This window comes from Bemisia tabaci, chromosome 1 (assembly GCF_918797505.1).
Source record: "Bemisia tabaci chromosome 1, PGI_BMITA_v3".
Lineage (NCBI taxonomy): Eukaryota > Metazoa > Arthropoda > Insecta > Hemiptera > Aleyrodidae > Bemisia > Bemisia tabaci.
The window spans coordinates 69414024-69485198 of NC_092793.1; the positions used below are offsets into that span (position 1 = coordinate 69414024).

The window sequence follows — 71175 nt, forward strand, 5'->3', positions numbered from 1 at the left end:
TTGAGTGTGTGAAGCGAAAATGAACCATGCATGAGTATGGACTTTTTCAATACGTGTAGGTCCTTTTTGGGTCAGTTGCGCTGGACACAGAATCGTGTTTTGATGCTTGATTCTTGTAGATTAGCTAAGGATAATGAGACCTGTCCAATCGCAACTTTCTACGTTCTAAGATCACGAAGATATCGCCCTTTGAAAAGTTGGGTTTTTGACGTCATCCACCGCGGATTTAGAAAGGCCCTCCGCCTGGAATTTCGAGTGTCATGGGGTCCGTAAATTTTAAGATTTGGGGTTCCTAATGGCCAGCATCCCAATCGCATGGTCTCTCCAACCTTGGTGTCATAATGTTTTACATCGAGCATTCAGTACCACAAGTGCATAGAGAAAAAAAAGGAGGTGTTTGCATCTTGAGGATTTGTACCCACCTACGTCATCAATGTAAACAAGACGCTCGTTGAGGGTAATGTTGACGCTGTAAAAACGGACCATAATGTCCGATTTTTTTACTTAAATCAACTCTTTATTTAATTTCAAGCACTTTTTATAGAATGACTTTTTCCCTTAAATTACACCATTTCCAAGAAAATCGACAGGATAAAAACGTCGCTGTACCCAATGACGTCATCAAAGCTATAGATACTCTATGAAAAATTCCAAGATGCCCGAAATGCAAACACCTCCTTTTTTTTCTCTATGCCACAAGTGTCCATCACTGATTGTTGCATCCAAGATGGAAGAAACTATGGCTTTTATGCACTCCCGTAGCGAATTATGTCGAAGCCTTGTTTTTCGAGATGCGCGATATCTCTGTAAATATCCGACGTAGAAATTTGGCGTTTCAAAGATTTCATTACTTTTTGCTGATCGACAAATTAATTCCATCGTAATAAGATTCTGTGACTAGCGCGTTACTGACCCACAGTATAATATTCTAACCGTTGGGGAAGAATCAAAAGCCACATTCGTGGTGGGACAAATTCAGGACAATGGACGAAAAAGAGGGCGTGAAGCGTCCATTCATTTACCGCTACAACGCTTTCTGCCGTTTCATAAGCGGGGACTACAAGAGTCAAGGGGTCGTGGATCGTCTCGGCTACTGGGCAGTGTTGACACTCCTAAAAATCAGCACGGGGTTCATCATGGTGATGATCGCTCTGGCCGGGGTCCGGAGCATCTCGGATTTTTGCGACGTGAGCATCAACCTGGTGAGCTTCCTCACCATCGAAGTCTACGCTCTGCTCTTCGTTCTGCGTGGCGAAGCCTTCAACGCGATCGTGAGCAAGCTGGCATCCCTATGGCTGGAGGCGATACAAAACGTCCGGACCCTGAGAGAACAGAGCCGGGTCGAAAAGTGCGTCTGGAGCATTCGCATCATCGTCCCGCTCCTCAATAGCGGAGCCTTTGCCATCTTCATCGGCTACGCCACGGCGCCCATCGTTCTCTTCTTCACCTCCACGAGCAAGAACAGACGCATGGGACTCCCTTTCAAAATGGCCAAGTTCCTCGAGCACACGGATCACTCGACGGTGATCTGCATCTACGTCATCGCCGTCGCCTGTTTGAGCTACTCTTGCTTCATCATCATCAATCTCAATGCCCTGTACTTGTCCATGCTTTGTACTTTGGATGCGGGACTTCACTTGACCAGTCTTTTCATGTGCAGAGCCTATGAAAATCGGTGGGTTTATGCGAACAGGAAGACTGCTGATAAATACTCTGTCACCATGACCGATTTTCAGCTCGGCCTTGATTTGAAAAGATCCTTCGTTCGACATCAACAATGGCTCAGGTGTGTGTTTGAGATACCACAAATAAGTATGTAAATCGACGATGATACTCCCAAACCACGTATCCCGTTTGCGACGTCTTAAAATTCTCGGTTCCATTGTATTTTATGCTTCCTTTGGGAGAACAAAGCGACAAAATTACTCAAGTTTTTACAGAATTTTCTTCGTTCGGAGAGGAAAAATTATGGAAGTTTTGAAGGGAGGCGTTGAGTAGTTTTCCGTTTTAAAAAAGGAAGCATAACAGGGAGTTGAAAACCGAGATGCGCGGTTTCAGAGTTTTACTGTCGAAATATCCACTCCATGACGAGGGTTGGATGTATTTTCCGGTGGCTGAAGTCGAAAAGAGTGTACATTCGCTTAAATTTTTGCAAATTTTCACGCATGAATTCCTTCGTTTCCTGAAATAGAGAATTAATCCACAATAATTTTTGAAATTCTCTATGAATTCCTCTCCTTCAATCAAAAATATCTACAAAAGCTTTCAGCAAAATCTATTGGTTAGCTTCCTGGTAAAAAGTAAACCGTAATCCGAGATTTTATAAACGTTCCCTGTTAAAAATTAGCAGTAGAATCTGTGTTCCAAAATACCATAGACCTACGGCCGGCTGTAAGGTTTCCAATAGCTTCTATAGCCGGCTACACAATTTCTTATAGCCTTTTATAGCCGATGGCGATTAAGCAACTCACAGCCCGGCGATGAAGTGTATGCTAAATGTCACTAATTACAGATGCTAAGACTTAGTGAGTTTTTGGACTACTGCTCTCGTTTTGGGCCGTAGTATCTTGATTTATTTTGCGAGGAAAGCTCCGTACTTTTGATGGATGCCTGCCAATCCTAATATATTAGAGCGCCTTCAGTTTCGTATGATACTGTGCAATACCTCTGGTGTGAAATAGTTGCTTCAAGCGCCGTGGCACGCTGCGGTGCGGCAGGCGGGCGCCTACAAACCTAACGGGGATACTTCACGCGTTGCGCCATGCGTGAAGTATCCCTGTTAGGTTTGTAGGCGCCAGTGCGTCGCCGCTCCGCTTTGTGTAAGGCTCTAATATTTAATCTGGCGGAGTCAGCGTTATTCAACTCATGATTTTGAAATGTTTGCACATCCTGTATGGATTATTCTCGTTTTAATTGATGAAAAAAAATATGTATTAAAGAAAAATATAACGTGTGTTTTGTAAATATTAAGGTGGTTCCGTATCAAACTTAATGATTTCCAAAGCACACGAATTTCTACACAACTTTTTATAGCCTTTTTTATAATAGATGACAAAAAAGCAACAGCCAGGCGATAAAGTGCAAAGCCCGGCGATGGGAACTATAGCCCGGCTGCATAATTCTTTATCGCTTCGTATAGCCCGGGTGTATGATTTTCTCCGCATTCTACAGCCAGATATATGATTTTCTGTAGTCTTCTTTAGCCGGCTATAAGAATTCCTATGGTATTTTGAAACGCAGCTCTTATCGCCAATTTTTAATAGGGTTCCGATGAAGATACGACGCATATTTCAACTTTAGCCAATAATATACGTGTAATTAAGTGTGTCATTAAAGCCCTCTTTTTCAAAAAGGAAATTTAGAAAATTGAGTTTAGTTATGCCCATTCAACCGTAAAAAGAAGTGGCAAGTGCAAACATTTTGGCCTTTTGACCAAAAAAATGGGAATTTGACCTCAGTTTGATGTTTTTAAGCTGCATGACAAGCTGTAAGATCTGCCTCTTACATTTTAGAATAGGTATCGGAAATTACAAGTGGCATTAATTATCATGCTCCAGAAAAAAAAACTATTGATCATTTCCACTAGTGAATAAATAGAAAAAATATAAATTTGAGAAATAAAGAAACAACATTGAAGTGGGAATTATTTTGCTTTTAATGTGAATGAACGCTTTTTCCTCTGTAAAAATGTGGTAGTAAATAGAGACACTTAAGAGTTAGGAGAGCGGGTTGTGAAATCCATGATCTAAGATCGGGATTAGATCGGACAGGCAACTAAACTAACTCCACCGCAAAGCGTAAAGTATCACACATAATGAAGGCGCTTCAAACGATCATGCTTTTAAAATTCATCACCGTCAAACTTCATGCTGATCCGCACTATTGCGATTTATCGAAAAACAAGCAAACGCCTTGCAAATTGCCGGCAATTGGTGATTGCCTACGATTTACGTCCATAATGTTTTTTATTTTTTTTAAAATTATTTTTCATTAATTTGCATTTTGTCGCTTTTTCTAATCAAGTCGCTTAATTAAGAGAGGACGCAAAAGTTTCATTTCTATTTCTTTGGATTTATAATTATTCAGTAGACTACTAATGTTCCCGATCGATGATCAATGTGATCCTTGTTTCAGAGCTGCCATGGAATTGAAACATGTGATGAATGAACGATTTCTTGTTTTGCACATGGGAACCATAACTGTAACCACACTCGCTTCGTTCTTAACTGCAAATGTAAGTGGAAATATTCATCGGTTTCAGGAATGAAGAAACAACTTAATCAGCCAAAACCAGTGATAGAATAACAAACACAATTTGAGAAAAGGCTGCAAAAGAGGTGCAAATAAAAAAAAACCCCAGACCGTTTCGAAATAGGTACAATTCCATTATCAACCGGAGACAAAAAAATAAATATAAAAATGAGTCTTCGATTCGCTATTACTGCGAGACTGCGCCCGCGCTGTTGTTGCTGTTGTTTTTTCATTTGTTTCCCTCGAAATATAATTAAATCAACAGGACAAGGTGTACCAACTCTCTGCAAAAACGAAAATTTGTACATTCGTATGTCACTGAGTTCGTGGAAAGCGCAAAAATATTCTGGCGAACCTTTCAAAGACAAAGTGATTGTATTTATTCTGTTGAGGAGTCAGTGTTCGGGTTCAGAATTCATTGTGTTCATTACGTTTTTTTGAAACTCTAACATGATCGTGAGAGGCCATATTAATTACATTTCTCGGGCTCTTCCATAAAAACACATGTCTGCATATGGAAACCAATGGCACATATGTTGTTTCTAAAATTAGCTAGAAATAGTGGCTCCTTATTGCAAAATGTAATTCATATAAGGATGGAATTTTATACTTCCAGGATCCAGCACATCATTACTATCAGATAGCGATGGCATTCATACCTCTTGGTATATACTTTCTCTTCTTCTTCAAGGCTACGAGTATATCAGCAACCGCCGTAAGTGTAACACCACTGTGAATAAGGGTACATGTTTAAGAAAAACCATCCAAGCCGAACTTATTTGGCCTGCGACGGTTGAGTGGTTTATACAATCCAACGTTATCGGATCGCCGTGAGCTTCCTAAAAGCAACGTGAAAAGCGTGAGTACAGGAGTAACGTCTGATGGTGTTATTAGTGCTATTAAACTTTAAACGGGCGCCATTAGACAACAAAGAGAAACAAAAAATATACTAACTTTTCCTTTCTAGCAGTAACTGCTCCTGGTGCAAAACCCTTTTCCTGGCTAAAGATTTTGTCACTTGTCTTCAAATTTCTGCCAAAAATGAATTCGGGTATCTCAGAAGTTTGGTAGTATCAAAGGCGGATCAAGCAATTTGGCAACACCGGATTTCCTCCATTTAAACCTATGCTAAATAATCGATTCTTGTTGGAGCATCTGGCCCCTTCATAGATACATTTCCGATACATTTCCATAAGTTTGAATGGAGAAAAGACAATGTTGCCAATTTTCTGGATCCGCCAATGAGTGGTATTTATCGTACTTTTACATATTGTCTACGGTAATAAGAATAATAACGGATGCACTGAACAAGGCCCGGATTTTGAAGGTCAGAAGGTTTGAAGGTTTTTGTCAATGCCAGTTTAGCCGAAAATTTAGTTTTTAGCTTAACACTAAATTCAATGGTTTAACATAATACATGTCATCTAATAACTAAATGTATATCCAAATTACAGGGTCAATTTACAGCAGACCGCCTATACTTTTGTCACATGCGAATGCCTGCGCTGATGAAAATAGATTCAAAGACGTTTTTATTCATCATGAGGAGATTACAAAGACCGGTTTTCTTCGAAATTGGGAAAATTTGGCATCTCTCACTCATGAGATTTGTCTCGGTAATTTACTTTCAATGCTAAAGTTTGATAAAATGTATCTCAATTTGAGGGATAAAAGAAGATTGCATTTTAGAGAGTCGAAATCGCTCATGAATATGAAAGGGCTCGGAGTAAAAGTAGGGTCCTTACAATGTTTTGTAAGAAAAATTTCTAGGGCAGCTCAGGGAGGTATTAAATTCTCTTTCCAGTGTCGTAGTCAGACATTTTTCACGGGGAGGCGAGTCTCAGGTCAAAAGTGTCTCATGGGAGGTTCAAAGATAGAAAATTCCAGAAATTGATCGAAAATAACGATTTTGAGGGAAATATTACAGTCATGTCAGGAAGGGTTAAGACCCCCTAAACTCGCTGAAGTACCTTTGAAATTTAGAGCAAAAATACTCAAATATTCTATAAATTCTGATTCGCAAAAATTATGGTAAAATGCGATAGCTATGACGTCAAGACTGCCAGATACAAGAACTGAATCTCGATAGGATTTTTACCCTTTTTGGGGGGATTTTTGGTGAGTGCACTTAGTGCACAAACTAGCACTAATATCCTCAAGGGAATGGTACATAAAAGCATTGAAGATCTTGTAGAAGAGGGTCTAAGAATGGAAATGGTGAGGGTGCGGTTGCGTGCAATAATTCTAAAAATAAGTCGTCTTTGCAGTTACGCATATTGATCCTCTAAATGGTTTGTTTTCAATTTGTTCCAGATACTACAGCACATATTCTCAGTTATAATGTTGCTGAGGTCCATAAATAATCGGACGATGTCTCCCTCCGTGAATGGCGAAATTGAAGTAACTTAACATAGCGTAGCGTAACATGACTTAGTAAGAGATATGTGTTCAGATACTTACGATTTTTATGTTTACATATAAAGTTGCAGCTGAATGGCACACATTGTCAGCAAAACATTCCATGTTATGCTTCAAGAAAACTGAGCCAATGTGTCAAATTATCTGTTTTATTTTTGTAGTTTATTGGCATATATTAAAGACTGGATTATATTATCATATTTCGAGCTGCATTATTTTGTTGTAAAACCTATGCAATAATGACAGATTTTCACATGTTAAATTGCATTTTCAACTTAATGGAGGACACCAAGAAGGCCGAAGCGCAAAGAAAAACATTTTTGAAGGTTTCGGTTGCTATATTAAAAATTTCATTTTCATTAAAAGTAAGATTGTAGCTTTCATAAAAAAAATCAAATATTATATGGGATTGGAGTATAATTAATGGCAATTTTGGCAAAGCCAATTAAGAGAAATTTATCCCCATACCTAGGCCACATAGTTGCGTGACTCTCCCGAAAGTGTGAAACTAACCCACGCAACCTCTACTATAAATGTGTTACAATTAAATATCCTTATTTCGCACCCCAGACATGAATAAACACTCATTTGTGGCTGACTCTGTGTCATCACCCTTCAACCCAAGGTGAATTTGACAGGAGTTGGTATTAGTTATTACGACTGTATTTCATCAGCATGGACGGAAATATCCCCGTGTACTTTTATGTGGGTGAGTATAATTCAGCGGGTTAAGGCCACACTCTAATTCTTATTTACACATTGACTGCAAAGGAGAAAGGAGAAGATATTTCCAAAGTTGTGGCAGTAAAGTTATTTCGGTGGTTTCGTTCGGTTCATGAAACTTCTTATTTTTAAAAAGAGAGGTCTTCAACATATTTTGTTCTCACGTGTGTGGATATTTTGCAATGTCCCTGCGTAAAAACGGATCTTTCTCTCGAAGGATTCTAAAAAAAACATATTTTAAAAAATAATCTCATTGAAGAGGAAGGTCTGTTTGAGGGCCGCGTTGTCCATCAAGGTTCAGCCTTTGTTAGGATGTAAAATAGACACGTGTTTTAGGACTTATGGACATATTTATACCTATGACAGGATAAAATCAGGAGTTATGATTAATTGAGGTACTAAATTACGAGAGAGACCGAATTTAGAGACTATGGAGGCCACAAAATGGAGGGAAAAATTGTATTTACAACAATTTTTAAGGTCTTCGTTATTCAATAACTTCTTCTAATCCCCTTATCTCCTCTAAATTTTTCTATTTATCGTTCGAAAATGGTAATTTTATCCAGCATGTCAAAAATCAAAATTAATGTGAATATAAGCGTGTATCTGGTTTATATATTCGATGACGTAGTGTGTCAGAGATTATTGCGAGGCGCTTCCCGATGTTTTCTTTCTTTTAACTTAAGAAAGTCGTTTCACAGGTAAGATGTTGAACAACACAGATTTTTACTTTTTGGGAATTTATGACCTTAAAGTCTTATTGTGCACAGGCCCATCTCATCACCGGGTTCCAACAATTCTTTTCATTGTAAAACTTCTATAATACAGAGGGCGCATCCTACCTGTTCTCGGTTATGAGAGAAAAGGATTAATAGGAGGAGCGTTGAGAGTATATTATTTGGCCGTAGGCAAAATACAAAAATGCAATAAAGTGTCAAAGATTAAACTTGGTTGAAAACCTTACAATACACTGGTGTTACTTTAAAAGTTTTAATTTCCGACCCCTTAAGTACCTTGTTATTTTTAACCCTTTATGGTATCCTACGATTCATGAATTCTTCGCCCTCTACTTGTTTTATCTCAGTACTTATTTGTTTCTCACTTTCATCATTCACTTATATTTCTGAAAGAGGGGAACAGGTGTGCTGAATGTGCTCGATCGTACTCGCTCTATGGAAGTACGGCTCCTAACACTGTGTACCCTGCAGGCATAGTATAGGCAATTTGCACATCGGAATGTATGTGTGTGACGGTGTAGCGTTTGAAGTATTTCCACGATGTTGAAGGCGCTTCGTCGAGTGCACGGAATGATGCGAATTCGTGGCTTCAGCGAATTAAAATTATTAAAAGTGCGTTATTTTTGCTAAAACGCTGGATCCGCTTTCATTTTAACAAAAATGTCTTAGTTACCTACTGCTCGCAAACCGATATTTTGTTTAGAAAACTAAAACTGCGGTCATTGTATTATTGATATTACCTAGACTGCGTACATTTTTTTGCCAAAATTTCCTCGACCGTGGAATTTTTCCTGCCGAAATGTATCCCACCACGCTGTATAATGGTGCGTAGGGTTATAGTTATGGTCTGCTGGTGAAACCTTGCACCGAAGAACTTCCTGCAGCCCTGAAAGGGAGAGGGACTTGAACAAAAGAAGAGAATGTTTGTGAGGTAGGGAAAATAGGACCGGCATTCTTGAGTTTTCCTCCAGTTCGATATGAATGTGCAATTTGAGACATAAGATCATTGAAATGATTGTATCTGTGTTCATTGCTTGAAGTGCACGAGAGTAATAGAAAAAATTTACATTAAAGCACCCAAAATAAACGATTGAGCCAAACACTATAATATCGAATAAAAATCGATCGGTTGGATCTTTCGGCCGGAAATGGAAATCCGAAAATTAGAAATAATTAATGTAGGTTGTGATTTTATTTTGTGTTTTGAGTACTTTCAAATTCTTGTTTTTCCGATTATCATTACTTATCAACGGAAAAATGTACCATTTTTCTCTTTTACAAGCAATAATCTTTTGGATCTCCGCCTCTCTAAAAAATGATCGAACTAAAATTATTTTTCCTGGCCGATTTTTTCACGTTCTGTATAGTGGATGAATAGCGTGTTTATTAAATGGTATCATTATAAATTGAAATGCTGATAAAAAAATCGAAACATTTTGTCAAAAGTTTTCAGGAACCTATTACTGAAAATTTTAACGGACAATTTCCTAAAACGGTATAGACTATTTTTCATTTAACAAGCCCACGAATATTTTTTTCTGCCAAAATTGGTTCCGCCCTCAAAGGGTTAAATTTGGCTGAAAACGGAATTGGAGGGCACAATATTTATTAACATCTGTAATTAGCGAGCACTTTGACTCAGAGCAAAACATATTCTGATTTATTGCAGGTCCCCAAGGATGAAAGAAATGTTACAAATTAAAACTTGAAAAGGAGCTTCCTGACTCATTCAAATATTCTAAGTCATTATTGATAAAAGCCTCACTCGCGAAGAATGAGCATGAAAAAAGGATTTCTCGGGCGCAAAGCAGCAGGCGTGGAAAATACATTTTTGGTGAGAGTAAACAAGATATTTCATGACTTAGCGGCTGGCTATTCCCGAGACAGGAGCCGGACGAAGCGCTGGGCCAGTGCTCTCCTTTGCGTGTTTTTACAGTTTTGCTCAGCTTTGCTCACAATCGGTATGATAGTAGGCGCCAACTCACTTTATGATTTTTTCCAGCGTTTGGGTAGTTTCGCCTGTTTCCTCACCGTTCAAGGCATGTGCCTTTTCTACGTTCTGCGAGGGAGGAAGCTCACAGCCATGTGCTACAAGATGGGTGAGAAGTGGATGCATTACCAAAGGAATGTCCGATCCCCCGCAGGTATCGAGGTTCTGACCCATTGCGAGAAAAAAATGCACCTCATTTTCTATTCTCTATCGATTAGTTCATTTTTTTGTTTCATTTCCTACGCACTCTATCCGATTTTTCGATATCACTTCTTGAATGGAAGAAAAGGTCAGATCGGTTACCCGATGAAAGTAACAGTTCCTTTCGAGTCTTCTACCAATGCTGGGTTCTGTGTGTACGTGATAATGTGCGCCTGTATTGCGTACTATTGCATTCTCCTGTCAACTTTTTCGACTATATTCCTGGGTATGTTCTGCACGTTGGAGGCAGCCTTCAAACTAAATGGCATATTCTACGCGCGATTTGATTTCAATAGGCCAAGGCGCGCAGGTCAACGTAAAACTAAAGTCAACTCAGAGCACTTGGAAGACATCAATCGACGATGGAATGTGGCAAGATTGGTTCTGAACATCAACGAACATCAAAAACTTTACAGGTAATACCGAAATTGACACCCACACCTTAATTATTTTGTAAAAACATGATCGCAGGGGGATGGGAGAGCGCATATCGACGGTGAAACTACCAAACCACGTATCTCGGTTTGCGACGTCGCAGACTTCCTGTCATACTTTATTTTTTAAATGAAAAACTACTTAACATCCAGTCTTGAAAATTTCTGTGATTTTTCCTCTTTGTGCGGAGAAAATTCCGTGAAAATTTCAAGGAATGATATTGATTTGGTCGACTTCAAAAAAATAAAATGCGAGCGTAGATTTTTAAAGACCGCAAACGAGATACGTGGTTTGGTAGTTTCACCGTCGATATGCCTCCCCCGTTTACAGGAAAAAAGGGGGAAGGAAAAGGGAAGAAAGTAGTAGTAGTAAGGAGGAAGGAAGGAACGGACGAAAGAAGGAGGAAGGACGCCCAGATTTAGTAATTTATTCGTAACAAATTGGCTCTAACTGCAGTTAAGCAGAATCTATAAAATTTCGAAAATTTTCTGAAAGGAGCCCAACGGACCCCCTGCCGCCCCTCCCTTTCGAAGTGTCTGGATTCGCCTATGAAACATGGTCATACTGCCGTCTTCAGCAAAAACGCCGTAGCTCCGTTCTAGATTTGTTCAGCTTTTTTTTTTTGACAAATGTTTCATTACCGCATTTACGACCATTTGGACGTAGTTCTACCAAAGAGACCTATGTGGAAGTGAGAAATATGGGGTGTGCTCGTTAGTTCTCTTGCGTAAGAGTAGATGAGAATAATAAAGCGCCAGTGACGTCAGCGGCAATGAAGGAGACCTCGCTCCGCCGGGAGATCGTCGTGCGACTCATCTAACTCATGAGCCCTGTCCACAAGGCTCTCTTGCCCTGCCCGCGGCTCATGACTCCCGCATTCAGTTGGCACATAGGTCTGTTTGATAGAATGCAATATCCCGCTTTTCCAATTCTTCAAAAGGAACCACGCCCACTTTTACATTGCTTCTTATGCAGCTTCCAAGAGCACACCCCATATTTCTCACCTCCACATAGGTCTGTTTGGTAGAAATACGTCCATTTATCCTTTTTCATTCTAAAATAATTGTGTCGTGCCAGTGAAAATTCGAATTTACAAAACGAAGTTTCTTAGTGATCAGGTTTTCTCGTAATAGAACAGTATGTGTGGAAGCAAAATGCAAAGTCTTGATTGGACTAATGGCGTTTTTCCTGAGGCCGGCAGCATAGCGTTCATTCTTTCATTCTCAAGAAGAATATTAGAAGGCTGACGAAGTTAAACTAACGTCCCTGGTACCGCAACTTTGGATCAGGAAGCCCCTGGTAAAAATTGGCAGTAGAATGTGTGCTCCAAAATACTATAGACCTAAAGCCGGCTGTAAGATTTCCAATAGCTTCTGTAGCCGGCTGTACAATTTCTTATAGCCTTTTATAGCCGATGGCAATTAAACAACAACCAGACGATAAAGTTTATGCTAAACGTTATGAAATACGGATACTAGGACTTAGTTAGTTTTTGGACTACCGCTCTCTTTTTGTGCCGTAGTATCTCGATTTAATTTGCGAGGAAAGCTCCGTACTTTTGAAGATGCATTCATAATATGTTGGAGCGCCTTCAATTTCTTATGATACTGTGCAATACCTCTGGTGTGAAATAGTTGCTTCAGACGCCGTGGCACGCTGCGGCGCGGCGGGCGGGCAGAGAGCGCGGAACGCGCATTGGCGCCTACAAACCTAACAGGGATACTTCACGCATTGCGCAATACGTGAAGTATCCCTGTTAGGTTTGTAGGCGCCAGTGCGTCGCCGCTCCGCTTTGTGTTAGGCTCTAATATTTAATCTCTTGGAGTCAGCGTTTTTCAACTCATGATTTTGAAATGTTTTCACACTCTGTATGGACTATTCTCATTTTAATTGATGAAAAAAAAAATATGTTTTAAAGGAAAATATAATGTGTGTTTTGTAAATATTAAGGTAGTTCCGTATCAAACTTAAGTACCTAATGATTTCCAAAGCTCACGAATTTCTACACAATTTCTTCTAGCCTTTTATAGCCAATGGCGATAAAGTGTAAAGCCCGGCGATAGGAACTATAGCCCGACTGTACACTTTTTTATAGCTTCGTATAGCTCGGCTATATGATTTGCTCCGCTTTCTACAGTCAGTTATGATTTTCAATAGCCTTCTTTAGTCGGCTATAGGAACTCCTATGGTATTTTGAAACGCAGCTCCTATCGCAAATTTTTACCAAGGGCAGCCTGGCCATGACTGAGAAAGGAATACATTGATTCGAGAAGTTCTCTTTCCATACATAAAAACGCAAGTTGTGAATGTTATGAAATAACTATACTATTAATCAAACATCATTTTATTACATATTGAACCACTGAAGTTTTATAATGAAAATAACTCAATAAAAATGCAGGGCATGAAAAAAGCAGCAATCGCGACTTCATAACGTCGTTTTTGTGCCGAAAAGCTCATTCAAATCTCGCTCGACCGAAAAGGTCTGAGATATTGATCTTGAATTAATACCCACATTCAGGAACATCTTTTCGCAAGCATTTTATTGATATGGATACCTCAGTCTTTGGACATAAAGTGTGAGTGAAAATAAATTCACTACCCTCAAGGAGTTCAATACTTGCCACTAAAACAAAGACGTTTCATAAACCATCTTTAATAAGGCGCTTATGACACCAAAAGCATTACACATATGTAGGAAGACAAAAATGCGATGTAAAAAAAGTATGCAGCTGTAAAATATAATATGTGTGTGCGATACTTGTTACTTGTTTATGCTATTTGTGGCGGTTATACGTTTACGGCCAATGACATGGTGCAAAGCTATTTCTCATAACAGTTCCACGCTCGCTGATCTATGAACAGTGAATCCTGTTCTGCAGTATGAAAAAAGGGCCAAAAGAACTACATATAATTTGAACAGAGCGATGTATACCTAATCAATGGTGAGCAATTTAAAACTGATGCTCGTACAAATTTCAGGGTGGCAGATGGTTTGAAATCATTAACAAGAGAAACGCTTTTAATAATGTACACTGGAGCTATAGTGGCAGTCGCTTTCAGTTCGTTTGTATTCGTCGTGGTGCGTAAACAGTTTTAATTATTTGTTTCGCTACAAGCCATCATCCTATTTACAAGTGTAGATAACTAAAATACACAAATCATACTCTATTATACAAAATCTTGAGAGCAGCGAATCATGTTAATCATATCACCACGCGGGTCGATTATTGAATCGTTATCGAGTCAGCTCGATCGATAAATCCATATCTTGGCAATGCTTTTTATCGATCAAGGTCATTCAATATCGATAAATCCCTATCTTGGCAATGCTTTTTATCGATCAAGGTCATTCGATATATATTCAACAATCGACCCGCTGGTTTTGCATCCCTCCCTCCCCCCCCCCCCCCCCCCCGGTGACTGCTTTCCCTCAATATTACTGAAATAGATGTAAAAGTATGTACCAGTTTACCATTTTTACTCAATCGAATCCAGTTGCCCCTTTTTCTTGCGTTGTTATTAATGAATCCCAGAATCCCAGAATCCCAAGAGTATTTCCTGAAAATTCTTGGCAAATATTTAAGGTATAGATAATATTCTTTAGATAAAATGTATAATAAAATGCAAGAGTTTTGAAATTCTATGAATGAGAGGGGGTTTCTTTTCTTTCATCATCAACGTGATGAACGGTTTTTCGAATTTCGTCGTATGATGTCCGAGAAATATGTATCCGAATTGCGCTGATTGAAAAAACGACGAGATCTATTTCACGGAAAAAATAAAATTGCTGATTTAAAAATTTTGTAGTACTTTGAAAGAAGTGTGCGACATGTTTCAATAAAGGTTTTACATTAAAGAAAATGCTAATTCAACCAGACCTTGGAACAAGGTGGAGAAATGGAGCTGGGTCCACACCATCTATCCACCTTGTTACATACAGTTCGGGCCACTTCTTTGGTTTTTTTTTCTCATTTGTTACTAATATATTAACTTAATTACATAATACTTGATTGAATGCTTCAGGCGCCCGACCGTCATGCCCAGACGACAACAGTTATCGTCATTCCTTCGCTCCACATATTCCTTTTTTACTACATGTCTTCAAGAGTTACTTTGGCTGTAAGTATAAAAGCAATAAAAGCAACATAATTCAGTAAAAATGAAGGATTAAATGCTTGAAAATTCCATGCAAAATTCCAAACAAATTGAGTTCGATAAGCTCAATAGCTCAAGCTCGAGCTCAGTCCGCGAACCGACCGATGTTTTTGCCCAGTCCGTAAATTGGGCAGCCACCTCGCGGTCCAACCGGTCTAAAGTCTTGATTGTGCGCCAGTCAGCCGATAGTTAAGCTTTGCTGCAATCCGTACGCTGACCAAATAATGTAACCGAAGAATGGAAAAATTATTTTATCGGGGAAAACGAGGCAACGCTGGAATGCTCTTGAAGTGTCGAAACCCAACATGGGCCTTTAAGGTCCCATTATTCGATGCCGCGATTATTTTAACGCGAGTTCGAATAATCGCACCACACACGGTGCACCCGGCGTCGGACGCATATTGGCGCCTGCAAGACTGCATGAATACTTCGCGCATCGCGCCAAATGCAGTGCAGTCGGTCAGTTGGCCCGACGCGCGTATTAGCGCCTACACGACTGTAGAAATACTTCATGCATTGCGCGCACTGCACGGTGCGCGCTTTATCGTTGTAATTTCTCCGTATCAGACCCACCACCCGCGGTGCAGTGGACACAATATCCGACCCGTGCACATACGACGGGAGTCTGCAATCCTCGAGGGATCGTGGGAATTTTCCTGCGTTCTGTAAACTGTTCCGTCATTAAGTACACCTCGTCGCACCTCATCTACTGGTCCTTCAGACGAATCAATCATCAAAATTTGCCAGTTTTGAAGAGTGGGGGACATTGATCGATTTCTGACGAACATTTCTCGAGATTTTTAACGGGATTTAAAACTATCAAAATGAAAACCAAAACAAATTAGCGCATGGATTGCATTTAAAATTAACGGCCCGTCGGCGTAATTTTTAGAGAACTTTACTCTTTATTGTGTGTGCAATTTTTTACATGTCCTCTAGTAAAAATTTACTCAGGTTCGATAATAGCTTTGAGAATTCAACTTTTGAAGTGTAGAACGGGTCTAAAGGCATCTATTTTCGTTGTCCAGTTATAGCGCTACATTATTATGTACAAAAAATTGCCTAGTAAATAAAAATATTAAAAAAAAATCAAACTTTTGAGTCAGTCCGTGGACTGGCTGGCCAGTTCACGATATGGACAAAATCGTTATCCAGCGCCCGGACTGGGTATACCGGTGGTAACTTGTGGACTGATTGTTGAAATTGATAGACAAAGCTTTAGACAAAGAGGACATACCTAGTTAGTATGGAGCGATCTTTTTGGTTAATTTGCGTGCGGTTCTTATAGACTAAGGGGGTAAATGATGGTCTGACTATAGGGTCTCTAGTGGGTTGCCGATAGTCAGTTCATTACCTATAACTCCTTTGTCCATTGCAACCGGCCGCTTCCACCAATAGCTTCCTACATATCCTTTTTGTCTTCTTTGTCTATAGCTATGTCTATCAATTTCAACAATAGCCCGCTGTCTTCAAAAAAGTTGCACAGTCTCCGGACTGGGTAGTTTCCCCAATGGGGTGTAACACAAACATACAGACGTGCTGTAGTTATAACATATTATGTAATTGTTTACGAAGAAAAAAAAAGTCATATTTATCAGACCCTGAGACTATCGAAAGTGAATAAGACTCTCCATTTTGTTTCTTACAGTGTGAATCAACTGCAGACATTCTTTATTCTGAGCACATGAAACTTGTTAGAAATGGGTCCGGTGTCGATTCGAAGGTGTTCATGTTCATTTTGATGCGATCTCAAAAGCCGGTGATTTTCGAAGCGGGGCGAATCCGTAAACTGACTCTGGAAAATTATGTTTCGGTAAATTTAATATTGGTTTATTTCAGAGTATTTCACCTATCGAAACACGATTGAATCCATGCTTTAATTAATACGTACAATACCGTCGTTTAAGAGGTTCGACCAATTTTGATTGATATTACAAATTTTGAAAGGAACACTGAGGAAGGTACATTATTTCCTCTCAAAAATACTCTCCTCATGCTCCACTTGTATGCTTTGGGATTTACATAAACTTTCAAAGAAAAATGATTGTGTGCGCAAACTTCTGCCTATAAAATGTTGATTTTTTTCGTAGGAAATTAGGAATTACTATCGTTTTTTTCCTTTTTAAAAAATGTCTCGTTTATTTTTGTTTCCAGTATCTTCAGAACGTATATTCTTTTATGACGCTGCTTTATTCGGTAAACCAAAAATCTTAATAATACTGCGTGAATGCATCGATCTATAGAAGAAATGGATTCCACGTGCAAAGCAAAGAATCCATCTATTTAAAGAAGGTGTTGAACTATTGTGTGATTTCCTGTTAGAAGATCCAGAACACTAAGATTAAATTAAGACTCCAAAATTTCAAACCTTTGGTATCTTTTAAAAGAAAGGGATTCTACTTGTGGAATCTCTCCGGAGGCTTTCCAGAAACATGAGATGCGAGGATTCCCTCTCGGTTAAGAAGTAAAAGCACGTATTTTTACCAGTGATAATGAAAAAATTACTTTTTAAGTGTGAAGGTGCGTCAATGACTCAACCAAAGATTGTGATACGCGTACGTCCGAAAGGAATTGTTGATCCTTCGGGGTATACTCTTTTCTCGCCAAATATATACACAAGTGTGTCGATCTCAATAAGTACAATTTTTACTATACAATAAATTTGAATTAAGATTATTATAAAATCAATATTTGTATTGAGAGAATAAAAAAATCAATAAATTCAATCGTATAAATTAACTCAAACCCGTACATGTTCGAAACATCAGAGCAAATCAGGAGAGAAGTAGGGATATTTGTTCTGAATTACACTGAAATATTGAAACATTTTGATGTATCAGGAAACCCAAAAGCATTGATAAAGTAAACGTTGCATTGTTTCATCTGTTATAAAAAAAGACAACATCTCCTTTATGAATCGATCATGGTCGTGCTGTATTCGAAAGAAAGTGTGTTGATAATCATAGGTGGGAGTATTCTTGATGTGTTGAACGCACGAGCTAATTGCAGTCTGCTACATTAGTTTTCCAAGGAAATGACCGTTTAATTGCCCGTATTTTGACTATTCGATAAACAAAAGGAAGAATACAGAACTCTGATAAGATCGATGCTATATCCTATTCCGATCTAGATTCCTATCCTCCATTTCAACAGGGCTCTAATTTTATTAGGGAGATTGCTTTCTTTGCTCTCTCTTCCATTCAGAATGGAGGTTTTTATATTGTGGATTTATCTAATTACGTATGCATAGTCTCTTTGATTTCAGTGGCCATGTTCCCTGCAGATGGAAAAATCTGCGAGAAGCGTGCGTGGATTTCGTTTTGTATAATTGGAGCATAAAGGGTCAAATTAAAGGGCACGGCACTTGAAACGGAAGTAATTGTATTTTCCTTGCTTTTTCGTTTTTCACAGATTACGCACTTTATCGTCATGATAAGTCTCCTGCATTCGCTTCGTGAAGTATACTAGGGTATAGTTTTGCGCTCAGTCAAAAAGTTTTCCTGGCGATCAGTCGATGCAACCGGAAATGTTGAATATTTCCGGTCACGGAAAAAATTAAATTGCTGATTTAACGATTCAATTGCTAAAAAAGTCACTGCAATATTTCAACGTAGATTTCACACAAAAAATGCTACTTTAACCACTCTTGTAAGCTAATTTAATCACGGAGGCCGTTTAGTAGCATTTTTTTGTTGTAAAATCTACATTGAAACATTGCAGCCACTTTTTTTTAGCAATTGAATTGTTAAATCAGCAAATAAATTATTTTCGTGTACTTTTTAAAAACAACGGTTCTTCGATCGGATTTTATTCGATTGGAAAATTTTTTTGCCTCATTTTAGGCTGAGACTTCTCTTCGAAATTTTTGCAACCTCCAGAACCTGCTGCGGCAGATCGCCCTAGCTCCGCTCATCCGACAGCGAGTTTTGAGATCCGGAAGAAAAGTTTCAGTTAATCAGTAAAAATGTGTCCATTTTGAAGTGGGGCATTAAATGACAGCAACCTCTCAGACTGTTGACGAAAAGGGTTTACTGCTTGCGGGTCGCACGACTAGACTTTACAGATGCATCCTCATCTTAACCATGCATTTAATCGTCTTAAGTTTCTTGAATGAGAAAGCAAAATTTGTGATGAATATATCTGCATCTCATAACAAAGGTTTTTAGGGAAGAGTATTTTTATAGAGCCAAACAGGAGAGGCTAAAATAAGTTGGAAGCCTTTTGAACAAGTTTTCCAAATCTAAATACGATGATTAAGTGTTCAACATTACAGTATGATATAGTAAAATATGCGTATCTTTACCTCGAGTTTCTGAAAAAAATTCTAGCTGTCTCTTGTCACCATAAATGTTCCGGAGAGACTAAAAATCGATAACCTCAATGGTATTTCACCACTGGTATTATAAATGGACGTATTTCTGTCAAACGGAACTAAACGCCAATTTGAGTTCCTTTTGAGGAATTTAGACTGCCGGATAGCGCGTTCTGTCTAACGGAACTAAGCGCCATGGAAAAGCATTGCTAGCATAGGACGGAATGAGCCCGACGCCCGGTTGCGCCGCCAATCCAAGCCCCCCTCTATCTTCCTAACCCCGTGGCGCTTAGTTCCGTTTGACAGAAATACGTCCAAATGAAATAACATCACTATGGGATAACATCCTCGAGGCACATAAAGAATTTTCCGCGAAAGCTGAATTGATGTTTGGTGTACAAAATTTCGCAAAATGAATTATTTCCATAAAAAGTATCCTCTGGCAATCTTCAGAATTATGCTTATGAGTACACCCATAAATTTTGTAAGTGCTTTGCAATCCCCAACCTTGACCGAGTGACGTAGGCACCGGGTGTAAAGAAAGAGAGTCGGCAACTTACTTATCAACAGTGAAACTTCCAAACCACATACCTCGGTTTGCGACGTTGCAGACTTCCATGTCATTATTTATTTTTCATTTGCAGAACTAAAGTTCTCCACAGATATAGTATTCTTAAAAACTTCCGTGGATTTCCTTCCTTGCATGTGCGAAGCAAATTTTGAATAAACTCAAAGGAATCATGCCGCTTTTTTCTTCTTTGAAAAATTAAAATAGTGTAGAATTTTTTTAAGCACCGTAAATGAGATGCGTGGTCTGTACGTTTCACAGTCGTTGTACACGAAGAAAAAAAAGCCATAGATATTCGAAAGTTACCACGATAGTAATATTGTGCGGGATTCCGCGGTTGTAGAAGCGTGGATTTTGGTAAGATATTGATGAGATTAATATAGCATATAACTAACCATGCTCATATTAGTTTTTTGTGCCCAAAGTATCATTACGGTGAACACGATAACATCACCGTTTTCATCATTACGATAATCAAAATCCACGGTTCGTACGTCCAGTCGTAACACCCCCCCCCCCCCCCTTCGTGAAATGCTTTCGATGAGGGGCGGGGCCCCTCTAATGAATTTACTTGGTTGATTACTGTTCCTTTTTCCGTAGTTTTTAGTATGCCAGCGTTTAGAAACATATATTGGGGGCGAGGACCCATGGGTTGGACCCATTGGTATGGAGCGGCTATCTAAGATCGTAACTTTTCAGGGAGGGCCACTAGCTTTTGCAAAGGGGAACTAACAGCTCTTGTCGGGACGCCCTTAGTTACGCCCATGGGGGTGGGGCTTTACAGTTTTTAATTTTTCTACAATATAAAGTGATCATTGGTTGATTCAATGTTTCAATTGTTAATTAAAGTGTATGCACCTAACGGGCACACATTTTCGCACCAACCTTCTACAGCCTTCTCTAGCTTTTTTGCTGCGAAATGCATGCAACTTCCTTTCCTCTTAAAGGAACTATATCTATATCTGCATTGATAAGGAAGCATCATTCAAAAACTCGGCTTCTTATGCTTATTACATCAAATTCAGACTATGGAAAAGGTAAGCTGTCGCATGATCATACTATACATGCAGTTCTAGGCTGCAGTGCAGTTTGCGCAAAGAATGTGGAGTTCGTGATCTAGAACTGAAACGTCGCCAATTGAAAAAGTTTTACAAGTACGCCTCTCTGTGCAAATACACTCCGTCATTTTGCAAATAAGTGACGACGTTCTTGTCATGAATGCAACCTCAAGGAAAATACAAGGTGAAGGCGTTTTTTGCAAGGCTAGAGGTCACTGTCAACGGGCAACATTTCCTCATAGTTGCCCACATGTCACTACGTCCTGATATTCCCTATATTCCAGTCAAGGCAAGGAGGCATCATCTCCACGATTCAAAGTGCTCTACAGGTAAAAAATATAGTTTTGTTGGATCTGGGAAAATTTAAGTCCGATCTGGTGAGTACCAGTATTGCATGTAGAACTTGATCTTTCAATAGGTTATGCTGTCTCTGTCTCCAAAAATCACAAAATCACAAATCAGACTTATTGCAAACCTGAATGTGAAGGTAAAAGAACTATCTATAGTGGCACACGCCCCAGGAACTTTGACCTCTGAAGAGTCGTACTTGTTCGATTTTAATGAAATTGATATAGAATTGAAACTAAGAGTGAGCCTGTTCTTCAGATATACCTAAAATAGAAGTTTGATTATCGTTTGATCGATAGTAATGAGGAATGATGACATGGCATTAGGTATGCGATAATAGGAATTTTATGAAAATTCCCAAAGACCATACTTCATTGCCCTTCTCCTTTCTGTAGAAGATATTGTGGAAGCTCAATTACACTAAAAATAAGCTCCTTTTGAATATCAAGAAGACGTTGAATTAAGCACGGCTTTGAAGATACAGTTTACTTGATTCAAAAGAGGCCGGATTGAATCAACTGCCAGTGACGCTTTAAGTTGTTTCTATCCGATACCTTCTTAAACGAATTAAATCGTCTCATTGTAGCCGTGTTTCATGAAACGACGTCTACTTGATCCGAAGAAAACTTTTTCGGTGTACAGCTTCGAGGATATCTATTTTTAAAATTTCAAACATGCGAGGGAAATTCACATCATTAAATTTTTTTCCAGTTTTTAGAATCTATTAATTTGCACTTTTTGAAGACAAGATGTATCACAATCGAGAGGTTCTATTTTCCAGGTAGAGGAAAGCTACCCGCTTGGTGAATCACGAGACAATGCTAGGGAGCCTCCCTGTCAGAAGAAAGGATGTTGAGAATACATTTCTGATCAAACGATGTAGACAGTTCCGAGTTCTCACCGGAGTTTTTAGAGACGTGAAACGACCTATCCTTCGCAGACTTGGTATAGCCGTTTGTGTTTTCTTCCACACGAATGCCGCTCTCCTCCTGATGGCAATGATCGTGGGTACCAGCTCCCTCACGGACTTCTTTTCGCGCATAGGGAACATCGCCAGTTTTATTACCGTCATGACCATCACCTTTTTCTACACTCGTCGCGAAGAGAGAATAACGCTCGTGTGTCACGAAATGGCAGAGCAGTGGCTCAAGTATAAGAAAAAAGTCCGGTATCCAAGCGGAATCAAAACTATCAAAATGTGCGAGAGGATGATGAAATTCATGTTCTGGGTCTTGGTAATTGGTTCATTCAGCGTCTTCAACTTCTACACGACGTATCCAATCATCGTCTACTATTTTTTCCCCCTCAAAAGTCAAAAATACATTGCTTTTCCACTAAGAATTTATTTTCCTTTTGAGTCAGCTCCGTACCTTCGAGCATATGTTTACTTTATAATGTGCGCTTGCATAGGGTACTACTGTATATTGTTAGCAATTATATCGAGCATGTACCTTTGCCTATTTTGCAAATTGGAGGCTTCATTTATATTGAACGGTGCATTTTATGAGCGGTTTCGCGCACAGGAGTTGAATCCGCGACCGGGAGGAAATGTTGTCCGCAAAGACGAAATCATTCGAAAATGGAATGTAGCGCGCATTGTACTTAGCATCAGTGAACATCAATCATTGTACAGGTACTTAGCATATAAAAAATTGTTTTATGTGAATTGCATGTGCAGCAGAGCAGCAGCAGCTATTGGACGTATTTCTATCAAACGGAACTATGTTCATTGTAACGTGAGCCCTGTAATGCATATATTCTTATGGGCCTCAGGGCCCATGCTTTAATGCACATAGTTCCGTTTGATAGAAATACGTCCTATTAATGCTCGAGCATTTAACATGAAATATTCGGAGCTCAAAAACATGGGCTCAGCTATGAATTTTTTTGAAGAGGGAATTTTATTGAGTTTGGAGCACAGAGGAGAGGAGGAGCACCTTGTGTGGGAAAATCTATAGGCACACGAGGGCATCTCACCTGAGGAAGTGAAAGCAGCCCTCCCAGAAAAACATTGAGAAGCGAAACGTCTCAGGAGCAATTGGACGTATTTCTATCAAACGGAATTATGTGCATTAAGGCATGAGCCCTGAGACCCATAAGGATACATGCATACCGAGGCTCACGTCATGATGCACATAGCTCCGTTTGACAGAGATGCGTCCAATGACGAACTATTCTTACGAAAAAAAAATATAATTATTACGAGAAATAATTTTTAAAGCTGATAGAAATGGTGCTGTGCAAATATTTCGCAACATCAAATACTTTTTTGAAGGTGGGCCAAGTTTTTTAAAAGTTTAAAGAGGAGCGGCAGCTAGGGTAATAAAAAACCCACGATTTTCGAATTTTGCTATACAGTTAGCAGGAGAAGGAGGAATACTTGAACCGTAAAGTAAACGTTTTAAATCACATTTTGATAAGTAATAAGATAATATAACAAAGAAGTCATGATAAATTAAATAGTCTCAAGTTCGAAAAATTCCTGAAAATGTCTCTTGGCAGAAAATTGAAACCAGTAGAACATTTGCCCACTTTTATTTCTTTAAATAAGTATTTTAAATTTTCTTTTTTAGAATGGCGGAGGACTTGAAAGAATTTATACGCGAGTCCATATTGGTCATGTATATTGGAGCCATGATAGCTGTTACCTTCACTTCTTACATATTTATAAACGTAAGTTTATAGACACCGCAGTTGCTCAGTCACATATAAGCCTCTATGAACTCTTAAATGCTCAAGACTTTTTTATACGTAAAAATCCAAGTCAAGTCAAAGCGACTCTTTCTCACTCCCCTCCTACATATCTGTCATGTGTAACTCCCCCAGAAGAGATAGTCAGCTTGGGATTTCTAGGGATAGTCGTCAAAAAAATTCAATAACTCTCGGCAAAATACTAATTTTTAGACGTATGCCCTTCACGGCTCTTGAAAACCCCTAATTATGTTTTTACTTTTTCCCCCTTTTTTCCAAAATGATCATTGATTTGGACACATCATAGCAAAATCTGAGCAAACATAACCTTCACATTCCTCAAATATTCGTGCTTGATGGATGTTCATGTTGCATCTGCAAAACTGAAGGCGCGATAACACGTGAGACTTGAACTCGAAATGCTCCGCTCTATGCTTTCAATGAGGTATCGTTCAGATTCGGGAAAAGAGTTCAAAATCAAGGCCCGATCTCGTCTCTAAAATATTTTGCTGTGTTTCTCGCGTAGCTCATGAAGCATCATCACAATAAAAAGACAAACAGAACCAATTCAACACGGAAAAACAGCAATAGAAAGGACCTGTGGTAAGACGGCGTGAAAATACAACTATTCGTGCTTGATTGATGTCGTCGTTGCATCTGCAAAATTGAAGGCGCGATGGCGTGAGGCGTGAACTCGCAACGCTCTGCCTCATGCTGCTGATGAGGTGCCGTCGCTCAGATTTGGTAGAAAAGTTAAGAAACGAGACCTGATTGCGTCTCTCCTATCTCCGGCTGTAGTGACTCTAGATTTTTTCCTATTTTATTAAGTTCATGTCTGATTATTCTTTTTTTACGATGTATTTGAGGACCTGTATCTAAAGCTCGTTTTTGCCGACATCATACATCCCACGGGTCACATATTTTCAGCAAGCCTCGGATCAATTTGACCTGGCTTGGGTATTTAAGGGTTAAGTGAGTCCTGGTAAATGTAATTGTTCCTTACACGTATCAAATCATTTCCGAGGTCTTAATGGAGATGTTGCATATGTGAGGAATTTGCGATTTGACTGTTGAATCTTGTGTAAAAAGTCACGAGAAACACGATGGTGCCACTGGTTTTCTCTGAAATCATCTCCCAAGCTCAAAAAAAAGCACTCAAGTTGAGGCCAAAATGGAGGGGATATCCCACCCTACCCTGAGAGTCCACCTCTACATTAAAACAAACTTTCCATGCAAAGATAGGGAGTAAATACATTGACAGGGCTGCCACTGTATTTGGGGACTCCAAAACTGAAAACACGGCAACCCTGCTAATGTATTTGCTCCCTATCTTTGCATGAAGAGTTTGTCTTGATGTAGAGGTGGACTCTCAGGGTAGGGTGGGATATCCCCTCCATTTTGGCCTCACTTTGAGAGCTTCTTTTGAGCTTGGGAGATGATTTCAGAGAAAACCATAGTGGCACCATCGTGTTTCTCGCGAACTTTTACATAAGAAACAGCAGTCAAATCGCAAATCCCCCACACATGCAACATCTCCATTGGAGCATGTTATATGAGTCAACAAAGGAACCTAATTGGATATGAGGGAAATGTAATTTCAGAGTGCAGATCAAGTACGATACCTACAGGATATTGTAAATTTCACCTTGATATCTCAACTCAGCACGAGGATGGCGAAGAATAGATAGATATTATTTCAATAAACTTCGAAGTCCCCTTGAAAGACCCAGTTTTAATTCCAACTTTTTAAAAAGCTATGAATTAATCTCATGATAACTTACTTTTAAATATAATGTTGAAATCTTGATTTCCGCGGTGTACGTCCGCAATTATGTATCTTGTTTGCGGTGTTTGAGAATCTCCGCTTCTATCGATTTTTTTAAAGGAGAACGAATTAACGTCATTTCTTGACGTTTTCGCAGAATTTTCTTTGCACCGAGAAGAAAAATCACGGCAGTTTTTAAAAATTGCCGATGCGTAGTTTTTCATTCAGAAGATAAAGAATGAAAAGAAGTCGCAACATCGCAAACCGAAATACGTGGCTCCGGACTTTTTCACACCAGTAAGAAATCGTAGTTGACACTATGACACAACCTCTTTTACCCATTTTTTAGGACCCGGAGCGTTATGCGTATGGCGTGACGTTAATGATTATTCCAGTCGTCCACATATTCGCATTTTTTTTCATGGCTTCCAGAGTCACTGTTGCCGTAAGTTTTCTGCATTTCAATTTCTTACGCTTTTTAATTTTACACGGAAAATATCATGTATGATCCGCATCTGGTGGCTAGTTAAAAGGGCCTGTGCCCCCATGATCATTGTGATAATTACGATGATCCCTGCAGAGGAGATCGTCTTTACTCCAACGGTTATGAAATTAGTCAATAGTTCTAGCATATGTTGAAAGTTCTGATACCTAAACCGGTATAGTGTGGCAACTATCGCATGGTGTATGTACCTGTATGAGAAGTCTTCATGCAAAAACGCCCGACTGAATGATGCGAGAGTTGGTGTAAGCTTTTTACCTCCTGCGTAGAAAGTTCTAATCGTCGCGATTCCCCTGCTTTATCACTGAAAAATGATGCAAATGCAAAAAGAGCTGTACTTAGTTTAAACCTTTAAACTGCGAATTTACACCATATCCAATTCTACGGATTGCTCTTGTTTGGACTTTTAAATCATTTTAAAGGGGGAAAATACGATTATCTTTTCTTTGTTTCAAGAAAATTTACTACGCACCTATTCTTTGACGTATAGTATTTTGAATTGCAATATGAATCGAGGTTTTCATGCTACACCACAAAAATTACCCTTTCGACGAAGGGGATAGGTGTATTAAAAACAGATTTTATCGATACAAAGGTTTTTTTTTTTTTTTTTTTTTTTTGAAGGAATTTTATTTAAATAGAACGTAACCACTACAAGTATTCCCTTGTATCTATCTACACGGTTTAATACTAAAACTAAACGAATTGCATTTTTACAAGGTAACGTTAGATGATACGATGATTATTTTCAGAAATTTCTATTTTTTTTTTTTTAGATAATCGTCGTATTATCTAACGTTACCCCGTAAATTTAATGCTGATCGTTACAAAGGTGTACTTAATTGCTTTTCATTTTGTTGTAAATTACTTTCAGTGCGAGGAAACCGCAAATATTCTCTACCAAGAACATTTGGACCTTCTGAAAGAGGGATCTGAAATTCGATTCAATGTCCTCCTATTCTTGCTGATGCGATCCCAGAAACCTGTAGTCTTTGAGGCTGGTAGGCTTCGCGAGTTGACGCTGTTTAATTTTGTTTCGGTATGTTTAAATAGTATAAAATTATTAATTTCTATGCATTTCAAAAGCGTAATTTTGATGTTTGTATTGCGTTTACTGGATGGTTTGTTGGTATAGTTAATTTTTTTTTATCGATGAGGAATCTAGTAAGATGTTTGTATCAGGTTTTAAATGTTTATTTCCTTTGGCGTTCTGGTCGTAGCGCTATGGCTCAATGAGCAAGAGACCCCGGGATTGATTTCTATAGCAAGGCGACCCGACTTTGATGGTCTCATACAACTTTTGTTGGCAGAACAGAGGGAAAAATCTAATAAGCATGCCACCTATGATCATTAATTTACTTTCCACTGCTGTCTGCGAAAATGATTTTGGCTTTCTCTATCATGCACAGAGTTCTCGGAAAATATAATATTCCTATAGAGAGCTCGATATTCGGAAAAGTTCCGACTTTTCCGAGGAAAACCGAAGCGATTCAGACTAACGGACGTCATTTTTGGAATCAGCACCCCTAGAGTTAGTTACCATACTTATGGCAAAACTAAAAACAAGACAATTGTTAATCAGTGTATAATGAATGCAATGGACGATCTCACGAAGTCGATCACCCTCTTAAGTGTTGTGCTACTTCTTTAAATGTTAGAACAAGCATTTCAAACACATTCTGCCTCCATAAGCTTTTAAAGGAGTCTTGTTAAAGAAGTTTAAAAAAAACTCACATGTTACAACTTATAAGAATCCTTGCCATTTGTTCCGCACAAGACTCCCATATAACTATATTTTGTTATGGAAAAATAATCTTGTCTTATCGATAAAGAGGTCTTGTAATGGTAACAAGACTCTAGTTCTCTTGCCAATTCAAGCGCCTGTGGATGGCTTGGATCCTTATAAATCAAATATAACCAGGACCTTCGTATTCTTGGACATGGTATTCTTATCAGTGTTCATGGTGAAAAAAAAGGTCCGAAGACGATTTTCAGGCTTGTTGTGTGTTGTAATTCAGAGACGTATTATCAGCTATCGATATTTTCTTGTTTGAAGCTATGGTAAAGAATCGATTATTTAGGCAATCGTTGCGAACACTCTGATAATTGATCCTTTTCCGTAGATCGCAATCGATTCATCGCAAGGCATGACACGCCGCACTGTGGATCGAGTCAATAGGAGAGGTCGGGCATAATTTGGAAACCTTGAAAGCTTATAACTCTGTTCATACAAAACTTTGAGGTTCTAGAAGTGTTTTCATTGATTTTCTCGGGAAATTTACTTTTAAAGTATCCTCAAAAATTAAAATGTGACGAAATAAACATAAAAATTTGCAGTTTTAGTCGAAAATTCTGTATGTCCGACCTCTCAAATTGACTCGATCCACTGTGCGCCGATGGGTAATCCGCCCTTGGTTGATTATTTGTGTCCTAAAATCATCCGTACTGATTGAAAATTCGGCTTTTTCCAGTTCATGCAGAATCTGTATTCGTTCGTGATGCTCATGCACTCTTTGAAGGAGGCGACGCTGTGATGGGGTGGAAAACAGGTCCGTGTTAACTTTTGGTTGCTCTCCGGTTCACGGCATGGCAAAGCGCTCACCAATGGGGCTCAGCTGAATGATTGTGACAATTTCGATTTATTTCAATGGTTAAATGAACATTTTTACTTAGTAAAAAAATCTTTTTAAAAATAGATCCTCCTGGCCCCACGCAAATTAATTCCATTTTGTGAGTGATGAAAGGTAAAAATCCCCTTAGCAGGCCTCTAGCGAAACCTCGCGATTTCTGCGAATCTAGAAATGTCAATGGCAGGAAAATAACTGTATAGTACAGTGGCGTGGCATGAATTGCGATATATCGATTGTTATGACATTTAAATCTATGGTAAAGAATCGATTATTAAGGTGTTCGCTGCGAACACTCTATATATCGATCCTTTTCTATAGGTTTAAATGGCATAACAATCGATATATCGCCGAGCACGCCACGTCACTGGTATAGTACCACGTTTTACGTGGTAAAAAATATCCGTGGAGGGTTTTGTGCAGACACACAGGCACGAGAAGGCTTGCGTGTCGTTAAAATCCTCTTTGGATCATCGCATTTTCCCCATTTTTTTTAACCTTTTTTGACGGCTGGAAAGTGGAAAATAACCTCAGAGCGTAAGCATTCCTTGAAAATTGTCTCCTCTTGTTCGATTTGTCAGTGTGGAAAAGCCGCATTGCGTCAACGAATTCAGGAGAATGTGAGAATGCGTGTGAATCATATAAATTGTCGTTTCATTGCTACGCAATGAGCAGTCGTTGCAGAAGCTCAACAATGATCTCCGCCTCACTGAAAATTTTGTGTTTTGCCGCAGTTATCCAGGTAAAATTAACTATTTTTTTTAAAATTTGAAATCAACAAGTTTTTAATCGCGAGAAGGAAAGGTTGCTGCGTTCTTCCTTCACACGTCATTTAACGGTCACCGAAACGAAGCCGATAACGAAAGTCGTGTAGCCTATGCATTTGAGTATGTCCGTGATCATGCATATTTAATAAAGGGTTTCTTTAGGCACTTCCCAATTCCTCATTTGTAAAATTTTATCGCTTTCTAATAATAATAACTATTTTGAATAGTGTTGTCGTTCCATCGTATCGTTCTGCGAGGGAAGAGAAACATTTACATCGGAAGGGAGTCATCAATGCAAATTTACCTATGTAAGGAAATACGCGATCCAACTACTGTAAGTAATAGTATGGTGGAGTAGCAGACGCAGTAACATATTAGATTTCTCTTTTGAATCTGATATTCTAATCTATAGTTTTCTCAGTTTTGTTTTCCACGTGACGTAGTGTGGACTCGAATCAGCACTATTTTAACGTATCGTTTCTCACTCATCTTCTATACATTTTCTGGTTGAATTTATATGGTGAAACTCCCAAACCATGCATCTCGCTTTGCGACGTTGCAGACTTCTCATCATACTTTAATTTTTTTAGGAACTAATCTGAGTCAATTCATAAAAACTTCCGGGATTTTTCCTCCGCACGAAGCAAATTCTAAGAAAACTGTCATTGATTAATAGATAAATTGACAGATGGGGTAAATATTGATAAGTATGGAGCTCTCAGCCTCCTTCCTCAAACATAGGCAGACCCAGACACCTCAACCGGAGAGGGCGACAGGGGGAGTCCGCAGTCCAGGGGCCTCCCTCAGAGTATCTTTGAATTTCTGAAGCATCCAACAAGCAGTTGCTGCGTCAATTTCGGCATGAGAAAGTACCAAATGTAAGCGTCTTCTCTTCTTCTTTCCTCCGTGCCTTTCCTTCTTTCTTCCTTCTCTAATTTTTCCTCCTTTATTTCGGACAAACCAAGGGTGGGGGACGTGGGCTCCATACGCCCCCCCCCCCCCCCCTTGGATCCACTTATGCTTTCAAAAATAGCGAGGCCCTCAGCACCATTGCTGACAGAAGGCTGTGGATGGGCGTATTGTGCGTATAAAAGAGTCCACGGCATCGTCAACTCAGAGTTGATTTGGTTTCAGGGGTACTGTGGCGCACCTGCCCTCAATGACGAAGTCTTCGCGCCTGACTTGAGCGACATGGAAACATGTGGAAAGATGGACCTGGGCGATGAGAATCTGGACTGGAATGTGGATGATAATGGAAATGTGGCGGCGGTTGCGGAGAAGGAGATGAACCCGAGGATTGAGAGCAATAAGGCTTTGGAGAAGACTACGAAGAATGAGGAAATGGCTGAGCTGAAGGAGGTGATGAAAGCTGGGACCAAACAGAATGTGGAGGAATCTGAGGTGAAGTCGGTGGAAAACAATGCAGCGGAACGGACAGATGAAGAAGTAGCTCTGAAAACTCGCGACCTCAAGGCAACGATCGAGGCGGCAAGGGAACAGTCCAAACATTTCTCCGAGGACGTGGAGGTCTTCAAGAAACACGCTGGACTCGGGGTTCAGGACATGAACTTCGACATCTCAGCTGACCTGTCCAAACTCCAGCACGACATCGACACCGTCACCGAGGGACATTGAGATTCCTTTCAAATGCTACCAATAACTTTTTCAGAACAATATTTTTTGTGTAAATAAAGTCGAGGCCAGACTCGGAGGTAAACTGCATGTTGAAATCCAATTAAACACTTTTATCGCCTTTCAGTTGACATCCTCTCTAATCCACGTCAGATGGTTATGAACTCAAAATTAATTGCGCTGTTAGAAATGTTGGAGTGAGACTGGCCCTTTTAGTTGCAGTTACTTAGTTCCTTCTTTTTTTTTTTGTTAGAAATTTTGCCATCGAGCTTATCAGTCTTTACAGAATTCCAGAATTTTTAGTTACCTAAAATTAAACAAAAAATTGGCGTCCACTCATTTTAACGTGTTTATCTCTAAGAAGATTTCGCGTCAAAACAACTCCGAAATCCTCTTGCTGCACATTTGTTCCTTCCATAGAGTCAGTTTCACCAATCACATCGCTTATACCAACTTTCTACAACGCAATGGCCATTACCTTTGAATTATTTTCCAGCGCAACTTTTCATAGTTTTCATTATTCTGAGCACATATGTCGAAGGCCAATAGTCAAATAGGTACGTGAGACTTAATAAAAGATAAGGAGAGAGTGAGGAGAAAGGAAATGTTGATGATTAGAAATCCTATGAAAATGTGAATTCTTTCTGAAAATTTTCTCACGATGAAATGTAAAAATTGAATAAAATCGTAGTCTATTTATTTGTATGTACATATTCACAGATATAAGGAAATAAATAAAAAAATAACAAAAACATGTACCTACATGATTTGACGACAGAGTACTTAATTTACTTAGCAGTTGGATGAAGAGGTGACGTGTTTGTCTTTGTACGTTGGATTCGATACAAAATTAATAATATTCATAATACTTAGACAAGAAAAGAGCTTGGCCCAGGAAATTTTTTCTTTAAAGAGATGCGGCGTGTTGTAACTTTATACAGATACTTTTAAAGTGTCAGAAAGGACACCCGATGATGCGTCTTGAGGATATTTTTCACATCATCAGCGAATCTTAGACTCCTAGTTTTCAGCTTCCAATCTTAGAAAAATCGCAAATATCTAATTTAGATAGAGCGAGTGACAAATAATCTATGACACTATGTAGTTGCATAACAGAAGAGCCTAGGAAGACAACACAACAACAACACACTGGCCCCGAAAGTAGCGCGATGAACGCTGACACGTAAAATCACGATTGCTCGTATTAAAAGCCTATTCTGTTAGGTACCAATTCTAAGTCCCTGTAGTACTTAAATCATCAACAACTAGAAAATTAATTTAATAACAATCAAGGCATTCTGACGGAAAATTCCATCGGTTTCCGATTATGCTGCCATCAATGTCATCTCAGAGGTACCAGTGCCAAATACATTAGCCAATGGAATGCAGCAATTTGGAACAAAATTATCAATCCTCCAATGGGGTGCGTTCCTGGGGGAAAGAAACAAATAAATTAATGACGAATTGATGAGCAAATGAAAACCTAGAAAATTATTTGGGCGCATTTAAATTGAAAGAACCTATATCCATTGTGATTTGAGCCCTGTATTCTTACGGTTTTCTGGGCTCATGTGAGATGGGATATAGTATCTTTCAATTTAAATGCGTCTATTTGCCCAGTATTGAGATTTGCAATGGCACAGAGAGCATGCCAAGCTGACGTCCAGCACTTCGATTGAATGTTGGTCTGCAAAAACGACCGTAATGAATTTTTGACAGTGTTGAGTTACGTACCGGCATGACAACATCTCATGAGGAGCCTCCCCAAACACACACACTGAACTTTGAGTACATGACTGTATATTTATAAAGAGGCTCTCCATAAGTGTGGTTACACTATTTTCAAATAATCGCCAAAAATTGATCACGATTACTTTTGCAAATTACCATTCAATTGAGGCTAGCAATTTAATTTTGTTCGCCGAATCTCCGGCTCTAGTAAAAAGATAGATTTTTTTTTATTAATACAGGTAGGCTCACCAACTCGAGGTGAAGGGAGCAATTGTTTCCTCATTGTGAAGGAAGGAAGAGGAAAAATTACATGTTATTTATAAGCCGTAATAAAAGCTTTGGTGCTTCTTCGTAAATAGTGTGCAAAATATGATGCACAAATTGAAATTCGTTTCGCAATCAGGAACTGCAATTTCTAACTCATCTGTAAAAGCAACCATCTGCGTAGACAAATTAATAAGACATATGTTGCTCCTACAAAGAGTAAGAAATAGTGTTTCTAAATTGCAAAATGCGGTCCAACTGAAAGGGTTACTTGGCGCAGGAGGGTGAAACCGAAACGGGAAAATGAAATCGTTGGTTGCTGTAGTGTTCCAAGCTCTGTGACTGAAGCAACTTCATTTGACAGGACCTACTAAGTTACGGAGAAGAAATGATGAAGTGCCCCAGTGGTGTTTTTTGATAAGAAAGCTAGAGGAGCCAGGCAAGGGGAGTTGGGGTTACGCATTTTTTCTGTTTTTTTCTTTTTTTTTCATAGTGTCAAATTATTTCTGTTTAAAATCATATCTTGGTTTACCTGAATTAGCAGAACGAGATCTAAAGAACTCATCGTAAGAATCAATCTCTTCTGTGATGGTGACAAACCGTTCGGCACTCGATTTGAAGTTATCTTGAACATTGACTTGGCAGAGAACATGTATGGCTCTCGGGAAACTTTTATCCAAAACTGTGGACAGTGTTGCAGTCGTGACGTAATACGGCCGATCAATGGTCGGGTGTGTTTCAGTTTTGGATGGGTTTACCATCTTCCCGTTCAAGAAGAAAGTTATATTGGCGGCAGGTTTGGAAGGTGCAGATGTACAATCAGCCCTCAAAGTTTCGCCGACGAAATAGTGAAGTTTATCAACTTGGAGTTTTACCTTTCCCGTAGGTGGAACTGTACAAAGAAAGTTTCGTGATTAAAAACTGGCCGACAGATATTCTGGCATCAGACAAAGTGCAATTTTGAAAAATAGGAGCGACTTTTAGTTTATCGTTTTCAGATCATTGCTGCCTAGAGCTCTATTTGAAATATTACCTCACCAAATGTCTCGTGATATTTTTTTGGAAAGAGGAGAGCTCTATGGAAAGCATACTCTTAATTCAAATTAATGATTGGTCTTTCAGTATGAAGGTAAAATATGTCAGGCAACTTATGACTCACGTGAGTATAATTTTCTCAGCACGGTACGGTGGTGTAGTATGGTGCGTACTACTCATTACTTGGACGTATTTCTACCAAACAGACCTATGTGGAGGTGAGAAATATGGGGTGTGCTCGTTAGTTCTCTGGCCGTAAGAGTGAATGAGAATAATGAAGCGCCAATGACGTCAGCGGCGACGATGGAGACTCCGAGCCGCGGATCCGTTTCTTTAACTCATGAGCCCTGTCCACAACGCTCTCTTGCCATGCCCGCGGCTCATGAGTTCCGCATTCAGTTGGCACATAGGTCTGTTTGATAGAATGTTAAATCCCGCTTTTCCAATTCTTCAAAAGGAATCACGCCCACTTTTACATTGCTTCTTATGCAGCTTTCTAGAGCACACCCCATATTTATCACCTCCACATAGGTCTGTTTGGTAGAAATACGTCCACTTAAGTAGAGATGTAAAGGTTGACGTGTGTACTCACGGGTAATATTCAGGAAATCAGCAACGACCTCCGTAGAGAAATGTGGAGCATCTGCAGAAACTTCACACCTATATTTTCCAGCCATGTACGGCTGAACGTCTTTCAAAACAACAGAGTGTGGTCCAGACTGGCTCACCTGTAGGACAGTATAATAGACACCTAAAATTGGACTCTCAGTTTGCAATAAAGTAGCAAGAGGAAGCTTGTCTCCGAAATTAAAAGGGCTCCTTGTCAAAAATATATTGACCGAATGCACTGCGTTTTCCAATAAGGGGCCACTATTTCCGGCGCTTCCATTGTAGCATAAGTAAACTTATAACACTGTAATGATCCAGGAATAGAGGCTCCTCATTGCAAATTGCAGTTCAAATAATATGGACTAAGGGCGTCGATGAAAACAAAGCTCTCGTAAGGTACCAAGAATTTTTAATAGTATTTTGTATCTAGTTTCATTTTTTAATTAGTATTTGTAGTGACGATTGTAACATAGGGCCCTTTTTCGACGGATAAAACGCCTTCTAAATTGGGAATATGCAACTATGTAGAAGTTAACGACTTCGATACGACAAAATTGGCATGCAATACATAAATAAAAATTCAGCAAGGTGATTTTAAAAACCATGAATTAAATCCATAGCCTAGGATATATTTTTCAGTCTAGTTGCTACGTTACCGGGGGGGGGGGGGGGGGGAGAACTCCGCGGTTGAGAGGAATTCATCGACAACATTTCGAGTCGATGGTTCATGGAGTATAAAGGTATAAAATTTGTATTGTTTTCAATCATCAGTGAAACATAAAAGTTCATTCAAACTAATAGAACACGGCACACTGAATTTAAAGTTAGATTTACTTGATCAATCGATTATTTGAATAATTTGTTGTATACTGTATAATGTATACTTCCACTAAAACAGGCTGAGAACAGACTTGTGAGTGAGCATGCATGTATGCCGATGTGTGAATATTCTGTGAAGTATTTGTTTGGTTCTTGTATCACTGATTTTGCCATCATTATATTTAGAACTATATTTTTCGGTTCAAAAATGAATTCGACAGTGATTATTTTTCGAGAGTACGATTCAACATAGACTCAAAGAAGACAGAAAACAAAGCCACATCATTAATACACACACCTTGCCTTGAGCTTAGAGCCAAAACAAAGCCATCGTGCGAATGTGCATGAGAGGCTGATAACGTGTGGGTATTCTGCCAAATTTTTATTTTATGTGTTTGACATTGTCCCGCTATTTCACAGACTGCTCCTCAGACCACGAGATTAATTTCGCTCTCATTTCTTTCCGTTTCTCTCGTTTTTCCCAGTTTTGCTTATTTGTAAAGCCCCTTCAAAAATGTGTAAACTCTCGGAGATGAACAGATCAACTAGGTTATTACATTCGATCGGTTTATACATCGATTTTATTGGATGACAAAAAATGTTGACCAGTTTCGAATATACATTGGTTTTGTTTTCCGCAGATATTGAACTATGCTTGCCGAGTCAAGTCGAGAGAATTTTATATGTAATTGATTATATCGATGGTTAAACTTAGATTTTTGTATCTCGATTAGGGATTTCAAAAAAACTCACTCCCGCTTCATTTTGTACGAAGAAAACAGCCGTTCTCATCCCTTGAAATTTTGCTTCCAGGACTTTTTGTCCACCTACCTTTCGTCCATTAAATAAGTGTCCACCGCTATTTATGTCCACTAAACGTTTAGTCCAGTCTTTATTAAGTCCACACGATTTAATGTCCAACCATGAATATGTCCAAAATTATCCAAATTGTGGACATGTTATGTCCACATTTTTTTCTTCTCATTTAAATGACAGAAACCACCTCAAAAATAAATGCATAATACTACTACCGTCATTCTTAAAAACATTTCATTCATGAATCAAGTCATGAAAGAGAACAGACTCTAAGAGCAGATAAAAACATATGTTCATGTGTACACTGTACGAATATGATAAATGAAAACAAAGCGGGAGCCTAGGAAACGCTCCAATGCCAAATTAAACATTTTTCAGTAACAGATGCAGTCAAAATTGAAAGTCCTCTTTAACTAGTTATTTCGTGCGCCTTCAATCTTGTAGGATACTGTGCAACGCCTCTGACGCGAAATAGTTGCTTAAAGCGTTGCGGCGCGGCAGGAAACCAGCGTGACACGCGCATAGGCGCCTACAAACCTAACGGGATACCTCACGCGTTGCGCAATGCGTGAAGTATCCCGTTAGGTTTGTAGGCGTCAATGCGCGTTCTGCGCTGCTGACACGCCGCTCCGCTCTGTGTTAGGCTCTAATATTTAAACTCGCGGAGTCAGCGTTTTTCAACTCATTATTTTGAAATGTTTGCACTCCCTGCATTGATTATTCCCTTTTAAACTGATGAAAAAGAAATATGTACTACTGGAAAATATAATGTGTTTTTTGTAAATATAATAGTGGTTCCGTGTCAAATTTAATGATTTCCAAAGCATTCAAATTTATTCTTTTATGTTTTGGGCTTTTACTGTGCTGCAGCGTGGTGTAAAGCACAACTAAACGCTCAAAATTGGACGTATTTGACTCAAGGAGGTCGATGTACAAATAAGTTAAAAACAAAAAATTGTGTGCTTCTTAGTTTTTTTCCTCTTTTATTAATGTTTGTATAGTTTCTTTCATCACAACTACGGCTCATTGAGATTCATATCGATGCCATTGCTTGAAAATGGTTTTACAAATATTTACCACGTTTTAAAAATGTAAATGTTTTTAAAATGAAGTAATCAATTTCATTTAAAAAAAAAGAATGTACATTTAAGGCATATTTTAAATCGGAAATTTCAAGGATAGAAATGAAACCAAGTATTTACCAAAGACAATTTGAAAAGATGAATCGAAAGAAGAAATTAACATTTCATTTAAAATATGAGTTACGATAACAACACCTCATTCTCTCTTAATTTTCTCATTTCGATATTGTCAATATAATTTTACACACGGACTAAAATATGACGCTTCAATTTGATTTTAGTGAACTTTACATTTGTGGACTTAACTTAGTGGACGTTTAAGTAATGGACTTAACAACAGTGTGGGCTTTAGAACTACTGTGGACGTAAAAATTGTGGACGAAAAGTCTGTGGACGTAAAAAAAGTGGACATAAAGTCCGTGTACCGAAATTTTATAGATTTCATACGTATGCGTAAATTTTCGACCATTACTTTGAACCCTCGTATAAGTGATCACGTAATCGGTGGCCTCCGCTAATCATTGAATGTGATTATTTTGTGGACTCAACATCAACTGACATCATCATTACATTCATTGTGTACTTACATCAACATTAATACCAGCCTGCGGGAACACCTGCCCATGTGGAAGCACATTCGGCGCGTATCGGAAAAATTCTTGAGAGCCCCTGTACCAGTTGACTGCGTACAAAGGTTCTCCCTCTAGTTGATACAAGCATCGGAGAGTAATGGTGTCACCTGGTGCAACCAGTTGTGGAATCTGTATCATCACCTTCTCGAGGCCATCGATAGCTGAAGAACGAAACATTTATTAAATTCAAATTGAAATATTCAGAGGTTACACTTGGAAAAAAAGTTCAGTCACATGAGCCGCAGTGTGCGGTGATTTCTATTAGCTTGAAAAAAAAATGTTGGTTCACATAATCGAACTCCCAAACCAGAAGCAAAGTGAACTGTTAGTTTGGAAGGATGAATAGTCTGTAGAAAGGAATCGGTTGCATGTGCCAAGGGCACAGTTATCAAAACCGATACATGAACCGTTTATACATGAGCCGAATAGTACGGGGTCGCCTCATTATAGTGCATTTCAATGGAATTTCTTTCTTCAGGTGCTGCAATATTCACTGCCCGATAGTTAATAAGACAGCCTACAAGAATCTTAAACGGCAAAGTTTTAGATGTTAAGTGAACTGGTTACTCATATTAAAACTGATAGGTGATAAGATGGATGGACGACAATGCTTGTGGTCAGCGGTTGATCCCCGTGGCACACAAGAATTACTTTCGAGTAAAGTGAGTTGAGTATGATTGATACGATGATGACCGGAAGGTTTACATGATTCGAAACAGCCGCAACCCACATCAGAATTAAAGACCCCACTTACACATCACAATTTCATGAGGATTAATTGGACCAAGTACCATTACCAATCGGCTGATCAGGAGTGGTTGCCCTCTTTAACTCGTATCATTACTAATACAATACTGCCGTGCTAAGGAAGAACGCCGTATGAACCACCAGGCGTTGCCAAATTTCTTTGGATAAAACGTGAATTTCCTGGTCAATTTATGAATATTTTCCTCCTAATTTTTCAGATAATTTAGTTCGCAATTTTATCTGAAGATTCTGAAAATTTAAAGGAAAAATATTCATAACTTCCCCAATACATTAACATTTTATTGAAGGAAATTTGGCAACTCTCGAATGTTCATACGGCGTTCTTCCTTAGCAGAGCAGAATAGCTCTCTGACCATCTATAATCTCAATTTTGTCACAATTCCTTCAATCATTCTATTGGGTTGATATTCATAATTTTGCGGCCGTCAACAGATGATAGTCTCTATAGCCTAGCCTGCTCTATTCAAAATAAATCGTACAAACATGACCCAGGTTTTTTCATATTACTTTACTAAGTTGCGAATTTTCCCATTTAAACAATGTATTTGATTTTTTGTCATGGTTTGTACTAAAAATCCACGAGGCCCGATTTCCTCTTATAAACTTATCCACACTCTTGGTGCTATTCTGCCGAAACCGGTCCAATTCGTGAGTAACATAGTCGCTTGTCTGACATGAGGGCGTATCTCTATTTTCAAGGGAACCCTGTTTTCCATATACCTGCATACTCTCCGCGGCTCACGTGGAATTACAGGAACGCGTGACGCCCCTACTGCCGTGCCAAGGAAGAACGCCGTGTGAGCCTTCAGACGTTGCCAAATTTCCTTCGATAAAAACCAAATTTACAGGGAAAATTGTGAATTTTTTTTCTCAAAGTTCGACATTTCGTATCAATTAACGTAAATATCTGAAATTTCAAGAAAATGTGATGATGTCGTCAAAAATACGTGTTTTACCAAGAGAAATTTGGCAACTCTCGTATGTTCATACGGGGTTCTTCCTTAGCACGGCAGCCTAGGCCAATGAAGTGACGATATTTCTACCAAGTCGCCCCATTGGCATCTCCTCCACACCTCCCTCTCCTTTTTCCTCGTTCTCCTGCGGCGATCGAAACTTCACGCTTGTTTCTACTTCAACCATTTGTGTGCGGATAATTCACCGCTTGAATGAGCGATCTCTTGAGTTACGCGAGGGAAACTGCTCAATATCTGCTCTTGAACCTGTATATTTTCGGGAAAAAATTACGTTCACTCTCATTTGAGCCCTAAAACGCATGGAGCAACGAGTTTGACCGGGTTCACCAGAATATATACATGGTCTCTTTTCATGGACATGAGTTCATATTTTCAACGACGCTCCATTTAACCGCGGGAGGAGGTCGTTACAAACGACGCGACGCGAAGACGGCGACACGCGACAACATTTCGTCGCTTGGCTGGCAAAACGGCGTACCTGCAATTTGAGATGAGCCTGGCGAAGCATTGAATCATATGGACGACAGGGTTCATGGCGGAGTGTGGTTACGACTGTGTGTCAGCAGGGCGACGATATTTGCTTTGAAGACTTCTCGAAAGCGCAGCCGTCACATCTTGCCGATACAAATCGGTGTCGGGGGGTGCGGACCCCGGGAGGCAAAGCCGTTTTGCCGTGCTAAGGGATAACATCCTAGATGTTACCAAATTTCCCTCCATAAAAGATTCATTTGGACGTATTTCTACCAAACAGAACTATGTGCGGGTGAGAAATGTGGGGTGTGCTCTAGAAATCTGCATAAGAAGCAATGTGGTCAGTGGGCGTGGTTCCTTTTGAAGAATTGGCAAAGCGGGATATTGCATTCTATCAAACAGACCTATGTGCAACTGAGTGCGGAACTCATGAGCCGCGGGCATGGCAAGAGAGCCTTGTGGACAGGGCTCATGAGTTAAAGACCACGCTGCCGGGCATCGTTGCTCCCGTCATCGTCGCTGACGTCACTGGTGCTTGATTATTATCATTCACTCTTACGCAAAGAGACTAACGAGCACACCCCATATTTCTCACTTCCACATAGGTCTGTTTGGTAGAACCACGTCCATTTTTAAAGAAAGTTATCGATATTTTCCTCTGAAATTTTAAGATATTCTAGATTAAGTCGTGATCGAAATTTTATTGAAGATTCAAAGAAAAAAATCACAATTTTTTTTAGAATATTTTGATTTCATCAGAGAAAATTTCACAACGCCAAAATGGTCATACGGCTTTTTTCCACAGGCCGGCAGCGTGTCGTGAACAAGGACGAGGCAGGAAGAACTGCGTCATAAATACTCTCATTTACTGAGCATCCGCACTTCTCGCCGCAAATTTATCGTTGTGACGATTTGCAAAGTAGCCCCCTCTCCTCTAGCATTCTTGTACGCAATATTTCAGCAATGTATATGTAATATTTATATGCTAGGCGCCTGAAAACGGTCTGAGCTGTTTTAAAATCGGCGGATTTTTCCGCAGTTTTAACTCGAAGCCGCACTAACAGGACTCTCGGAGTCGATGATTAAGTGGATTTCATGGTGTTTCAACTACGTGGTTTAAATGTAGCATCATGGATGGTTTAAAAAATAAAATCTAGTGTTTAAACGTGACCTTCTCTAGATTTTGATCCTGACCAGCCCTTATGAATTTGCCTCAAGGTTTTTCGGCTCCGCACATGTGCCCTTCATGTGAACAGCAGTTATATTTTGGCAAGATAAACCAACTTCTCTTGTAACGCAGTGAAATAATTTGACTGCAAACCAAAAAACAAAATTTAAAGGGAAATTTTCAAATTTGAAGGCAATTTTTGGGTTCCGCACAGAAAATGTTTACATTTGTGTTCTCTGCGCAAGTTAAGAGTGGGTAGAAAGTTAACATTATGTTGTTGCTACCTTCACAATACTAGTCCATACCATGATGTGCGTTTGGACTCACATAAAGACAATATTCCCAAACTCTCAGTCACTATCTAGGGAGATCAGCGCTATGAGATTTCATGTTACTAGGGAACAAACGGAAAGAGGAGGAGAGGGACACTCTTAATATGTCACACTCAGGATGATTTTAAAGGCCATATCGATACAACCCTCATCCAGAGGTGTAAGATGTGTAGAAAGCACAATGACAGTGAACGTCGAAGAGCATGCTTCTTGGTTTGCAGCCGTTACTAAATTAAGTAACGCTTATGCAGTTTTTGGCACTTACCAGTCCCCTGTACCACCATGCTAAGGAAAAACGCCGTATGATCCTACCAAATTTCCATAGGCAAATCACTAATTTTCAAGAAAATTTTTAAATATTCTTCTGCCAATTTTTCAGATAATTTCGTTTGTAATTTGATCAAAAGTGTCTCAAAATTTCAAGGAAAAATATTCATAATTTTCCTGAAAAATAATCATTTTACTGAAGGAAATTCGGCAACTCTCGAATGTTCATACGGCGTTTTTCCTTAGCACGGCAGTGTAGCGCTCTGTAATGCTGTGCTCGATCTCCCTTGAAAAGTTACGTAACGCTTGCTCGGGCTCCCTCCCAATTTCGAAAAAAAATAATCTAAATATCACCCTCCATTTACAGGACGGAGTGGCGTTTCTATTTAGTGAGGAAAAATGAAAGTATTGTAAAGAATATTTTCGAGGTTCTTTGAAACTTCTCAGGAAGACCGACGAAAAATTCTACAGAAACTCGAAAATAATCACCTAAACTCGCTATACGTAACGCTTTTCTCTATACCCTCTCCACCCCCTGAAACGCCGCGTCACGCTAGCGAAGCCCCGGTTCCCTTGGAGCGTTACGTAATTTAGGGACGGCCCCTTTGAAACGTGACAAATTTCTAGTCAAATTTTTATCCCACAAGAAAACGAGCCAAATTAGTCCAAATTTTTACTGTGTTTCCTTCATCTCGCGCAGAATATTCTATGAGAATTTTGCACGATAATGTTCATCGATTTTGCTTCAGTTAAATGAAACAACAATGGAGACGATGAAACATCGCGATTGGCTTACGCACTATGTGACTTTCGCCACCGACTTTCAGTCCAGGTATTTAAACTTTAGCGGGATGATCAAAACCTCAATGAGAGTCAACACCTAGTATAACGTCCATCATTCATTGTTTACCTTCGCTAGAATTCGAATTTCTAGAATCACGCACATTAAAAAAGATATTAATTCACGGAAGACCATTAATACCTATCAACAAAAATCATCGCCACACGCCCCCAACGCTCATTCCCAAATCCTCGCGGTACTTTATCTTGCGAGACCTCCTGAACCCTTGCACGCGGGCGAAAGCTACAAGTCAATCGCGGACGCTGCCAGGAATTTTTTCAAGATTTGAGTCGCTCGAATGTAAAACATGGTTCCTCTCTCAGCACCCGCGAGAGCGATGCGTGTTTTAGTGTCGACATCGACAAACGTCACGGATGGGACGAAGAGGAGGCTCCGCCTATGTTTATGGCCATGTGTCACTATAAAATGTATGTCTAACCATGTGTCGCTCGTTCTGAACGATGACTCAGTTTCTCGATGAAAAATGCTCGGTCGACTCTGCGCTTAAGGTCCGACACATTCTTGCGAACGATGATTCTCAAATTGAAGCCGAGGCTGCTGCTTGCAAAAGTCTGAGCTTGCCCCAGCACCATTGAAAACCATTAGACAAGGTAAGAAACCAAGAATCACAATCCATGTTTTCTCATACAAGTTTCGCGTGGAACACGGTGAACACATCGATGGTGAAACTTCAGAAATACACGTATCTCGGTTTGCGGCGTTGCAGACTTTCTGTTACACTTCAATTTCGACCTGCGGGCCGATTATTGAAATTGATAGACAAAGCTATAGACAAAGAAGACAGAGGGAGTATGGAGCGAGCCTACTGGTTGAAATGCATGCTCCCTATAGACTAAGGGAGAAAATTATGGACTAACTAAAGGGTCTCTCGTGGGTTGCTGTTAATTAGTCTGTTACCTACCTCCTTTATCTATTGTATAACCACTCGCCTCCACCATTAGGACCCCTCCATATCCCTCTTGTCTGCTTTGTCTATAGCTTTGTCCATCAACTTCAATAATCGGCCCGCTGAACGACGGAGGCGACTGGACGCCATTTTTTGACAGTTTCGGTGATTTTTCCTCTCTCTATCAAGGATATTCTGTACCTAAATTGTTCAGGTTATGCTGATGGTTTGGTCTCATTTTAAAAAATAAAGTGGGGATCGGAGATTTCGAAGCACCGCAACCGAGATTCGCACTTTTGCAGTCTCACCGTTGATACTGATTATTCCCAAGTTTTTTTTTAACTCACATGAGAAAATTTGACGTTTTTCGTCTCTGTAATTTCCAATTTCCCGCTCGAGGTACGCACGATTGAGCTTCGTATTTCTGCCGATGTTAAGGCCTAGATACACGCGAGTGAAAGACGAAAGCCAATGGAGAGCCTTGATTTCGATATATCGACGTCAATGGATCGAAATCAAGGCTCTCCATTGGCTTTCGTCTTTCACACGCGGCGATTAATCGCCGTGTGTATCTAGGCCTTAAGAGGCATCTACACATGCATGTGCAACGCTACAACTGCACAAGTATGAGGCAAAAAATCAAAAAGGAAAACGCGAGTCTGACTTGTAGAGTGATGAGGGAGTGACGAAAGAGAAGGAGAGACTAAAAGAAGGGTGGGGACCGAGAATATGAATCGACTGAAAAGAGGATTTTGACTAGTCAAAGAGTTGTCATATTTATAATTAATTACCTCTGTCATGTGTTATTTTTCCTCCTAATTTTTAAAACGAGGCTTAAGTTTTGGTGATCATGCCTCAGGAATGCAGATCTGGCGACAAGCTCAACTCGATGACTATTTTTAGCTTTTCTTAAATATTCCCTCTCATTTTTTGCGGTTCTCTGCAGCTTAACTTTCATTTGCTTGCACAAATTAAGAACATCACATTGCAGTACCTCTCTGATCTCACTGAGAGGCAATGAGTAGTCTCGAGGCCGAGCGATTATGGTGGTCTACCGAGAGCTCTGGCTATAGGAACTTAAGTGGTTTGTTGAATCTTAACAATTGGTAAACGAGCTGAAAGCCCTCAATTTTTTTATATTCATTGAGAAAGAACCATGAAGAAATGCAATACCTATATTCATTGAGAAAGAACCATGAAGAAATGGGGACCTTAAGGAAGAGTCAAAGTTGATGCACCGCTGGGGAGAGGAGAGTCCGGTACGATAAAATACGTTTAGAAACTGGACTACATTTTCAACAAGGACTAACTATTTCTGGCTCATCTGTAAAAGGACATATCTACCCAAGGGAACTAATTGCATACAAGATGTTTCTAAAATGGGCCAAATATACTACTTCCTAATTGCGAAATACTTTTTAACTGTTAGTAATCAACTGACTGACTGCCTTCAAATTGCCATCGAAAAGTGGAAGCATAAAAAGGACTATCCGGTTACTCGAAATTTGTTCGATGAAATTGCCGGTTATGATATTCAGATTCTTCTCTCGAGTGGAACAAAATATGGAAAATTAATCAAAATGCAGATGTACGAATTGACCCCCTCTAAAGAAACATCCCCTCCATGAGTGGGGTTAGGGTTGGGAATCATTTTTGTAGGGGGAGGGGCAGGCCTCTCTAGGAAAAAAGCTACCACTAGAAAAAAAAACACATTGGATCTAGAGTCCAGACTCTTAAAAACATCGACAAGGAAAAGTACTCTTGATTCAATCAGAATCCAGCTTAAATCAAGAACCAAGCCTTTTAATTTAAGCGGATTTCGTTTTGATTCAAGCAAAAATCCGATTGAATCAAGAGTATTTTTTCTTGTCAATGTTTTCAAGAGTCCGGACTCCAATCCACATCCAATGTGTTTTTTTTCCAGTGATATGTCCATGCACAACCCTGAAAAAAGATCATTGCACCTTAGAGGAAGTTCATTCAAAAGCGAGAGATCGAACACCCGCACGGGTTAAAATTAACCTGAACTGCAACTCCATCAAAATTACTAGAGTCCAAAATTTTCACACTAAATGCACCTTACTTCCGCCACCAGGGATCCCCTTCCGTTTCCGGCCAAGCCGGCGGCAGGACACCGACCGCTATTTTCGCCCACGGCTCCGAAGACGCTGAGGGGGAGAGGAGGGGGGCGGTAATAGCGCCCGTAAGTGAGGTCTGCAATGAGTTCTATCGAGGATGACGACGGGTGGAGTTAGGGGGGGCGGGGGAGATTTCGCATCCCGAATCCAACAACCCCCCCCCCCCCCACTAAGCGCACGACGACGCATCTTTTAATCAAACACAGATCAAGATATTTTGATGGGACCGCGGCTGCGGCTGGCCGCGACCTCCTCCGCGCGACTCGTCGCAGCACTTCCGGCGGAGGCCGACGCGACGACATCTTTGCCGCTTCTCCGCGAGCGAACCTCAAACCGAGCGGGACGCCGCGAGTCCCTTTCCGGCTGTTGCAACAGTGTCTTTGGCGCGCGGACTCATTGAGCTTAAAATCCACCCCCCTCCCCCGTCCGACGGCGCGAAACCCCCAGAGCACGTATTAATAACTCCGCTCTGGGCCATCCATAGGCCTGGGGCCAACCATCATTCATCGGTTCTGTTATGCGGAGCGACAAGTGTTTCCGGTCCGCGATGAACCGCGGTGATCCCTCGAACGCCAGTCCAGTCAGTCCTCGCTGGAAACTGCCTTCGGACAATGTTGGTGCCGGAGGCTATGGCGGTGTCGTTAGGCTAATTCATGAGACACATTCTTATGGGACTTGTAATGGCCAAGAATGGTCTCAAAGCATTGAAGCTGGTCATCGCGCAATGTTATTGCTCATAAGGAGCAAGAGAGAGGGAAGTAGCTTTACGTTCGCGATTTGTAACCCTATTCTACTCAGAGCCGATATGACAAGGTGGAGGGGTAGATGGTGTGCATTTTCCAGTTGACACTAATGCTAATGGCAAGAAGACTTTGTGAACTTACCAGATAAACACGATAGAAGAAGTATCAATATATGATGTATCATGATTGAGATCTTGCTAGGTGTAGAGCTTTACTAAACTATCCTCTCCAGACTTGAATAGTCTTGACCATGGGAAGTCGTAGTCAAAATCGTGCTCTATCATCTAGATGCTTCAGCCGAGCTTCATATTTTTTCCAGTAGAACGTGAACAGCTTCCCATGTACAAAATTGAAACTTCCATTCCTTTGTCCAATGTCTATGATGTGTTTGCGGTGGTGTCCTCTGTAAAAAATCGTTAACACGTTTTAACATCAAACGTACTCTGCGTGAAACGGGTATGGTTTACAGGGGTTGCGATCAACAGAATTTTCCCATGCCTTTCGTGAGCTAAATAATATTTGACGTATGTGTGACCGTGTGCGGAAGAACTGGAATTTGACTATACAAACTCAAAATTTAATTCGAAGTTTAAAATTGTTTTTTTCTTCTTTTTTCTACAAAAATTCTAATCTGACATGTTTTCTGCAAAACATTGCCAAAATCAATTGTACTAGGGGCTTATGGGGCTGCTTCGCAGCCCCTTATTTTTCATGTACACCTTGCCCTTTCACATGTCCTTTTTTTATTTATTTATTTATTTTCATTTAATTTTCTGGTTTGTCTTTGAATTGGTCCTAATTTTTTCTTTGAAGTAATAAATATAACAATTTTTTTCAAAAATTGTAAGTTTATTTTGTAAACTTTAAATTAAAATTTTTTTTAAACCTTCATACAAACTTCTTTTTAAGCTTTTACCTTTGTTTTCAGACTAAGTTTTAAGTATCGGTTTTTTTATCTTCTAAATACTTTACTCTGTTTTCCTTTTAATTGTTGCATCTTCTTTTTCGATTTCTGCCCTGCTTTTTTTCCAATTTTTCCTTCAACTCTTCTCTTTTTCGTTCCTCCTTTTTTCTTTTCTTTTTTTCTTCTTTTTCTCCTTCATTTTCTGCTCCCTCTTTTTCTTCTTCATTTTCTGCTCCCTCTTTATCTCCATCCAATTCTTCCGCTTTTTCTTCTTCTAGTTCCTGTTCCTATTCCTTCCTCTTTCCGTTTTCCGTATTTCCTGTTTCAGAAGTTTTTTCTTTTTCCAGTTTCTTCATCTTACTGTTCCACATGAATGTTATGAGAAAGAAAAATTGGAGGTTATTGACTTGATGAGGAAAAATTGGAAATAGGGACATATGGAGCCAATCACGATTTGGGGGTAAAATTGGAAAAGAAAAAACGCGGGGAGATAATATGACAAAGCGTAAAAAAACGTGGGAAAAGAAAAATGTAAGTTGATGGCAGTTGAGTGTTGGAGGTAACCTCATTTAATGATGATTGTTGAATGAAAACAGCTGATAAAAAGACAGCAAATAGTAAAGTAAGATGCGTAGCAACAAAACTTTTCCGAAAAACAAAAAAGAAAAAACCCCTACTTCCCCTCATCCAATTTATGAGTTTTTAGGGATTTAAAAATCGGGGACGAACCCCAGAAAATAATTTATAGTTTTCCCGAAGCATTGAGAACAACACCTTTCAAATGAACCAACGCCCCTCGCAATTAGTACAGTGGTTGATTCACAATTTCATTCTATTTTTCAAATTAAATATTAAGATTCCTCTATACATATAAAGTCGCTCTACAACGCACTCTGGCGTTCTACGACACCCAAACGCCAAATACGCCAGCCTTCCCAGAGGTTATCGGGCAACTGACACCGCAACATCTTCTCAGAAACGCCCTGCCGCCAACCCTTTACGGGACGTCCCCGTCGCCTCTTCCCATAGGTGGTGCCCAATCCAAAACTTGTTTGGGCAACCTCTCCTCCGACATTCTTTGCACATGATACCGAGGCATATGTTTTTTTTTTGGGGGGGGGGGGGGGTTGACATTGTACATTTTCTCCGAGGATCGGGGAGTCAGCCCGATCGGCCCCAACCCCCAACCTGCAGGACCGGGGTTTAATTTCGGAGTTACCTCTCCTAGACAGGTTGCTTTCACCACAGCTAAGAGCCTTGTCTACCCACCCCCTTTGAGGTAGGGGCTACCAGCTGGGGGGAAAGGGGGTCCGCAGGATTGTTAAACCCGTGACAGTACAGCCCCCCATCCTTCTATTGGCCCATGTATCCCTCTATTGACACAAAAAATAATGGGTATGCTAGTATGTTCCCTGGAACATTTCCTATCGCTGATCCTCGCACATCCTTCACTTTTGAAAAATGTCCGTGAAGTTTTCTCTAAAACTTATGTGGATTCGTGACTATTTAAAGGGCCTCAACCAATACTTGGATTTGCCCTCAGAATGATTTTGTTTGAGTTGGAGCAGGTCCTGCAGCATATGTAATGGCACCAAGGCCAAAATAGAGCTCAGGAGCCTGGGGTGCTGGGCATTAGGGGCCCTAAATCATAGAATTTAAGGGCCATATGACACCCAAAATTCCAGTTCCAGGGCCGCTTTCAATCCGTTTTTTAGACTTCAAAGACCCCTGGGATCTAGAGCACATAAAAAGCGACCGGGAGAGGGGGCGGGGGGGATGGTGGTGCTGTAGCACACCGGCCAATCTGACCCTGAATGGCACTGCTATTATTAATCTGTGTCCAAGTTGGTGTACCAATATACGCAGGTGAGAGCGGTAGAAAGAAGATGAGAACATACATAGGCTGTCCAAAAAGTACCGAGACTGGTTCCATAACTCAAAAACCAAGATAGCTAGAGGCTTGAGCTTGGTCTCATTAGAAAGATCAACTCAATATCTATCGATTGAGACCAAAATCAAAACTTTCGGTCAAGTATTTCAAAAGTTACGACACTGTTTGTAAAAAAAATATCTGGACCCCCTACCGTTTTTAATGACTATTTTCTCTTGCCGGGAACACTCTCTAAATTATTAATGATCAGTGCACGGTTCTTTTGCAACTAATCATGGCAAAACCTAATTGATTTGGAAACACTGTCAAGCCGTCGTCGTCCGACTACGGGTATAAGGGTTCAAAGTCCACGGGGAAAGAATCAACCGTCGGTCAGCCACCCCTAAAAAACCCGGGAAATTTTCGGCAGTTGTTGACAGTTCACAGTGCGTGCGTGGTCTACGCTGCAGATAGTGAGTGATTTTGTTTCTGTGTTCGAAATTTTTGATACCATCATGGAAAGAGATAAAGCAGTGGTATCAAAAATTTCGAACACAGAAACAAAATCACTCACTATCTGCAGCGTAGACCACGCACGCACTGTGAACTGTCAACAACTGCCGAAAATTTCCCGGGTTTTTTAGGGGTGGCTGACCGACGGTTGATTCTTTCCCCGTGGACTTTGAACCCTTATACCCGTAGTCGGACGACGACGGCTTGACAGTGTTTCCAAATCAATTAGGTTTTGCCATGATTAGTTGCAAAAGAACCGTGCACTGATCATTAATAATTTAGAGAGTGTTCCCGGCAAGAGAAAATAGTCATTAAAAACGGTAGGGGGTCCAGATATTTTTTTTACAAACAGTGTCGTAACTTTTGAAATACTTGACCGAAAGTTTTGATTTTGGTCTCAATCGATAGATATTGAGTTGATCTTTCAAATGAGACCAAGATCAAGCCTCTAGCTATCTTGGTTTTTGAGTTATGGAACCAGTCTCGGTACTTTTTGGACAGCCTATGTAGAATAGAGTAGAAGAAGAATAGAGAGGAAAATAAGAAAAAGGAGAAGAAAAAGGGGTGGAAAACGAAGAAGAGAAGAAAAAAGAGGGATATAAAGCACCCGTCTGCGTAAAAACATTAAGAGCACATAATGATTTCTAAAATGAGCTTGTGGCTTCTAAGGGGCCATCCATTAATTACGTACGGCGCTTTTCCCCCATTTTTAGATCCCTCTCCCCCCTCGTAAGGCACCCCTTACCCCCTTCTAATAATTTCGTGATGCTCGACTGACCTCCACCCCTCTCAATTATCGCAGATCTAAGCATTACCTTTTCTTTTAGAAAAATAATGAAATTTTTAGGTCAAAATTTGTATTAGCGAAACTAAATTTTTGAAGTAAGTCCATAGGAAATATTAATGATGCAATCAGCTTAATAAACTAAAATACGTAGAGCAAAATTGAAGATTTTTTTATCTTTTGAAGTTGACATAAGAATAAAGTCACTACTGATCACCCCACGGAGTGGAAAAAAGGGAATTAAGAGAAATGACAGGAGCCTAGTCCGATCGGTCAGCACTCGATGATGTGCTGATTTCTTCTATTTTATCTTGAATTTTATTATCAACCGACGAAAAATGGATTTTTCATTTCCTCCAAATATAGGTTGGAGAGCTTACGTAAGGCTCAGCCCCCTCCCTCCCATCCCTCTCCCTCGTAAGGCACCGTAAGGCTGTTAGAGACCCCACTCCCCGCGCCCCCAAGAGCTTTACGTAATTTATGAACGGCCCCATAGAGAATTTGCAGGTGTCGAAAATGTTGTAAATTTCATGTTTAAGAAGGAATTACCGAGTGAACTGATCATGTATGTGACTATCGTTGGTTTCTAAAATGAACAATTAAAGAGATATGACTAAATTACCTAATCTGCTAAAATACATGTGTTTAAATGGGCAATGCCGCCTAACGACGCCACAAGGCCGATGATTTTCTTTTTTAAATCCATTTTTCTGCAATTGCCCATATGGGAAAAAAATCATGAAAAATATTGCGAGCGCAACTGCTTATCAAGCACTGACAGATGGAGCGATAAAATCTGTTGGTTCTTTTCCATTGCAAAATGGTGTTCAATTGGCCTTTTAAGCGCTCAGCCGATAGGCAGCGCTTTTTGATTTCGACTTGCCTCTAGAGTACTAGTATACTAGTGCTAATTCGTTTAAATGGCGCACCAGCTCATCGATGTGTAGGCTTTTTTTTGGGGGGGGGGGGGGGGGGTCCATTTTTAAAATGAATAAAGCTGTGAAAACCGTATTTTACGCTTTTAACGTAATGCGCAGGTAGTTTCGATCGTTTGTCTAAAAGAAAATTTCTTAGTGGCAGAGTAATTCTTATCGAAATTGATCGTTGAACTTAAATGAAGCCTAAAAAAAACGCGCCTGATGAGCTCAACGGTGACTATCATTTTCGGGAAACGAAAAAAACGCGTTTACGGTTTCCTTGGTAACCTTTGTTTGCTATCAGCTGATGTTTTATTTCCATTTCCCAGCCGAGTCGACGGAGTTTATACTTCCTTTCTTCACTAAATACATTTACTAACACCTGAGCGCTTTTCTAATACGACAGTATTAGAACTTTCCCGCTTGTTTTCATTTTGTTTGTTCCTATTTTCGTTAAATTTAATCATTGGACAATAGCTCGACGATGAAAACATTATCATGGGTCACGCTCTTGACTGCTCAGCCGTATAATAATAAGAGCTCAGCCTGATGAGTGATGATTCACCTAGTGAGGCCTCAGCTTGATGCTTGAGGATCTTGACGCGTCTGGGCGTCTGGGCCTCTGTGCTCCTACGCTGGACCAAGGTCGACCAGCTCCATAGCAAGATTTGCACGGTCTTAGGAGTTATCGGCCGCTCAAAGTCAAAGTAGCAAGCAAGTATGTCAGTTCGCCGACTTCATAAACTTGTTACAACTCATATGCAAGCCAAATGAAAACTGTATGGTCGCTGGTGATGGAAGCGAAAGTATATTGCAAAATTCTATACTTAGGCCATAAAAAAGTGTCCTTTATTTAAAGTTTTGGATTGTAAATGGGTTCTCTATTCATTAGATGGTTTTTTTTTAAAAAAAAATATCTCTCGCTCAGCGAATTGTTTGTATGTGTAGTTTTTTTCAGAGAAATTGCATTACTCATCCGGTTTGCGTGATTTGATTGACCAGCTCGCAATTTATTCTAACTGAATAGTAGAAATATGGTTTTCGCATCGAGAGCTCAGAATCTGAATAAGTTTTACTACGATCCCATCTCCCGTGGGTGATCACGCATACGCCCGAGTTAGAGAAATGAGGATTTGAGGAGGAGAAGTTTTATCTTTGAAGCATTATTTCATTGTGAAAAAGATTCTGCGTTGCTGATTGTCTCCAAGGTTTTAATAAAATACGTTAATTTGCATTATGATCAGATCATTTTCAGCTCCATAAATGGCTCACTTAAATTTTATAAATTACTTTGCTGAAAGCTGCTTTCTTTTAGGTAAAAATCGCAGACTTCTAAAACTCCGGTTCGGTTTGACATTCTAGTGTACCTACGTTCAGGGTCGGATTCATATTCTTAGCGCCCTATATTGTGTCCAATGCTGGATTTCGGTTGGGAGTCTAACGCGGGGCGCTCCCTTTGGAGGGGGGTGTTGGGTGTTGTCTCCAGCGGAGGATGTCAGGTATCGGGTGAAATGTTTCAAATCGCCTTTAATAATGAGAAGACTATTTGAGAGACCATTGCTGACTTTGGGCAGTGGCCCGCGTCAGTAGCACTTGGGCCAAAAGTGCTTCCTCTTCGTAGTAGAGAGAGAGAAAACAAGTCTGGAGGTGTTAAATCAGGTTGGTTTCCCTGACATTCTCAGAGATACGGGCCTTGACCTCAGAGTGTTGCATGAATGCCACTTTTGAAGATGAAGCTAAACCCTTGATTTCCTATATGGGCCACTGAATCATGCAGAAGTCAAGTTGATAAGTGTGTCCGACCGATCGATCAATAGAATAACGATGAAAACAGGTGATTAATCACAAAGAGACGTGAAGAAACACATACAAACACGAACCTTTATTGACACTGAGTAAAGAGTATCCTGAACTTTTCTTCGAGCGGATTTCAACAACTATCACTGATCTAATTATCCAAATAACGAAATGTTGGGTGCGTCACGCGAGAAATCGCGAACTTCGGGACCGTGTTTAAGTTCCTCGAGAGGCGGGCACTAACTGTCGCGTGGGCCCAAGAGTCACGCACACCGCGAAGATGCGGAGACGGAAGGGCACAAGGCGGAGCATAACTTCTCTGGCCGATCGCCGCGCCGGGACATTCCGTCTCATTTCCCGATCATTTTGACCAATGGGGGCCCGTGGATCTTGGGGTAAAAATATTGCTCCGGTATCTCTGGCACGGTATATAACTATTCAAACAAAAATATATTACTGTTATTTTAAAAAAAACAACAGAGCCTAGAAAAGGGCCCACTCCCTCAACGAGTTCCCGCCCAACACGGAAATATTTTAAAAATATTGCTGAAATATTGTCAAAAACATTTTAACAATATTTTAACAATATCGAAATAATATTGCTGCAATAGTTTGTTGTCCGCCCCCCTGACAATATTGCAGCAATATTGTCAAGGTAATATTGATAATATATTTTAAAAATATTTACTTGCGATGAGGTTATCATATTCCATATCCGTGTGCGCGCACTCTAGGAGACGTCTTTGGTACTAATTTTCTTTCTAATGTACACATGCGTCCAGGTTGTGGATCGTAGAGTTGTTACTGACCTTAAAATCCGCGCCGTCCTAGTCGGGATTAGAACCCACGCCTCGGGGTGGAGTTGATATCCGAAGTCCAGTACTTTACCACCAGACCAGCCAGGCTTGATGTAGATGGGCCCGTAAATTCAATCTCTTAACTATCGCAGGCCTCTGAGTCCGTAATATGTTTGTTTATTGACGGATTCTTATAATATTTTACCAGAATTTATTATTTATTATTTATTTATTATTTTTATTTCATCCTGTAATTTGTGTTTCAAATTCTTTATTAATTGTACTCAACATATTCCTATTCATGTATTACAAATTTTCGTTTTTTTTAACTCTCTCTCATTTTTTTCTTTACCAAATTACTGTTTTTTATAATTGCGTCTTTTTCCAGTTTTAATTATTTGAGCTTTTTCCTAGTTTGAATTTATGTCGATGTATTTATGTTATGTTATTTATTTTTTTCCCTTCTTTTTGTCTTTTCTTCCCCCCCCCCTTTCTTTTTTCTAGCGATTGATTTTAGTAAGTTCCGCAAAATAATTGGTAAACAGAGCAAAACCATACGCTAATTTGGCAAACATTTTGAAAATCTAGCAAAAATTTTAGCCATAATAGCATAAACTAGTAATGTTAATTTCGCAAAAGTATAGTTTGCCATTTTCGCACAATAAAATTACCACTTTTGCAAATTGTTTTGTCGTTCTCGCCACGAGGGTGGGCATTTTAGCAAAAAAAGCAAATTGCAGAAATCGCAAACCATTTTTTGCCATTTTAGCAATTAATTTTTAAATATTACAAAAATATTTATAAAATATTTTTAACATAATATTAAACAAATATTTTTAAACTAATATTTCTAAAATAATTTTAAAATATTTTGTAAATATATTTTACAAACTGTTTTAAAAGTAATTACATAAATATATTTTGTAAATATATTTAAAACATTTTTATAAATATATTGTTACAATATTGTCATGAAATATTTTAGCAATATTGTCAACATAATTCTGCAGTGTATTTAAGGAAATATTTACATGACAATATTGTTTCAATATTGACAATATTGCTGCAATATTGCTGCAATATTTCGTGTTGGGCGGGTTCAAGCTTTCCGTGCACCCGGAAGCACGCGAAGGAACTCAACCGATTGACATTTCAGCGGGTATTGACAGGATTTTACGAGAACCTACACTTTTCAAATCAAAATGAGAGCTTTAGTCGATGAGTTACTGAACCATAAACAATTTTGACTTGCGAATACATTTTTCTTGAGTGCCGTGTAGCTGACACGATGCGCACATTAAAAACGCGAAAAAGTAACTAAAAAACCGAGAAATACGCAGTTCAAAAAGTGCGACTTTATCCCATACTTAAAACGTTCCTGTTGATGGTGTTATCTGGTACCGAACAGAAGCGAGCCTGGGTTTTTTTTTACTTCCGTCAAATGTCTTTATACTCCTCGTAGATAAAAACGAATAGGAACTCCATAGGAATTTGACTTCAAAAATACGCGGTAAATTACCACATAACCTATACTCATGCACTTTCAGAATATATTAAACTAGGGGCCTGTGGCCGCCAACCACTGGAAAAGAAACTACACGTAAAAGATAGTAGAACATCCATGTTCAAGTTATTTCAGAGATGAATGGATTCAAAAGTCGACGGGTGGACGCGAATGAAAGCGTACTTATCTCTGATTGCAACGTCATGCACCACTTTTTATGTACTATTCTTGATCACTGTTTTTAAAAAGCTACACACAATTTTTCTGAAGATTTCCCTTGCAGTTTTCTAAATGATCTCGAATATAAGCGTCGAAAAATTCGACGTGATATTTTCGTTTATCATTAAACCAAAATTAATTTTACGCGAATCAAGTTTCAGCATTCCTGCATCGTTTGAACATCGTCCGAGTTCCTAAATCGTTGCTATTAAAATACATATTTACCCTTCAATTGTGGTAAAAACAGCTAGCAGAGGTCGTCAAAAGAAAGACGCGTGGTCCTAGTTTTGCGGCGATTTAAGCGTTGCGCAAGAAAAGGAAGGGAGCGCGGTTGAATGTCGAGTCATCTTCATAGTGTGATGCTCCTCCAATCTAGCTAGTGGCAATGTGCCTGTACCGGTAGTTGAATAGTTATCGCAGATAACTCTTGCATTGCGTTTGGTGCAATGCGAGAAGTATTCATGCAGTCTTGTAGGCGCTAACATGCGCTCGACGCCGACCGCACTGTTTGGCGCAGTGCGCGAAGTATTCCAGCAGTCTTGCAGGCGCTGATATGAGTTTGACGCCTACCGCACCGTGTTCGGCGCTTCGAACTCGCGTTAGGATAATCGCGGCATCGAACGATGGGGCTTACAAGGCCCATGTCGTGTTTCGACGCCGTATGAGCATTCCAACGTTGCCTCGTTTCTCCCGATAAAATGTTTATGAGAAAGTTAGGAAAGTGCTGAATGTTCGCTTTTTTATGTTGAATGGACCATTAGACAAGGTACGAATTTAAGCAATCTGATACATGATTCTTCGCCAAAATTTCACGCAGAATATGATTTGCGCAACAAGAACTACTGAAATCAACTTCTAGCTAAGATATTAACGTTTTTATTGTCCATTGGTTACGGGAACTTTGAATTGCCCGGTCACAAGAAAAACAAAACCCCAACGCGAGTCAAATTGCGCACTGCAACGGCTTTAGCAAACTACTCAGCGAGCATTTTTTCTTTCCCAGACTGTGTTGTTTAAAAGTGTGTGCAGCTTGAGTTCAGCGTCAAGATTGATGTTGCCATATTTCCATATTACTGAGACTATCATAGTGACGTTTGGCGTGCAACTTAATCCGAGTGAATTATTCTTCCTTCAATGAGCGGAAAGGTTGAAATCATTCATGAAAAATGTTATCACCACGGTTAGGAGTAAATCTAGGGTTAGGATTACGATCCCTGGAGTTCGACGTCCAGTGATCGATATCCTCGTTGCTTATTGGTGTTCACACCGTGATCCTGCAATCCTGGGATCGACGAATTGTCGAAATTTTCCTGCTTTTTGTTTACTCATTTTTTTTCAATTTTTTTCAATGAAAAAGAAGCTAACTTTATAACTTGAAATATGTATAGAATATATTATGCCAAAGGAGAAGAAAAATTAAGATAGTTTTAAGTAAATTACTTTGAGTATGGCAGGGACTCTGCTTTCTGCAACGTCGCAAAAGGAGATTCGTGGCTTCGCACTTTGGTCATCGATTTGTTCATATCTCCTTCAAAAGTTGATCTCCGAAATTCCCGTTGCGTGAATTTACTTTATTTACGTAAAATTTTGAAGCACGCCTCCGCCGTAAATCCATCATCCACGGCAATTTCCACGACGACAAACGCTTCGGGCAGCCGAATTATCAGCTGACCGAAATAAAAAGCGCCCGGAAATAACGAAAAAAATCGCGCATCTCCCGATGGAACTAACGGGATAACCGATCTTTCAAAGGGTGCAAGAGGTGCGGGGTCCGCTGCGCGATCCCTCTATTTTTCCGGCCATCGGGGGACCGGGACGGTTAAGCCGGTACCACCCGCGCCCGGTTCGGCCCGGGTAAGTATCACTCTGCTCATACTTTCCGGCACTTATTCTAACTAATTCATCTTGGGTATGTTTTATAATACCTATGACTTCTTGCAGAATCATACAGAGGCACTCGAAGTATAAGAGGTATTGAATTTTATGAAGGAGCTAAAGAGATAGAAGAAGAAAACGAAGAAACGGAGAGAGAAGAAACGAGAGAGGAGAAAGAGAAAGACAAAGAAAAATAAAAACGGAAAAAGAAGAAGATGGGAGAAAGCAGATGAAGAAAAAAAAAAACGAAGAACAAATGAGAAAGAGGTGTAAATATCTAGTGGTATCATCGTGAAAATACCTTTACTCGGAGCAAGTACAAGAATTCCATTTTCATCGAACGGGGAAATGATACAGTAACACCATACCAATCTGTTCGCCTTCAATATTTAGGACAGGCAACCCGAGTTGCCACCCGGTCGAATAGTGGGTATCGCTGTGAAAAATGAGATGCTCACCCGGCATAGCATACACACAATCACAAATACTTAACAGCAAGCTTTTTACCACGGGTGGGTCGCGAGAGTACCAACGGTTACCAGATTATTGAAATGTGTAGACAGAGCTATAGACAAAGAAGACATAAGGATTATAGAGGATTCCTATTGGTTGAAATGGGTGGTTCTTATAGACTAAGAGGGTAAATGATGGACTCACTATCGGGTCTCTTGTGGGTTGCCGTTAGTTAGTCTATTACCTACGTCCTTTGTCCGTTGCAACCACCCGCTTCCACCAATAGTATCCCTCCGTATCCTTTTTGTCTTCTTTGTCTATTGCTTTGTCCATGAATGTCAATAATCGACCCGCTGATCGACAAGAATCGATGGAAACGAGTGAGTAAACGTGAGCCGATCAACACCGGTACCATCGGGCTAGCATAAGTTAAAACATGGTTAAAACAATTAGGATTAATACATTATTGTAATACATATTTAATAAATTAGAAAAAAAAATCGTGAAACATTGATAGAAAAAAGGTTCGTTTTTACTTTTCGATCGAAACAATCCCAGTCAATTTCCCCGGTATTTAAGAGAAATACTAAATTAATGAAGTCATTAGCAAGTCGATGGTGAAAGTGCAGAAGTACGTATCTCGATTTTTGACAGTTTTGAGTTAGCTGCATAAACGTGTTGTTGAAGATGTCGTTTATCTGCCAGCAAGAGATTATGATCGAAAAAAATCGGGAAGTCACTTAAAACCGTTTTCGCGCGTATCTCGGGCTTAGGTGCAGAGATGCGTATCTCGTTCTGGCCCCTTCATTTGACCCGGCGCGCCTTACGCACAACGCGCTCTCTTCAGCGTTTCCCGCTAACAGCATACATCAGCTGATCAGCTCTGTGTTTTTATTAATTTATAGGAATTCGTTGATTTTGAAAAGTTGCTAAATGCTAATCACTCCAGGGCGCTCCAGTATCATTTCTTCATAGGTACCTATTACTAGCGGCGCGAGGCGTTCATGTATGGGCCAACACAATCATACGAGCTGACGGTTCATCACAACGGTCAGTTGTATTAGAGTCAATCGAGTCATACAATGCTTCATCTACCGTATTGGATCAACTAAAGCTCCTAAACAAATTTTAAGTATAAATAAACTCTACAGTTGATCTTAATGATCAAGAGCAAGTTCAAAACGCTAATTGCAGAAATGCGTATCTCGTGATCAAATGTCATTTTCCAATCATACAATGCTTGTTCCGGTTGTATGAGATCAAACTAAAGCTTCTGATAAGAAAATGTATTGCGTGAAACTCTTTTTTAAGTCTGTAAATTATCAAAATCCGCCAACGATAGGTTTAAAACACGAATTGCAAAAATGCGTATCTCGTGATAAAGTGTTACCTAATGCTTAGTGCCGAAAACGCAAATCTCGGCATTTCTGCCGTATTTTCTAACAGCTCGAGAAATTATTCAAAATGCTGATGGGGTCTGAAAAAGCATACCATTCTTGCTATTCTCCTTATCCTCGAGCATTATTACCCTTCTACTGACAATAAGGAGGAATGTAGACAGTTTTTCTTTACTCTCCTGGAAAATCGTGCTTTCCGAGATACGCACTTCTGCACGCCTTCACCATCGAAGTATAAAAATAGCCGCTCATGTTGCCATCACGGCAATTGGAGGCAAACTTGAGAGAAATGAGAATCACTTTATAGCGAGAGTGTGAGGGATTATCGTTTGATCATACCTATGTTCCTTTCCGGGACGGGACAGAGCAAATGTGACAAATCTACCCTGGTAATAATTGGCAGTAGAATCTGTGTTCCAAAATACCATAGACCTAAAGCCGGCTGTAAGATTTCCAATAGCTTCTATAGCCGGCTGTACAATTTCTTTTAGCCTTTAATAGCCGATGGCGATTGAGCAACAGTCAGACGATATCCCTAGTAGCATGATTCACTTTCCCCTTCCTAACAAACGTATAAGGAATTAATACCGGTTATATAAGCACCATTTTAACTAAAGTTTATATATCGTGTATATAAGTTTTATATAAAATGCCCATGAAAATAATTATTCATATTTTCAGAAGATAACGTTTATATAAAATTTATATAATTGAGGAAGGGTTTTTATAAATTTTCTTTATACGCATAGTATCCTTTTGCTTAATTTGCTTAATATAACTGTTATATAAATGACCTGAATGACTTTAACGTAAACCTATCTCATTTTCATGAATGATGATGATGATCTCATTTCAATGAACACCCTCGACTCTCAGACTGCGTGGGATAGGTATTATTAGAGGTACTAGTGGCTCCGAGACGAGTTAAAAGGGGATATTTCGGCACACAATCCGAGGAGCCCTGTTACCTCAGTTGGTAGCGTGTCTGGCTCATAACCCTGCCCAGTTAGACAGCAATATTTTAAAAATATTTTAAAAATATTGAAATTTAATATATTTTTAAAATGTTTTTCATGTATTTTTAAAATATTTTCAAAAGTACTTTTGAAATACAATCAATGAATATTTTTAAAACATTTTAAAAATATATTAAAAATATAAAAAATTAAAATTTTTAAAATAATATTTTATAATATTTTTAAAGTATATCATAATTATTTTTGTTAATATTTTAAAAATATTATTAAATATTATTTTAAAAATTTTGATTTTTTTTAAAATGTTTAAATTAATATTATAAAAATTTAAAAGAAAAAAGGAAATGATAATAATAATAAATAAATAACATAAATACATCGACATAAATTCAAACTAGAAAAAGGCCCAAATAATTAAAACTGGAAAAAGACGCAATTATAAAGTTAAAAAATAGAGAGAGAGAGAGAGAGTTAAAAAAATGAGAGTTAAAAAAATAGAGAGAGTTAGAAAAAAGATAGTAAAACATGATAGTTAAAAAAAAGAGAGAGCTAAAAAAATGAGAGAGAGTTAAAAAAATGAAAATGAAAAAATTACATCATGAAATAAAAAACAATAAATAAATAAATAATAAATAATAAAGTCTGGTAAAATATCATAAGAATCCGTCAATAAACAAACATATTACGGACTCAGAGGCCTGCGATAGTTAAGAGATTGAATTTAGGGGCCCATCCATATCAAGCCTGGCTGGTCTGGTGGTAAAGTACTGGACTTCGGATTGCAACTCCATCCCGAGGCGTGGGTTCTAATCCCGACTAGGACGCCGCGGATTTAAGGTAAGTCACAACTCTACGATGATCCACCACCTGGTAGTAACGCATATGAAAACTTGCACACTTCATAACTAGAGTGCGCTACCAGCCAGGAAGAATAATGAAAATTCATTTTATACACTCTTTGAATTTGGTTATATAACTTTTATACTAAGGGTTACATAGATAATGTAAACTTTTAACTAAAAAACTTTACATCCATTACACAAACAATGAATATTCTTTAGCTTGTGGTTATTTACGGTTTATACTTTTAAAAACAAATTTTTTATATAACTCTGCTACTAGGGATAGTTCATACTAAACGTTACTAAATACGGATACCAGGACTTAGTTATTTTTTGGACTACCGCTCTCTTTTTGTGCCAGTATCTTGATTTACTTTGCGAGGAAAGCTCCGTACTTTTGAAGGATGCCTGTCATTCTTAATATGTTGGAGCGCCTTCAATTTCTAATGAAACTGTGCAATACCTCTGGTGTGAACTAGTTGCTTCAGACGCCGTGACACGCTGCGGCACGGCGAACGAGCAGAGAGCACTAAACGCGCATTGGCGCCTACAAACCTAACAGGGATACTTCACGCATTGCGCAATGCGTGAAGTATCCCTGTTAGGTTTGTAGGCGCCAGTGCGTCGCCGCTCCGCTCTGTGTTAGGCTCTAATATTTAATCTCGCGGAGTCAGCTTTTTTTAACTCATGATTTTGAAATGTGTGCACACTCTTAATGGATTATTCTCATTTTAATTGATGAAAAAAAATATGTTTTAAAGGAAAATATAACGTTTGTTTTGTAATATCAAGGTAGTTCCGTATCAAACTTAATGATTTCTAAAGCACACGAATTTCTACACAATTTCTTATAGCCTTTTATAGCCATGGCGATTAAGTGTAATGCCCGGCGATAGGAACTATAGCCGGACTGTATACTTTGTTATAGCTGCGTATAGCCCGGCTATATGATTTGCTCCGCTTCCTACAGCCAGCTATATGATTTTCAATAGCCTTCTTTAGTCGGCTATAAGAACTCCTATGGTATTTTTAAACGCAGCTCCTATCGCCAATTCTTACCAGAGTGCCGTGCGCAACTATTCAATCTCCTATGCCACTCATATTGCTATCACGGTTATTGAAGGGAAACTGGACAGAGTGAGAAGCATGTACCTAGGTAGCATTAACGCACGCTCGTTGCCACTGTGTGTTACGCTTTTAAAAATTCTAGGCAATTTTCCAGCCGTTATATGTAAAGAATAAACTCACACAACGGAATGGGTAATTTTTATAGGAGGATTATAAATGGACAAGTGGCACGGAATATAACATAAGAATATGAACTATGCAAAACGATAATCCGGGTATCGGAACTTGGCTGATTTGAAAACGCCTTCAAATGCGGCGTGATACCTCACGCATTCCAGAGAGTTCAAATAGTTGTATCATTGCGCCTTAGAAATGCGACGGAAGATTACAATTGAAATAGCCTTCATGCACGCTGGCCTTTTCGATTTCCGTTAACATTTTTGCAGTCAGGAATGCGCTTAAGTGCGCTTCAGCTAGAATTGTACTTAGCAAATGGGTGGTTTTTATAGGAGGATTATAATTAAACAAGTGGTTAGAAATGGAAACAAAATAATATGAACTATGCAAAACGATTATTCAGATATCGGAACTTGGCTGTTTTGAAAACGCCTTCAAATGCGGCGTGATACCTCACGCATTCCGGAGAGTTCAAATAGTTGTATCATTGCGCCGTAGGAATGTGACGGAAGATTTAAATGGAGATAGCTTCCATGCTTGCTCGGCTTGTCGATTTCCTTTGACATTTTTGCAGTGGTGAATGCATAGCTGAAGTGCGCTCCAGCTAGAATTGTATTTACAAATGTGTGGTTTTTCTACGAGGATTAAAAATAAACGAGTGGTACGGAATATAACAAAAGAATATGAACTATGCAGAACGATACTCCGGGTATCGGAACTAAGCTGTTTTGAAAACGCCTTCAAATGCGGCGTGATACCTCACACATTCCGGAGAGTTCAAATAGTTGTATCATTGCGCCGTAAGAATGTGACGGAAGATTTAAATGGAAATAGCCTTCATGCTAGGTATTCGTTTTCCGTTTGAACGTAAAACATGAGAGGAAATTGGGCAATTCCTCATTTAGCTAGGCTTATTCTGGATCCATCCGAATACCACACTTACCTACTGTGTTACAGACCTAACCTAATCTTTTCCTATAGGTATACCTACACTGCTTAGACAATATAAGCTGCCTGATAGCAATAATAATGGTTGATTCCAGGTTTTGCGCATGTCTTAAGATGTGCTTGCACTGAGTTTGCCATTCACAGCAGATTCACAGTACCGAAAGCATGACTGTCCTTATGGGGATCTGCGCTCAATCTAACCAGACTGTTTAGGCAATTACATGATATTCAGAAAGAGCAACATTTGCCTGAATTATTTTAGACACGTTAGCACGTGACTGGATCCCGGGATCCATGAATAGTCACCGCAAAAAAATTATCCGTAACTTTCCGTATAATTATTCGTAACTTTGAAGGCAAATCTAACAACTTTCTATGAAACAAGAGAGATACTGGGACTACGTATTGCGGGGATACTTGGAACATCTGATATTAATATCAGGGTATTAAGCAAGATCAGCAAATATGTGCAATCAATTAGTGGTTTTTTGGTTTATAAAATTTCTCAGGGATCTACAGTGAAAGAGGACCACGCCTTTTCTGATCAGATTGCATGAAAAGTTGCACCTTACAGTAGGTAGCTGTGCGTCAATCATGACTTTCCAATGTGAAATGAAAAATTTAAGATTCGATATGGTGTGATGAAAAGGCTGATCGAAAGTACCACAGGTACTGAATTTTGTTTTTATTTCAATTTTATTCTGCACAGTTAAGGTAGGTATGACCTGATCCAATGATGGTAGTCCAAATATATATGCTCAAAATATTTGCATCCATCAATACCTACTTGTAAGAGTAAAAAGACTGCTTCCTCAGGAAAATAAACCATATTACAATACATCTCCCATGTAAAAAAGTACCTATGATACAAAGTTGGTATGTTTTTACAGTAAGGTGATACTTTTACTGCCTCTGCATCTTGTAGTTGAAAACTAGGTCATAAAACACTTAAAGCACTGTTTGAGAGAAATTTCATAAGAATTTGATTGCTTTAACCGGAATCAGGCTAACTACAACAGAAGTGCCTAATTTTCTCTGTTGTTTCATGTCCAAGTGAACATCAGAGAGCTAAGCATCACTAAAACTTGACATTTTATGAGAATACTCTCAAAAATCTATGGTCAATTCACAGAGAGTTTAGAGGCTTCAAATGGTTTAGTTGTCTGTTAAGGAAATAACACACTTTAGATTGATAGTTGGGTAACCAAAAATGCAATAGGAGTGATTTCAGTGAAATCAATAAGGTTCATATATGGCTCTATATGCATCCCAAAAAAGTATGGTGCATATCTGGTCAAAAATGCTTTCTAATTGAACGACACAAGAATAAACTTTTTCCAATTTTAATATTGCCGATTAAAAAAAAAAAAAAACTCCATTCAAGGAGCTATAGAATACTGTAGTAAGATAAAAGCCAATAAACTTGATCAGATAGGAAATTGGTGCCTGCAAGAGGAATTTAAGAGGGAATACCTTTCTGCAATAGTTTCTAGATGTTTTATTGGGCTGTTTCACAACAATCTATCTCTCTAATTTTTTGCTACTAGAACTAGAAGTTTTTTTAATAATTAATGAGGTATCAAGAAAAGTCTCTTTGAATGATAGGGGTAGAAAATTAAAATAATAATTTTTACACATTTCTTTTCATTCTTTTCTAAGAAAACAAACACATTTTATTGAAAATGAAAACTTGAAAATTATGACTAAAACAAATTTTTTTAAATATATTTATAAATAACTTCTGACTTATCATTTATCGTTTGTAACTCTAATTTTACAGGACACTGAAGCCAATAGCTCAGTATTTCTTCAGAATAACCAATGAGAAAATACATTTTTGTTGGATTTATCATGCGAGAAATTATACCAGCAATACGAATGATATTATGCTGTCTTTTGATGATGACTTCAGAGGCAAACATGTTGTGCCAGGTTCCTGTAATGAATTGTCTGATGAATTGGTCCTCAGCAGCTGTCTCACCAGACCAGAACTGATCTCTATCACCACCCAAATTAGCTGTAAAAAAGGAGAACATACCTCTTCATCTAGATGCAATAAAGGGAGAAATGAAGCATTAAATGAAAGGTGCAAGCAAGCGTAATCTTTTTAATAAGATGGAGAAGATGACATAATTTGAATTGGTAATTTTGACTGTTGAGTAGTGCAGATGAGATTACACTGAAATATTACAAAAATTAGGCATTAAAATAACACAAAAAGTACTATAACCTACTCCTATTGGTCTAAATTAAAGTTTTCAAGTGTTTACGTACAAGATGAGGATGCTTTCCAGGTTGGAAAAATTACACAGAATTTGGAAAGGCTACTTTAAATAATAAAGAATTACTCGCACAGACTGTTGTTAAAAAATAAATTCTGGAATTTTTCTGTAGGAAGATAATGTTTCATTGCTCAGCTGAACTATTTAATTAATCTAATAAAATAAACAAGGAAAGTTTGGGTTGTCATGAAGATTAATAAGTAAGGGCCAGGCTGACCAGCGAGGGGCCCTCAAGGGGCCAAGGCAACTGGCAAGAACCCTGCCATCGTGCACCCCGAAGTTGGACCGTACTCCTTAACTTCGTACTATTGACACATTGTGTATGCTCTATATTCCCACAAGGCTCAGCGGCCGTCTGATAGCCAACGGAAGGTCTTATCAAAGACTGTGGCAGACGCTGCAGAGCACGGACTTCCGGAGCACGGCCATGCCTCCACCGAGTTGGAGTGTTGCAATCTACACTGATAGGTAGCGCTAGCAGTCGCGCACACTACGAGTGATTACCGATTTTTCACAACCCAGTCGAACCGTGCAAACGGATTACTTACTGGGTGACTAGGTCCCTCCCACACCCTGTTACCTCGAAGGGTCAGGGTATTGGAGTGGCATAGTCATCCACAGTCACCTCTGGGGGTTGAACCTGGGACTTCAGTGTTGGCAGCGAACTGCCTTGACCACTACACCACTGAGGCTGACACATGAGGATTAGTATTACTTAATGAAAAATAAAGTTATTTTAGAACACTTGCAATGCATTTTTCCAAAATAATTTCCAAACTTTTGATCTTCAGAAACATAAAAAAAAAAAAAAAAAAAAAAAAAAAAAAAAAAAAAAAAGAAAAAAAACTCTATGACATAGGTAATAACTGTTCCGACAGATCAATGACCAAGCCATGCTAAAACTGAATAATAGCTTCTTACTGAGAACATTTTATCAACCCTTGGAAGTTGGTAAGTCATGCTCATGGAGGTAAAAAGCTTTTGATATGAATAAAACATTGAGGCTCAATAAAATTAAATCTGTGAGGAGAAAAAGGTTGTGATTTCTTGGGATTCGGACGACCCTAATAGAGAATTTTGGAGGGGGATAAAAATGTACAGATAGCAACCAAGGTAGACCTCCGTGAATAGGTCTTTATTTTTTTTCGAAGTAATTGAGCATGAGGCTGACCGAAAGGTTTGCAAGACTATGAGTACAAAATGCTCACTTGTATTCCAACTGTTCCATCCTTTGTGATGAGCTATTTGGTGAGGTTTGTGTGCCATTTCGTAGGTCAGTGGTTTTGTCCTGTAACGAGTGGGGAAGTGTCTTCCAGCTTGTTTTCTGTAATCCACACAAGAGGTCTGCACACTTCTGATCCCTGCGTCACTCCATCTTAAGAGCCTAGTTGCTTTTAAAACCTGGAACGTTAAGAAAGACTTTAACATTTAATTCTGAAGGTAAGTATAAGTGCTTCTTTTCTTTAACCATACAATAAAAAGCAAGATAAAAAAAAAAAAAAAAAAAAAAAAAAAAAAAAATTAATAAACCGGTATAATATCAATTATTCAAATATGATTTATTAAGCATTTGTTTTATTTTACTAGATACATGTTTGTTTTTCCCTATTGAACTAAGAAGAAAGATAGTTTTTGAGATTGAGCTTTCCTGTTCTTCTTTTTATTTTTGGGGGGAAACTAAATAACTATGCTTTTAGAAATTTTCTGTTTTTTTTTTTCTTTTTTTTTTTTCAATTAAGTATAAGATAGGTATAGGATTAACTTTGAATTGATTTGTCAAATTTAGACTGGGATCACAGTTCCAACATTTTCAAAAATAGAAACATTTAGTTTACAAAAAAAAAAAATTCAACTCCATTTTCTTTTTGGTAAATAGGTTAAGGGCAGCTATCAAACATATAGTTCCTGACTGTGCGGTTAACAGTGCACGTATGCTCAGAGAATGTTCAGTCAGCAGTGGGGCTTTGCCGACTGTCTGTTGAGCTCGCGAATGTCATTGATTGTACAGTCGGACTGTCCGTGAGATAGCTAGGTAGTAGGGTCTCACAGTTGCAGATTCATTCAGTTGCACAAACACAACCATACCATAGCAAATTTAAATATTTATTTTCGGTCCAGGACCTTGCATCCACCTGCAATACGTCCGCTCAGCAGTATGGGTCCACCAATCCACCCTTTAACTTTGCCGAAGGATGCCATGCGCAAGAAGATTTCCAAAACATCCTTAGATTTATATAATCTACAAGGGTTGATACTATTCCACATTATAATCAAAATGATGGAGGGGTTGAATACCAAATTTTGGCTACTTATGGCAAATTCTTATTTACATCACACTCTGCGGTCCATAAGTAGGTTCAGTTCTCATCTTTACAAGGTGGAGAAATGGTGCTGGGTCCACACTATTTTGCGGGAAAATCAAAGCCATGAAATTCCAAAAATTGCAATTGGAGTAAACAATTTTGAAGTGATTCGTCAAGCTCAAGTGACGCGGTCCAACTGGCATGCAATATATCGCATCCATTAGGTCAAAAATCTCTGCAGATTTTGAATTTTTAGCATAAAAGTACAATAGCCCCTGCGCATGAGCCTAGAGAATCATTCTGATCCCAAATGTTGGCAAAATTGAGAGAAACAAAAGCAGAATAGTGCTTGGAAAAAAACCTTGCATTCGATACAGAAATCCAACATTCCTCTGAATTTTGCCAATTTTTGAGTTTAAAATGATTCTGTAGGGGCTATCGTCTTTTTTTGTGCTATGAATTCAAAATGTGTGGAGATTTTTGACCTAATCAGTGCGATAAATTGCATGCCAGTTCAACCATGTTCCTTGAGCTTGACGAATCACCTCAACTCTAATGAGTACCAGTGCAAAACTAAGTTCTCATCTTAATTGGACATATTTATGTTAAAAGTAACTATATGCATGGGGTTTGCGTGTCACGTAGTTCCTCTTACTGTAAAAGTGTCCTTTATGACCAATTGATTGAGAACATAAGAGAGGAGATATTCCACTATGACATTACAGATAAGTTTCAGCACTGAAATGGAGATCTTCTGCTCAAAATTTGGCTGAGAAATTGGGTGAGAACCCTTCTACCAGAATCTGGAGTGTCATTAGTTTCATATCTTCGCCAGAGTATGAAGAAAAAGAGGTTACCTATGTAATAAAAATTCAAACTTATTTAAAACTTCTACCCACCTGAGATGTAGACATCATCTTTAATTCCGAGATTTTCGTTGAAAACTGTCGGGAAAAATGTTTTATGAGCTATCACGTAGAAATTAAAGGAATCGCGAGGATACACATGAGACTGAAGTCAAACAACTTGATTCACGACTGAAAACACGGACATGGTCTCTTACTGAAAAGTAGGTTCTGAAACGAACAGCAGAGAAGTACAGGGCTAGTCTCGGTGCTACGGAAGAATATGAAAGTATTAACTGATTAACACTAAAAAAAGTTTTAACAAATTATTCACTTATTTATTTCATGGAACGTGTAATACAAGGAGAGGTTATGTTGGTGTTTGTGTTGTGGTTACTGTGGTAGTTGTGTGGTTTCATTTTCTGTTACCAGGAGCGCTCTTTTCAACGCGAATGTAAACAAGTTGTGAAACAAGTTGAAAAATCCACTCCCATTGGTTCCCGCCAATTCAGCACCGCGCTTGGTAGGATATACAAATTGACGCGCCAATTTTCAAATAAGCGGCGAGTACTCTGGTTGCGCGCAAGGTAGGTGAAACGGAGGTATATATTCAATTCAAACGTTTAAACGCAGCTTTTTGTCCTCACAACTAGGTCCCTGGCGCGAGATTTGCATTTCAACAACTTTACAGCCTCGGCCGGAAACAAATAAGGGTGGTTTCATGATAACTGGAATGGTTTTGTCGCCGTAACAGACATCACATTTTTCGGTCATATTTTTAGTAGAAATGATCATCACTCGCATTTTTTCGCTTTAATCTTCAAAGGGTTACGTATTATAACGCTTTCTAATAATTTATTGCTCTACTTCTCAATTAATATGATGTAAATTCCGAAAATGCTCTGCCTGTTACGCCGTAAAAAGTCAGCGTAACAGACAGCACTTTTTCGGTCATTTATATATTAAAATTGAGAAAGAGAGTTATAAATCTTTAAAAAGCGTTATAACACGTAACCCTGTGTAGATTTTATGCAAAAAAATCGAGTGATTATCATTAGTATACTAAAAATATGACCGAAAAATGTGTTGCCTCTTACGGTGACAAAACTATTACAGTTATCGTGAAACCACCCATATTACCGTACTTTTCTCAAATTATACCCCGAACCGTGCTTGACTCGGAACTCCCGTCGTAATCGTTTTGCGGTGCCCTCGTTGGTTAGGTGAATCCAACTTCATTATAGCGTCAATCGAGCTGTTTTTCAGGAAGATATAGCTTAAATACAAGGCTCGAACTGAATTTTTTCCAAATTTGAAAAAAGGCAATAGATTTTCGAAATTGTATCACAGCTTAGCTAGATCACGTTGATTCGCATTTCGCGGTCTTCCCAGAGCGCCGTCGACGCGACAGCAGCGCGATCTCTTATCGCAGATTCTCAACTCGGAACACTGACAAATCCCACGACAGCTGAACGCTTCTCTAATACGAGTTTTTCCGCGCTTGTTTCATTCATCAGCCCGGCTGAGGCACCGACATCATAACTACACGTATATCATTCATTACGTTGCTTCTAGCTGAATCAGTGAGTTCTTGAGCTTCAGCACGCGTAATTTCTTTCGGTCTCCTCTTTCAATCACTTTTAAAATGATATTATTTTACATGCTCCTCATTTCTCAGGTGAGTGTGATAATAATTATGATAATTTTAAAAGAAATAAAAAAAATAATGATAGCCGATGTTGCTGTGTTGTGCAGCTCTTAGATTTCATCACCCCCCAACGGACACACTTTTTGTCGAAGTATGAGGAAAATATATCCAAATACATGCCTCTCTCTGTGGAAATTAAGATAAATTGGGACATGGGCATTGTCCATATCAGACCTCTCACCATGTCCGTCACGGGAGTTACTTACCTACACCGG

The 71175-nt window shown here is 39.2% G+C and overlaps 6 protein-coding genes across 8 annotated transcripts; 4 read left to right on the forward strand and 2 right to left on the reverse strand.

Annotated features, from left to right (window-relative positions):
* Positions 1-374: 374 nt before the first annotated feature.
* Positions 375-6856, forward strand: LOC109031597 (uncharacterized). The gene is made up of 5 exons (XM_019043188.2): positions 375-1786; positions 4135-4234; positions 4868-4966; positions 5706-5867; positions 6565-6856. Exons 1-5 carry the CDS (start codon positions 984-986, stop codon positions 6658-6660), a joined length of 1260 nt encoding a protein of 419 aa, XP_018898733.2. The 5' UTR covers positions 375-983; the 3' UTR covers positions 6661-6856.
* A 2998-nt stretch (positions 6857-9854) lies between these two features.
* LOC109031637 (uncharacterized) lies at positions 9855-16907 on the forward strand. Of its 2 annotated transcripts, none has more exons than XR_011900892.1 (2): positions 9855-10736; positions 13738-13843. XR_011900892.1 is itself a non-coding variant. In XM_019043267.2 (2 exons), the coding sequence occupies exons 1-2, from the start codon at positions 9904-9906 to the stop codon at positions 16599-16601; spliced, it is 873 nt and encodes a 290-aa protein (XP_018898812.2). In that variant the 5' UTR covers positions 9855-9903; the 3' UTR covers positions 16602-16907. The 2 variants fall into 2 exon arrangements, 1 of the variants encoding a protein (XP_018898812.2); XM_019043267.2 differs by lacking the exon at positions 13738-13843 and adding an exon at positions 16562-16907.
* Positions 16908-20921: 4014 nt separating this feature from the next.
* Positions 20922-29077, forward strand: LOC109031598 (uncharacterized). Of its 2 annotated transcripts, XM_072306569.1 has the most exons (6): positions 20922-21180; positions 21981-22832; positions 23773-23872; positions 26005-26100; positions 27032-27196; positions 28629-29077. In XM_072306569.1, exons 2-6 carry the CDS (start codon positions 22018-22020, stop codon positions 28689-28691), a joined length of 1239 nt encoding a protein of 412 aa, XP_072162670.1. In that variant the 5' UTR covers positions 20922-21180; positions 21981-22017; the 3' UTR covers positions 28692-29077. The 2 variants fall into 2 exon arrangements, with proteins under 2 accessions (XP_072162670.1, XP_072162669.1); XM_072306568.1 differs by lacking the exon at positions 28629-29077 and having other exon boundaries at positions 27032-28461.
* Positions 29078-29197: 120 nt separating this feature from the next.
* On the forward strand, positions 29198-31273 carry LOC109031653 (uncharacterized). Its single transcript, XM_019043297.2, has 2 exons — positions 29198-29526; positions 30686-31273. The coding sequence occupies exons 1-2, from the start codon at positions 29452-29454 to the stop codon at positions 31184-31186; spliced, it is 576 nt and encodes a 191-aa protein (XP_018898842.2). The 5' UTR covers positions 29198-29451; the 3' UTR covers positions 31187-31273.
* Positions 31274-32310: 1037 nt separating this feature from the next.
* On the reverse strand, positions 32311-53852 carry LOC109031652 (uncharacterized). The gene is made up of 6 exons (XM_019043296.2): positions 53649-53852; positions 46922-47183; positions 38127-38332; positions 34806-34941; positions 33711-34070; positions 32311-32614 (listed from the first exon to the last, which is right to left on the reverse strand). The coding sequence occupies exons 2-6, from the start codon at positions 46962-46964 to the stop codon at positions 32526-32528; spliced, it is 834 nt and encodes a 277-aa protein (XP_018898841.2). The 5' UTR covers positions 46965-47183; positions 53649-53852; the 3' UTR covers positions 32311-32525.
* Positions 53853-65459: 11607 nt separating this feature from the next.
* mRpS24 (mitochondrial ribosomal protein S24) lies at positions 65460-69646 on the reverse strand. The gene is made up of 3 exons (XM_019043302.2): positions 69307-69646; positions 67313-67505; positions 65460-65839 (listed from the first exon to the last, which is right to left on the reverse strand). The coding sequence occupies exons 1-3, from the start codon at positions 69322-69324 to the stop codon at positions 65541-65543; spliced, it is 510 nt and encodes a 169-aa protein (XP_018898847.2). The 5' UTR covers positions 69325-69646; the 3' UTR covers positions 65460-65540.
* Between the last annotated feature and the right edge of the window lie 1529 nt (positions 69647-71175).

Excerpts from the sequence above, each read along its gene's own strand:
- LOC109031597 (XM_019043188.2), top strand. The coding sequence starts at position 984 with ATGGACGAAAAAGAGGGCGTGAAGCGTCCATTCATTTACCGCTACAAC. Across the intron at positions 1,787-4,134 it reads CGACATCAACAATGGCTCAG|AGCTGCCATGGAATTGAAAC; the intron begins GTGTGTGTTTGA and ends TCCTTGTTTCAG. Across the intron at positions 4,235-4,867 it reads CTTCGTTCTTAACTGCAAAT|GATCCAGCACATCATTACTA; the intron begins GTAAGTGGAAAT and ends TTATACTTCCAG.
- LOC109031652 (XM_019043296.2), bottom strand. The coding sequence starts at position 46,964 with ATGATACATCATATATTGATACTTCTTCTATCGTGTTTATCTG. Across the intron at positions 38,333-46,921 it reads TCTTCTATCGTGTTTATCTG|CTATCGATGGCCTCGAGAAG; the intron begins GTAAGTTCACAA and ends TTCGTTCTTCAG. Across the intron at positions 34,942-38,126 it reads AGGCTGGTATTAATGTTGAT|GTGAGCCAGTCTGGACCACA; the intron begins GTAAGTACACAA and ends ACTGTCCTACAG.
- LOC109031637 (XM_019043267.2), top strand. The coding sequence starts at position 9,904 with ATGAGCATGAAAAAAGGATTTCTCGGGCGCAAAGCAGCAGGCGTGGAA. Across the intron at positions 10,737-16,561 it reads GAACATCAAAAACTTTACAG|TGTGAATCAACTGCAGACAT; the intron begins GTAATACCGAAA and ends TGTTTCTTACAG.
- mRpS24 (XM_019043302.2), bottom strand. Across the intron at positions 65,840-67,312 it reads ATGGAACAGTTGGAATACAA|CTAATTTGGGTGGTGATAGA; the intron begins GTGAGCATTTTG and ends CCTTTTTTACAG.
- LOC109031598 (XM_072306568.1), top strand. The coding sequence starts at position 22,018 with ATGCTAGGGAGCCTCCCTGTCAGAAGAAAGGATGTTGAGAATACATTT. Across the intron at positions 22,833-23,772 it reads GAACATCAATCATTGTACAG|AATGGCGGAGGACTTGAAAG; the intron begins GTACTTAGCATA and ends TTTCTTTTTTAG. Across the intron at positions 23,873-26,004 it reads CTTCTTACATATTTATAAAC|GACCCGGAGCGTTATGCGTA; the intron begins GTAAGTTTATAG and ends CCCATTTTTTAG.
- LOC109031653 (XM_019043297.2), top strand. The coding sequence starts at position 29,452 with ATGAGCAGTCGTTGCAGAAGCTCAACAATGATCTCCGCCTCACTGAAA. Across the intron at positions 29,527-30,685 it reads GTTTTGCCGCAGTTATCCAG|GGGTACTGTGGCGCACCTGC; the intron begins GTAAAATTAACT and ends ATTTGGTTTCAG.